We start from the raw sequence: 72,089 nt of genomic DNA on the forward strand, positions 1-72,089 counted from the left end.
TCAAGAGATACAGCTGTCGGGAAAACACTCAACAGATGGCAGTTGTGGCGTGATGCTTCATCTTTTTTTGGTTGCTCTCTGACACCTGAGCTTGGGACTTCAATAAATGCTGGTGTGCAACTGACTTCTCTCAAGCAACACTGTCTGGAATGTTGTGACAAAATTCATTTTCCCCCAGAAACGAAGAGAAAGTGTCCTTATGAAAAGAAATGCGCAATATAACGCTAAAATGTATTGCCCTTGGAAACTTTTTATTATAGGTAAGAAGGACTAACTACACAGAGAGTTTGATACATGGATAGATGGGTCACTTTTTCCTCAGAACGTGAGGCAAGATTCATTGTGGGGAAGCTCTTTAAAGATTAGCTTTGTGTTTTTTGAAAAAAGCTATTTAACCTTAATTTCAGTAATGACATGACTTGTGAATGATGTAATCTATGATGAAATTAGTCTCAATGGCTAAAGAATTAATTAAGTGGTTTTTATACTTCAGGAAGCATTTTAACACAAAACATAAGTTTCTATCTTCATTATTGACACAATACATATCTGTATGACATTATTTTGCGAGTCATAAGATGAGAGGAAGCTGATGGACAAAGATGTGGACTAACACTTTGAACAATGCTTCTGCTGGATGATTCATTATTCAGAATCTGAGTTACAGATTTCTCATGACTGACGTATGCTTCTTCCTCTCACATAAACCCTTTCAGGTTCTAGAGTCTTTGTTCTGCCCAGTGACCATTCTGAGCTCTTTGGACAAATGTATTTTAACACAATGACAAGACAGTATTAAATAATAGGTAATGTCCTGCGTCTGTCTTCTAGACAGTGTCCTGGGCACGCCTGCCTGCCAGCTTAATCCACCTTCCAATGTCGCTAAGTAATATTTGGCTATCTTTAGTTTGACCTGAATATGAGTATAGGCCTATAAAATCTTAAAAGCAGCCAACTTGGGGATTACCATGTCCCAGAGGGTTAAGTTTAATTTTGTCAAAATTGTTGCCTTTCCTTTTTTGTGTTAGCAAAATCATGTCTAGCAGTTCATGAAGATTTATATTTCCTCTAAAACATGACACTCTGACATTTTCTGTTTGTCTATTCATGTCCCAGAAGAGGTAACCACATGCTATATATATTTTCTGTTAATATATTTGCAAGTTGGTCTCACTGGTTGGTCTCTGAAAGATTTCAGGGACTAAAGCACATAGAAGGAGAATCTGTAAAAAGGATTGTTTTTAGTAACGGCAGAACCAAGCAAGGAAGAGGGGTATACAGGCTGTAGAAAACACAATAAACTACACAGTGTAGTTTTGAATCCTATTGTATGTTTTGGAGAACAAAACAACATTTCATCCCACATACTAGTGAAAAAATAGTGGCACAAAGCTGATAAATGATTTACATAAGATCATACAATACAATGATTTCCACATCCTTATCTTATAAGATGTAAATGTTTCTTTCCTAAATGAAAATATGACTGTGCATATAAGACCTTCCATGATATTCCTATAGGATGTAGGTGCTAATTAATAAAGCAATGAAAAGATTGTTTTTTATATTTTTACAGTTTTTAATATAACATAATTCCTGTAAAAAGGATGTTTGATGGTATAAAATATGTAGAATATAGGTATTTTTAAAAGACACGCAAAATTAATATTTTTTCCTCAAAATTTCATTTGTTTTATGATTGCTATAAAAATAATTTCATGATTTCCTTTAATAGAAATGAAAAGACAATTCTTCCTTTCATTTGTTGAGTCTTTAAGTGAAATTACTAAGAAAATTTTAAAGACTGTCTTTCTATTGTCTGTAGAAGGTAATATACTCCCAGCTGAGACAAGTGTGGGAATGACATGACAAGTTACATTTTCAAAATAAGTATACCATAAAAATGATTGGGAGAACATATTTAATGAGGTTAAGCTTTACATTTCCCCCCAAACTTTGAAAATAGTAACTCTCGAAATATATCTCATGTCAAAGAGAGATGACTAATTAGAAACTCAAAAGTAAAATCTAGATTCTCATTTATATTTTTTTTATTCCAGGCCTCTATAATCAGGGGGTTGAAGAGAATGTATAGTTGAGATGGTCTGCAGTGACTTTAGTGTCTTGCCATGATACTGGCATGTAGTGTGATAACTCACACACTTCTGAGGGAGAGACACACCCGCATTGGAGCACAGCCACACAAAAGCTCAGCAGCATGAAAATAATGAAAGGCCATCATCTTTTATGGTAACTGCTTGCAGTTGTGCATATTACTCTGCGTCTCAGCCCTGCAGAGAGTGGGATACTAGAGCTCTAATTGTCACTGGAGATTATTCTGCTCCCAAATTCAAGTAGATCAGATAGGTCTAATTTTTTTCAAAGATTTATTTATTTATGCATACAAGAGCTGGGGTACAGGCCAGAGGTGTGGGGGCGGCAGGGTTGAGAGGATTCAGCAGAAGCAGAGCAGGGAACAGAAAAGGCAAATGGACCAAAGTACACTGCTGAGGGGACCAGCGGGCAAGAAAAGAGAGGTCTGCTGTGCCATGCGGGTAGCTCCCTGGCCGGGGATCGAACTCGTGCTCCAGAGGCTGCAGACAGCCTCACAGGCTGGTCTCAACCCCTTGCGCCACCAGGGAGGCCCAGATAGGTCTAATTTTTTGATAATCCTGACACCTTATCTTATGGTATCCATGATTGTACAATTGTAGTTTTGAGTTCATATGAGTTTTAGCTCTAGTTATGATGCTCGCATCCCCATAAGTAAGAAGAGGATCAATAGTAAAAGGAAACCAGCAAATTGTAGGCTTTGCAATAAATCTAAGGTATTAGGTGGACATAATTTAAACAGTTGTTTTTCTTTTTCTGAAGAACACACACATAATAGGAGGAAAAATGAGGCTCTAAAGGGATTATGCATTCCTAAATATTTTATAGCTCTGTTAAATGCAACGTGTGCTTTAGTTCCATGGCTGAATGTTTGCTGATGATCATTTACTCACAACTGAAAATCTAAAAGATGCTATTTGAGGTTTTTTGTGTGGTTTCAGCCTTGGCCCTTCTGTCAGGGTTTCACTGCATGATTGTAAAGAGCAACTCTTTGCATGTGAGAAGACAGATGCTGGTGATTTAAGCAGGGAACGCACCACAGTGCTTTTACTCAGCTGATATTTAATGATTTACCATTTAATGTAGTTCATCTTTCATAACCCCGAGTTCAAACAGAAGCAGCTGCTATTAGGGATGCAATAATATTGAGCTTCCCACCAACGACCTAGGAGAGCTTCTTGTGTAGTTTTAGCTACTGGACCCATCTGGCCTTTCCCCTAAGCACGACAACTGAAGGAAAGAAACAGTTTACTTCCCGTCAATGGAGTCCTGAACAGAATGTATAATTATGCCAGATAAAGATTTTCAAATCAAAAGTCCTTGTGTCAACATCACTATGCAACATCGAAGGACAAAACAATGCACTTTATCTCATTATCAAAAAAATGCTGAAAAAACTAGGAAAATATATGGAAAATCATACTGAATGGAAATCAATTAAAAGGGTAGAGGTGTGCCTGGTTTCAAACCTAGCAGATATTTACTTATAATTTCTTGCAGCTTTTAATACTGTGGGAATTTTTTGGTAAGGTATTTGAAAAGGCTTCTGTCCTCTGATTTTAGAAGACATCTATATAGATATAGACAGGGAGTTGTACATATTTGGATAGATGGATGGATGGTTATTAAGATTTATAGTTAGACGACAGCTAAAGTACTTGAATTACACAAAGGCTTTCAAAAAACTAAAGCATAAGAGAGAGAAATTTAATGAGATTGAAGTCTATAGAGGGAGGATGATATCCAATATGCTGATGAGAATTACAGTATTAATGTTATCAAGTAGACTACATATGTTTTTCCTACCAAATGCAGCTCTGATCTTAATAATCTGTTTTCACCTTGGCATTATTGGTGAGCAATTGCAAAGTAGATTATAGATTATTGCCTCTTTTCCTCTGGCTTTCTTCCCTCATTTGGGTAATACTAAAACATCTGTACATTAGGATTTAAAAAGAAAGAAGAGGATTAATAACTTTCATTACAATTATGTAACTGTTGCTAGTTACATCTAATTTCTTGATGTTTATGGTTAAAAACAATGTATTTTCCTTTACCAACAATATATTCTGGTAAGACAATGAGGGCAGTTAGACCTTCATTGTAAGATGTCTTCTCTGTAACAAACATACTTAGATTGTATTCCTTCTGACAGGGTTAGAGGAATTAAAACTTCTATATAGGTTCCTTCTACTGCACTGTGGTATTTTCATTCTTAAATCTAGTCAGGCTTTCCTCAAGGGACTTTTCTATTTAATTTTTTTTTAAGCTTTGCCTATGGTTCAGAAGCATTTGTATTTACTTCTATGCATCATTTGAAAATACTGCCCTAGAGATATTTATGCATTTTTCAAAGTTTGGTGATGCTTATTATTTTGGATTTGTCATTCAGTGAGTGAATAGATAATTTGCATAAAATTTACAATTATGCAATTATGACATTTAAAAAGATAAAGACTTTCTGTATGAGGTTGCTGAAAAGGAAACAGTTAAAAGGGTAAACGTGTACTACCTTACACTTTACCATTGTAAAGTTGATAGAAAATTCTTTTGTCCACGTTTATGTGCCTGGTCTGTCACTGGTTCAGTATGTGAGACTTTTGGATTCTTAGTCTCATCATTTGTGGAAAAAAAACAGTTAGTTGTTTATTAGTACCACTGAACAGAATTCCAAGTGGGGAAATTGATACATCAGTGTAGGGAATTGGGCCAAAATTATCATGATTTCATTTAAAAAGGAATGATGAAAATATACATTCTATTTTAACTTGAAATTGTTTAGATTGCTTGCCACAAATTGGAAAGCAGATATAAATGTGTCAACCTCAATTAGTTAGAAAGTTTGATTTGAAATTTCATCCAAATTCATTCTTTCAGTCTGAATAAAGACAGGTATTTTATGAGATTTTTATTTCCCTATTTGCTCAATTCCCAGATTTATAAGAGTTCTAATTTGAACCATGGCAGAAATGCCACCACAGAAACCGTGAGTATATTTCTCCAAAAATTTTATTATAATTGTTTCCAGGCCCAAGGGCATGTTATTACGTGAAAGTATACTTTAAGGCAGGATTTTAAATTTATTTAGCCTTTTTAACTTTTAAAATAAAAATCTATTCCTCTTTTAAATTTGTTTGGAGAAGGGAAGATATCCTGGTTCATTCAATTTTGATTAGCTTTTTCCCATTTGTTGGGTAACTATCACTGGACACTACATTTTCTCAAATAATTAGAATATATTTCAGTTTTATTGAGCTGGGTCATTTAGTTAAATTTGGTCAAAGCACTCAATGAAACTGAACATTTCACAGTTGTCTATTATTATGAGCTGTTTCCAAAGGAGCCTTTTAAAATAAGTTTAAAAAACAGGAAGAAGAAAGTAAAAGTAAATGAGACATTGTCATGCAAAGAAAATGTTAAATGGTGTGAGATTTGACTGAAGGTGACTGTTAATATCAACTGATATATTCTAATGCAGCTTGGAGACTACTGACTTATGTAAAATAAATCAAGACACACAATGACTATTTTCAAATGAGAAAAGATAGAAATATATCAAATCTCCTTAAAGAGATGACCCATCAACCTTGGAAGCAAGAAAACTATGAAGAAAACTATGTCTGAACCCAAATTAGGAAGTAACAAGCACCATTTCTGTAGGAGAATGGTAGACCCTGACACAACAAGCATAGTGGTTACAGATTTTCATTTACCTTGACCTTGAATAGTGTCATGTGCACTTAAGCCATGCCATTAAGTCATGGTATTAAAGGACTTGTATAGGCATATAATCCATTCAAAGATCGAAGTACGGTATTATTGGTATAAAAAGGAAAACAGATCTTACTTCTTTTATATACTCTCTTCCAAAGGAGTAATTCATATCGGTAAAGGAAAAATTTAAGGGAGAATTACAAAAGAAAATATTAAGGAAAAGCACTGAGTGGAAACTTGTGAAAATTATCTTGCAAATTGATAGTCAAAGTTAATGACAAAAAATGTGAATTTTTAGCATAATGAATTAGCAATTTAGAATGGAATGATGGCAATGAAAAGATTTTTGTTATCCTCAAAATGTGACTCACTTTTAATACTCCTTATTTATCTGTACCACTTTAGATTGATAAGAAAAGTCTACAGTATACTTTTGGGTCATAACAGATTTTGTTGTAATTATGAAAATATAATTCAGGAAATTTTAAAGGAAAAATGAGGAAGTAAAAAAATAACGTTTGTTGTTCCTAGAATAAAGGTTGCATGGAAAGAAAAAATCTCTTTAATAAGGTACCATTTCTCAATGCATGGTCTGAGGACCACTAGCCTGGGAATCACCTGGGAAATTTGTTAGAAACTTGTAGAAATAACCCTGATTCCAAGAGAATGGAATTCAGGACCTATTTCACTACATGCATAGTCACAGATGCTTCTTAAGCACGGACAACTTGCAGAATCACTCCTGTAAAAGCAAATCTTTAGCTTGCATGATCATTTGGGATCCCTGACCAAATCAAAGCAAACCAATGGGATTAGGGTATTTCTGAAACATGTAGAAAAAAGAGAAGTTAAAATGTTCTCTGTTGCAACCTTGCATTTGGTAGATTATCTTGCACATGGTCATCATTCAATCAACATATATTTAATGCAAGGATAAGTGGATTTTACACAGATAAAATGTCATATACATGGAAGAACAGAATGTCACGATTAAGAATTTTCAAAGTAGGGCCTCCCCGGTGGCGCAGCGGTTGAGCGCTGGGTTGCGAAGCTGCCCGCAGCCTCTGCAGCGCCAGTTCGATCCCCGGCTGCTCCCCGGCCACCGGAGGAGGGTCCCACATGGCGCGCAGACCTCTCCTGCCGCCCGCTGCTCCCCTCAGCAGTGTACTTCGGTCCTTCTGCCTGCTCTGCTCCCCGCTCTGGCTCTGGTGAATTCTCTCACCCTCCCACGCTTCTGACTGTACCCAGTGCATGTATAAATCAACCAACCAACCAAACAAATAAATAAATAAATAAACATGCCTCTATTAAAAAAAAAAAAAGCCCCTTTAAAAAAAAAAAAGAATTTTCAAAGTAAATTGATTATTTCATCTACTAGACGTATATAATATTTGAAACACAGAAGATAAATAATTTAAGTTATACAGGACAAGGAACTAGCCTAAGTGTTTTCATAAACTCTTCAGCAAGTTCTTGTACATATAAAAGATAGAGGTGTTAAATTTGCTCTAATTTTTACGAAACTTAATATTTTTAAGTAGGAAGGTTGTTTGGGGTAAATACACGTCCTGTATTTAGGAATAAATTTATTACACTTTTGAAAATCAAGAACATACTCTTACATATTTGCTGAATGTAAGATTTCATTTGGCAATGAGAAAAATACTCATTTTTACATGTTTATTTATTAAGCAAATACTCATTGGTTGTGTACTCCGTTCAGAATTAAGTTAGATATGGTCTCTGAACATGAAAAGCTCGTAAGTCAAATTTTTAGAGAAACAGTTAAATTACATTACAAAGGGATAAGGGCAAACATAGGTCTATAAACATGTGTCATATTTTTTTGATGATCCATAGTATAGCTGGGACTATTCTTTCTTTAAGCTCTGCCATGAGTCTGCTTGGTGACCACATAATTTAACGGGTAAATAAGTACTTGAAGGTGAAGGTCAAGGACCCACTGCAGTGGTATTTCAGTGCTAGCCCAGAAGGAAACATTCACCTTTCTTTTACAGATGGTTACCCACTGAAGTTGAATGATCCAATTTGGGTCACACTTTCTGAACAAAAGACATGAGCATTTACATCTAATTCTCTTTGTGGAAGTGAGCTGTCATAGGCTTAATAAATATGTACTCAACTGTTTACAGACCATCATTAAGAGCAGCAATAATATTTCCCCTTCCTCTTATATCTTTGTTGGGGACACCGCCTTCCCTACCATTGTTAAACTGGGTGTGCCTACATCCTGCTTCTTTTGTAATAATCTGTTTAATCTCTCTAATAGTTTTGTCTACTTAATTACTGGACTAGTCCCTAACTACTGAGGCCACTATTGCGTAATTTTAACAAAGAGATTATATAAACACACACACTGGTGTCTTTTAATTAAGAATGTGATGGGTAGATGGAGGTATTTGGCAATAATTGAAATCAGCAAGTCATTAAAAGTTCTTCTGTGATACTACTAATTTGTTTGTAATAGCCTTCTAATTGCAGCATATAAACAATGGCAAATGTGGGTTGGACTATATGTGTAAAGTAACAATCTTGTCTTTTCTGGTTAAAGCAACTCTAATTTCTGCTTCTGGTAGAGTTGAAATAAGGCTAGGAAGCTACATTCCATGCCTTTGGCTGGGAACCTTTCGGAAAAGGTGGTCTTCCTTATAAAGTGTTTGTTGTCAGCTGGTAGCATTGTGTAGTCTAGGAGAAATCATAGAGATGCAGGTGTCTTATGAATAACCAGATGGGAAATGGAAGATGATCAAACTTCCTCATAGACCTTATGAGTCAAATAGGAATGACAAAAGATTTTCCTTTGAAAGGGCAGGAGAGTGAAACTGAATTTTAAAATGTCTTGTATACAAATGACGGTAATGCCTTACATAAGCCTCTTTCTTAAAGACATAAAACCTGTTTTCTAGAGTTTTTCCCATCACCAAAATACAACCAGAGTCTGCGATTAGATTCAGCAGCTGTTTAACAGTGCCAGAAACACTTACGAACTTCCAAACCGTTTCCTTCAAGCAAAATAATATCCTCCAAAGAGCACACTCGGAATTCATTCACCACTGACTCAGAGGGAAGAGTGCCACCTATTGAATCATGACCTCAGAATTCACAGCACCTGACGGTCCTTCCCCTTCCACCCACCCTCCAGCACATCCTGTTTGCCTCAGGCATTGGCTATAATAACGCTCTGAGGTGGTCTCAAGTTCACATGTAAGTGTGCTTATATCGAGCTTTATAATTTGAGGAAAACACATGAATTTTAATCAGTTTTTAAAACAACCAAGCCTCTCTTCTCATTTACTAGAATGGAAAAAATTCACTTTTATTACCTTAAAGATGCCAAATACTGCCATTTTATTACTGTGGGAAGCTGGAAGTCATTTCCGAACTCTTTTGGCAAGGGTGCTATGTAGAGCATCCAATTCAGTTCTTTAAGTGTCTTCTGAGAACTGCCACACAAACTGTGATTTACTGTCTTCAGGAGTTAAAGGGACCCTTTCTACCCTGCAACTGAAGAGAGAAAGGTGAAGTGTGTTTAAGAAGCATCCCATGAACCTTGCAAGAGTGGACAGCACAGAGTTAGCTAAAAAGAATGTTTGGAAAACCCACATACTATTTCCAACATGTATCTTATCTTTTAGTTTAGTTTAAAATGTTATATTGGTAACCTTTAAGAGTTGTGATGACTTTTGAATATTGATCAACCAGTCTTCAGACCACCCCTACAAATTTCTTGTACACAGTGACTGTGGAGCCCCAATAGTTTTCTTCTACCTGACTGCATCGTAAAGTTTTTGATACATTCACAATCAAGTGTCATATTAAAATATACATATCTATGTGTGTATCTTTATGCACATATAAATCTGATACATTTGTGAATATATCTGTGTGGGTATGCATGCATGTATGTATGTATATGTGTGTGTGTATACACAGCCTATGCCCATATGCCCCCTCACTTCATATTATGACAGCACTTAAATTTTATAAACAAATATTTGACCAGGCAAAATTAAATCAAGAATCAGAGATTTTTCATATTGTCTAACTTAGATAATCAGAAGATGGCAGACTCCAATCATCCTTCTTTTTTTAACTTTTTAAAATTTTTACATCATTGTTCATTTTTAAACAATATTTGCTTCCCCCACACCCTCTGGTGTAGTCCCCATAGAGATTCCTTCACCGATGCACCCATGCGCCATCACCTCAGTCCCCTGTGCGCCTCCCTCCCTCCCTTTCTCTGTAGTATGTCTCTGTCCAATCACACTTCTTGCCACTTAGTAACAACCAATAATATATTGAATTTACGTTCAAATTAAAATCTGAACAAATCTCCCATGGTTTAATATAAGCCTGGCTACTACTGTTATTATTAATTAAAATATACTCTCATACTTGCATATTTTGCCCCAATATTATTTTTGTTGGAGTTTTTGACTGGCTAGCTTGTGCAGTCATAAGCGCTTGGTCACAAGAGGCAAAACAGTAAGAGAGAAATAAGTAAAAAATATATTACATTGGCAAACAGCGAGTGCTTTATACATATCTGGTGAAATAATCAACAGATAAATTATACCACTATGGAAAATAATCTATCACATTAAAAATGAGAGACTGCTAGTGTAAAAGGAATTTAGTAAATTCTTTTTCTTAACAAAAATCAGTGAACTAATTGACTTTAAGTAGAAAACTAATGTTTACCTGTCTTTATATTTTAAGCTTTCACTTGTAATTGTCCAACTTTTAAGCTTTCACTTGTAATTGGGCAACTCTCAAAGCAGTGGATAATTTTTCTGTGGCTATAAATAATCCCAAATCTTTCATGGAGAAATCTCTTCTGTAATTGGATTCTTAACAGAGCATTATATTCATGACATATACATAATATATTCATATTCATAAATATAGTATATTGATAAGCAATACCATCAAATTAACAAAGATGGTAACCTACAGTTTCATTTCTTTTAAGGTGGAATTAATGTTTTCTTACAATGCTGTGGCAATTAATGAAGAAAACATTTTTTTTTATCTTGTTCTGAACAGGTAGGTAGACATAATAGACACTTGGAGTAGTGTAATATTAAAATATTAGACATTTTTAAAAAATCTTTTCCTGGTTAGGACCAGGATGATATATCTGTTTTGAAGCAAGTGATTAACATATGGCAGTAGGTTTATGATTTCATGCTGTTTTCATTGCTAAATGTAGTAGGAGTAACAAAGGCCAAATCCTCAAGTAGCACCTGCTAGGCAAATGTGTATGGGCCTCAGTCTGAGAACAAGGGGTTGCAATGCTGCTCTTCCATCCAAAGGCATCTAGGGGACCAAATGTCTGCCTTAACATGAGTTAAATCAAACTCACAAACTTTGACATATAAAAATAAATATACATATATGTGTAGAGATACATGTACATATATGTACATATGTATGTATTATAAAGTAAAAAAGTAGAGAAAATTTCCAAGAGCCAATTTCACCACTAGCTTGCTGAGTCATCATTAATCATGATTAATAGAAATCAGTAGAAGAAAAATGGTATGTAAAGACAAGGTAGGAAGTGATTACATTGACAATGTTTGATTTTTTAAAAATATGTTTAAGAAATTCTGTTTTTTATAAAACTGGCCAATGCATTAGACTAACTCATGTATTTTTATATTTGATGTCACTTATTCTTTTACATATTCACTTACCCATCCACCCATAATCCACCCTTCATCTAATCATGTTTTTCCCATCAAAGTATTGATAAATCATTTTATTCTTTTACCCCTTCACAAACATGTTTTTGGTGCCTGCAGCTTGCCAGATACTGTTACTACTGATATAAAGACATAGAAGATCAGGTTCATTTACCTCAAGATACTTAGAGTCCAGCTGTAAAGAAAGTTAAGTACATCAGTTCTATGTAGTGTGATAGATGCTATGATAGCACTAGCCTGTGAGGATAGAAGAGCTTGTAAGTCAGATGGGTGGATCTGGCAAAGCTAACATTAAAGCTGAATTTTAACATAAGAAAAATTGGGTATGTGGTAAAAAAGATAGGTAATTCTAGAGAGAAAAGATATAGCATATGCAAAATGTGCCCTTAATTGACATCTGTTTATAATCACAACATAATTATTTAACAAAACTCCATGACTTTATACACAAGAAGGTGTAATGATTCAATGAACTATGTCCTGGGGAGGCAAGAGAGCATAATGGCTACATGTACTGGATCTAGAACCAGACTTCTGTGTCTATCCTTTATCCTTGCTCCTTTGTTCTACCTGATAATCCAGGTGAAGTTACTCAACATCTCTCTGACTCATTTTCTCTTTCTATCAGTCCTGAAATAATTGCTCAATATATTGGGCTGTCAAAAAAGTCATGATGTATTTTTTTTTCTGTTTTCTATGCAAAAACACGTCATAACTTTTCCAACAACTCAATATATTCACTAGGATAGTGTTTTGTTTTGTTAAAATTATATTTTCATAAAATGATGATAATAATATTATTTATTATTATCCATGAGGGGATGCCTGAGATCTAAAAAGCTAAGATTTACTACATTCAGTACCCAAAGAGATTTTCCCCTTCTTTTTTTAAAAAAGATTTTATTTTTATTTATATAAGAATTGCGGTACAGGCCAGAGGCAAGGGAGGGTGAGAGAATTCACCAGAGACAGAGCGGGAAGCAGAACAGGCAGACAACTGAAAACACTGCTGAGGGGAGACCTCTCCAACAGGAAAGGTCTGCCGTGCCATGTGGGTATCTCCCTGGTCAGCCAGAAATCGAACCTGCACTGCAGAGGCTGCAGACAGTTTCACAGCTCTGCGCTCAACCCGCTGCACCACCGGAGAGGCCCAATTTTCCCCTTCTTAAAACTGTGTGCAGTAAGGTAGCCAAACCACTCAAATACCCTGAGTTCAAATTCTGTCTCAGCAACCTTTCAACTCTGGGCAAGTTACTTAATGCCTGTGCCTCAGGTTTTTCTGTCACATGAGATTTTCACACCAAAATCTCTCTGAGGGGGTGTCTGGGGGGGTTAAATAGAGTGAGATGTGACTGGCATCACCCGAAGATTTGTCTCATCATCCAAAAAATCCTTTAAAATGCTTAGAAAATACATACTGGCTAATCTAAGGATTGTGAAAAATATATTTCCCAAAATACTTCCTATAGTTTGAGAGATCACATATAAATATTCTCATCTGCATTCGCTAACTCTGGAAAACACTCTTGAATGTTATTGCTGACTTTGATAGGCTGCCTTTGCATCTTTGCCAGAACTTGCTCTGGGTTACAGCTATTCATAGAATGCCCTTGGATAATGTGATAGGTTGAATTTGAATTACTCCTCCACTCATTTTGGAGGCAGTAATAATGGCAACTGAAATGGTCATCTGAAGAAAGAACTAAGCATGGACATTTTCTAATAAAATCTCTTTTTCTTATACTTACAATAACCCAAAAGGAGATAATATAATACTATTTGAGTAAAGAAGTGCTAAACATGGTAATACAAAAATGAATTTCCCGTAGATAAATAATACATGCTTTGAAAGACTATTTGTCTCAGGTGGAGTACAAATACAAAAACTTTTTTTAAAGCTTAGATTATAGGAAAAGATGTTGCTTTAGATCTTTTTTTGGAAATACTTTTAATTGCAAATACTGCTTTATGGCTGGGAACCCAGTATCTCTTCTCTCTCTCTCTTTATATACGTATGTGTATGTGTGTGTGTGTGTGTGTGTGTATTCACACACAGTGTATATACAGACTATATTTAAGAGAATTTATCATGTTTCTAATATTATAATCTTTGGTCTCTCAAACTTCATTCAGCACCTCCCTCCTTCCCCAACATACCAATTACTTAATACTGTTACATCTAAAGCCTGGGCTTCTTAGTCTGCCTGAAGGAGTAGAGAAGTTCCAGGCTGGCATAGCTTCTATTTTATTAATTTTTTTTCTTGCCTGCAACCTGATTTCTTCTGGGTCTGACCTAATTCCTTTGATGCCTGGGGCTTGGAGGCCTCTGTTAATCTGCATCATGGATGTCTGCAGGAAAAGCGAGACAATTGAAAGAAAAGTAAATGAAGGAAAGAAGGGCACCTGGTCTAGAGTGCTCTCTACAACCAAAATACGCATTTTGAAAGCAGGACATTTTTGTTCTACCCCATCCTTTAAAGAGGAACCTAAATTGAATGCATGAATTAAATACTAAATACTCCCCTCTCTCTGATTTTTTTTTTTAGCTCGTTAGTAAAACATTTTATGACTAGGACAAAAAAGGCAATGGCAGAATGCTAATTATTAGCATCATACAATGAATTCCAATGAAAGACAAAAATCTGTTTTTTTTTTTTTTTGAAAAATAAGTCATGTTCTAGAAGTTATAATGAAAGAAAGTGTTTGCCATGACTTTGATGTACAGATCATGCAATAGTATAAGTTTTGTTACTAAGTTTTGGGACGTGCTTATATTCAGAGCTTTTTAGACCTGTCCGCTAACATTGTTCCACTGGGTCTGTTCCCAGTTTCATTTTTTCATTTGGGAAGCAGGTTCTTTTCATGGCTCAACTATGCATTCAACATCTTGTAGTCATTAATATACCAAAGGCAGAGGGTACAGGGGCAGATTTTCAAAGTGTCTCTGCTTACTTGATTTTGGATTACTATGACTCCTGGGGAAGAGGGTAGGTGAAATTTATCCTTCCTCAGTAACAAATCACAGGTTTCTATCTTTGAGATGATAAGAAGTTGTGATATTATATGCATGGATTTACCCAAAAAAAGGAGATGGGGGGGCATGTCCATTTGTGATTTGATCAATGACAATTCACAAGGCTATCAGTACACCTGCTCTTGTCAGAAGAGATGCACTTTATCCAAAGCAAGAAAATGATCAGTAATGGTAATTGTTTTTCAACACAGTAACATGGCATGGTACAGGGATATTTTCACTTCACAGATGTTTAAAGTCACTTGGCTCTCAGCCTTTAAACTTGTTATTCAGTTGGCATCTGAATTCATGTTTCATAGCAATGTGCCTTAAATAGAAATGATCCTCTGAATTTCAGAGCTATACCCTTTGCTACTCTACCTGCTTAACCTACATAGCTTTTGTGATTCAGAATATATTTATAAAATTTATAAAAAAAAAAAAAAAAAAAGAAAAAAAAAAAAAAAAAAGAATATATTTATAGATTCAAATAGTAATTTTGGTCAGTTAAAAATCCTTTATTCAATACAAAACTGCTAATCAACATGTTCATATTATGTGTATGTGTATACAACATATAAAACGTATATACTTTTTGTGTTCCTTTGCTGTGTACTGGAAGTCCTCTTTATATTCTCCTTTTATTTGTACTCATATTTAATAGTGATCTTACCCAGGTGCTGTGGAGGGAAGAATAAAAATAGGAGCTTGGAATCCACACAATTCACCACCTAGAAAACTCACTTAGCATAGTAAAAATTAATAGAATGTTAGAGTATATTAGTTTAAATCATTAGGAATTATCACTTTGTATGTGTTATTTGTGTGAGTTCATTCTAGTCTACATTTTAGCATAAGCTGATGGAATCAATATTTTTCAGACTGATAAAAAAATTTTCAGTTTAACCTGAAAATTGTTTCTAAGAGTACTGAACAGTGTAAATCTCCACATAATTTCCTATTTGTTTCAAAGACATAGAAAGTCAAATAGTGGAACAAGATGTTCCTACTTTATTTCCTTGGCCTCTTCCACATAAACTAATGAACGTCTAGAAGCAGAAAATTCAGCTATAATTTAGGACCTCAAACCATAGATTATAGTTTTCCTTTGGCACAACTATCTAAAACAATCTTATATTTAATAGTTTATATTATTTGATTTTGAAATACACTATAGTTTGTGTATTGGGCAAGTGAGAGATTAATTTGCCCTTGTAAAATTGTACACCTTTGGGGGCAGTTGTATTTTATGGATAGGTGAGCAAGAATTTTTTAGCAGCAGATCTATGTAACTGACATTTTTATGCTTTTTCTCTTTTTTTTAAAGTGCAAGTCAAAGGACATGAACATCACATTCCTTATTTTATTTTTTATTTCATTTATTTATTTGGATTAACATTGATTTACATCATTGTATATAATTCAGAGGAATAGGTTTACACCTCCTCAGAGGTGTATCACATTCCTAATTTTTCCTCATTTTAAACTGTTGTTGAACTCACATTTTTATTCAATGGAATAGTTTATATGGTCATAAACCAAGATTAGATGTGTGTGTGTGTGTGTGTGTGTGTGTCTGCTTTCCTCAGACACAATTATTTCTGTTTTCAGGTAATGATTTATTTCTACTTCAATTAATATATATGACTCATTTCATAAAGGATGCTTGCTATCCATTATACTGAGCTAAGGAAAAAAAACATTAAAAATGAGCATTGCTATCATCTGGGAGAGACTGCATATTTTCACAAAAATGAAAAATTATAACAAATATCAATTAGATTACTTTCTATAAGGTTTACACTGTCAAATTTCCCTTGCATCTTAGTTTATTTTTACAAAATTCTGGCGAATAATGTCTTCGTGTTAAATGGTGGTGTTAAATGTTCAATTCCGCAAGCAAGCTATACCGAATGCATATGATAATCTTCACAACAATTACAAACAGAATAGATGTACATCACCCCAAACAAGATGAGAACTGATAGAAGACTGAGCCTCTTCCTTTTTTCTGTGTGTGTTCTGTGTAAGAGCCCCACTGCATATAACTAATAGACAAACTGCAACGAGGTGATTCTGTAATACAATATATAATGGAACAAAAACCAAATTGCTTGCATTTGTACTATGCTAACTCTTTTCTCAGATGATCTTGGCAGCTTTGCTTTCTCTAATTTCGTTAACCTCTCACAGATATAAAACTGTGCACCCCAACCCTGTGGCTCCTTCACCTCCTTTCTTTACTCCTTCCCGCTGTTTCATTACATTTTCTTACGTGCATACCATAAAGTCCTCTTGGACACATAATAAGATTTGTGCCAGACTATGTTTCTTGGCTTTAATGGTTAGTTAGCTTTCCAGAATACACATGCTGCTTTATACATGCTTTTATTACTGACATCATGAGAATGCATCTCTCCTATGTTTACAATTGGGTGTTCACCCTTAAATAAAAGCAATGAGATCAGGTTGTTTAAGAGTATCTTTGAAAAGCAGAATAAAAACAGCTGTTATCTGCTTGAACCATTTCATTTTCTTTCATGATCTGAATGATAATGATGTGTAGCAGTGGGCAGTCTCCAGCTCTCATTATACGCCATACATCAGAGCCTCTTTCAGGTTGGAATTGGGTCTCTGTCCCAGAGTTCCAACAGGATCGTTTCAACCTCACTTCTAACAGGTGTTGGTGTTTGCGGGAGGGGCTAAGGGGAGGATAAAACACCTTTGCTTGTTCCCCACTGACCTCGGGATTCAGGAGGCTGGTTTTCATTGGCAACGTGGGTTTGAAAGTCAAACCAGGTCCTTGTTGAAATCTCTTACACCAGGAATAGATTACAAATATTTCCACATATCAAACAAATGAACAATAGGGTGGTCCTATTAATCAAAGCTCTCCTAAACCAAGTACAGATGGTAGCAATGAACTTCTCTTCCATGAAGATTTCTTGAAATAGGAGGAAATAGATTGCACAGAAACACACATTTCTTCAAGTGACACCACACAAAGAAAAGGAGCTCAAACTAAATGTAACCCAAACCAAACAATAATAATAAAGTTTTCAAAAATCCCAGTGTTCTCAGTGATCCAAACTGGAAGGTTGATTGAGCTTATTTCCATTCAACACTCCCTCATCACAAGCTGTTTCTGAAGATTCTGCGGTATTTGCCTAGAGACTGACAAGCTGAAATTGGTTTTAACCTCCAGAGTCCCCTTTTCATATTGCAGATGTTGCTGATTGGGGAGCAGAGTTCTGCTTTCCCCAAAGTCAGTGATTTCTAGGCTCCTGTGGCATCTACCATGGAGAGCATAACTCCTCTCAGACAACAATGTCATTTGTTATTTTTAATTAACAGAAAAATATCGATAGGAATGGTTGAAATTGCATAGTATTCAAAACTTGAGAGTGAGGAGAGTCAGAGAAGCTATTCTATTTAAGGAATAGCCTCGAGGCTGGACCCCTGGCAGCTTTGTCTGGCCAGAGCTGTGTGATATCTAAGCCTCTCAGGAGCAAAAAACTGGGCTGGGAATCTCTCGGGAATGATGACTCCCGGGGACGTTCTCTATGACCAGGTGTTACTATTTAGGAAGAGGATATTTCAGATGTTTTAGCAAAATCGGTTCCACTTCTCTCAAGATTGTTGCTATTATGATCCTGTGAAGCCCTTCAAGGTGAGGGATCAAAAGATGCTAAGATGTCACTCAGTTCATGCCTTATCTTAAAACAGTGTTAAACGTAAATTGTATTTGAAAGGTGAAAATTCTATTGTGAAGCCCTTACCAGAGAGGGTCTGTGATTTCCACTGATAAAATTCCATAATGTAAAAACTACCAGAGGCCATTTTTCTCTCTAGCTTAAATCTTCTCTACTGCAGCTAAGAATATACTTCCTCTTGATCTGTTCTCAGTAAGAGAGCAATATTCAAAATTGTTTAATGTATGGGTAAAGATTTTTTAAAGTCTCCTCTTAAACTTTTTGAAGATAATTACAGTAGAGATGGGAAATTTTTCTACTAATAGATTAAATGTGTCTGAAGCCTTAGATTAATTATAATCTTTTTCAAGAGGACTAACATTTTATAAGTTTTCATGAAAAGATAACATTTTATTGGATTTTAAAAGGAAACAAAATAAAAGTATTACATATGAGGGCCTCCCCTGGTGGCGCAGCGGTTGAGCGCTGGGTTGCGAGGCTGCCTGTAGCCTCTGCAGCCCAGGTTGACCCCCAGCCACCAGCGAGGGTCACACAAAAAAAAAAGTATTACATATGATACTTTATATGCTATAATCATATGTTCACAATGACTATATGGGGGAGCAGAGGAGATTGTCCAACTAATTTTTTAATTTCTTGGAAAGTTGCAAAAATCTATGGAAACAGCCTCTATTATTATTCTGAGAGTATAATATAGTTCGCTTAAAGTATGAAATAGTATATTTCAATATCTTAAATAGTTTCCTAACTATGTGGAAGTATATTTGAAGGCAGGTCTTGTCTTATCCAAAATAGATCATCCAAATAAACACAGAATCATTGGAAATCCTAAAAAAAAAAAACAAAAAACAAAAAACAAAAACCTTCAGTCTTCCAATTCTTGTGTGTGTTGTTGAGAAAGTGATAACATCTCAGTGAAATATAATTTTAAGCAAGTTCCAGCTCATAGCCAAGGCCTTCCTCAGAAAGTATTTGCAGTTGTTTTTAGGCTTGCTAATGAACCATTATAAAATTTAGTGCAATTTATATATTCTGTCACAAAAACTAACATAGTGATTTCTATGTTAAAGGGAAGACAATGAATGATCAGTTCAAACATTGAAATCTCAACACTATTAAGCAATATCTAAAAATTATCTTAGAATATAAACATGACTTTAGGAATCTTTACCAAAAGCCATATTTATGTTCAATTCAGATACTGTGCATACAAGTTTAAAAGTATTTTATAGTAATTTTGGTTTATCTTTTTGATATAATATAATTAAATTAAAAATAAGTTGTCACATATTTGTTTATTAGAGGGAATTAATGACTGCATGGGACAGAAGAGAGAAAGACAATTTTGATGAAATACTAAGTGGACAAACAAAGAGGTGATTTAATTCTCCACTTAGAAATCTGTATTAGTCTGGAGAAAGTTGACTACTCATCAGAACATGGACATATAAATAGATGTATGAAACAGTAGTTAACATTTTAAAATGCTCACAACATTCTAGGCATTTTGTACAGTGTTTATGTGTATTCAGAGCCTCTGAGAGAAGTGGCTGACAGTACAAGCTCTAGGTTTAAAAGTGAACCTTGCCTCATACTAGTTGTATAATCTTGGCCAGAACGCATTTAAAATGTGATATATAGTAATAATAGAACTTTCCTTATAGTTTTTTTTTTTATGAGGTTTCATTGAGTAGCTATTGGGAAAGTTCTTGGAATAGTACCTGTGACACACTAAGCACTAAATATAGTTTTATTAAAACATTCTCATAAGAACTGCCAATGATAAAACTATTATTTTTATTTTAAAGGAAAATTAACCAAACTCCCCAAAGTTGAATATTTGCTTAAGATCATACATTTAGTAGGTAGCAGCAAGGGGATGATTATTCTGTATGTTTCACTTCAGGGGCCACAAATTTCCTGTAGAATGAACTAAAAGGGTTTAAGGTCCATCCATAAACTTTTACCACCGAATAAAAATTTAAAGTCCTATTTTCTAATAAAAAACAAGCATACTACTGTGTCTACAATCTCTGTCACTTTAGTTAGGAGTAGTAGGTAAATAACAAAATATGGAAATACATAAATTACAAGCATTCATGTAAGAGTGTGGCTTCATTTTTTTTTTCATTTTTAAATGCATTTATCCTTTCCAAGAGAACCTGCCCATTGAATTTTTTTATGGTAACCCTACTTTTGATATGGAAATATAGAAGTATTATTATTAAAAGTGTCAAGCAAATTCCAACAGATACTTTCTTTTATATTGTTGCTATATTGGAATTAATTGCTCGTTACCAAGGTCATTTTATCAAAGACATCTTCCTATATTCCTCTGAGTATATCAAACATGTTGGTTAGATTTTTCTCTCAACTGAGTGAATCTTTCTAGCTTACGTCTTTCACAATTTTTTATTACACATTAAAAAAAAACTGTGTGCAACATGAGTTTTTTCTCCATTCCACTGAAAGCTCAGTGAATGTAGGAAATATTTGCAGTTTGCTCGTCCTTTTTTCTCTGGCACCCAGCATGGCATCTAGCATAGACTGGAATAACTGCTCAATAAAGGTTTGCCAATTGAATAAATGGAAGTGACTGGCCTCTGACAAGGCTGTTTAGGGGTGGCAGTCATAAGTAGTTCAAATAAAAACTGGTTGCATATTTGTGGCATGATGGAAGCTATGTGAATATAAGAATTCATCGTGGATGATCCCATTTCACTCCTTGTTTCAAGGAGTGAATATGGAAAGATAACACTAGAAAAACTTAAAAAAAGAGAGAAAACAAGTTCTGACTACAATGGAAAAACATGACTCATCATTTTGTTTCAGAGGAGTTTAGGAAGAGTTTTTAAAATGTTTCCACAGTATTTTTTCCCTCTTTTCCATCGAGTCATTTTCTGTAATCTTATTAAAACAAGCTGGCTGTAGAAACTGTAGGTTAGAACAGTGTATACCAGGAGAGTTGATGGCAGCAGTAATATCACCTTTATATGGAGGATTCTCTTGCTATGTATCAAGGAATCGTCACCCAGTGACCCCTGGGTACCGGAAGGCGTATGTGATTAATCAAGGAAGCACCTTCTTTGTTGAACTCTAGAGAAAAGTTTCTGTACCCAGCAGGTGAAATAACATACTAGGGAGCCTGGCAGGCAGAGTGACATATTTCCTCCTGACCTCAATTTCTCAGACACTGTGTTGTCTGTTTGTGGATGACACACTCAACGGGAAAAGCACCAAGCTAAGAAAAACAGCAAGGATCTGATCATAACCCCATGGCACTGAGAGATGGTTATCTTCTCATTTAGTTAAGGAAAGAGTTTAGATTTCACTGGTTCTTGAGAAAGAAGAAAGACAGGCTAATTTGCTTATCTGTTTTGAAAAAATGTACATCATCTACTAAGTCTTTCATTGCGCATTCACATAGATTCAGTTTATTACTCTAGGATTTACAAAAAATTGCTGCTTTTAATTTTTTAGAAAGAAAGTCTGGTTATCACATGTTACTCTCTGTGGTCAAATAAGTGATTATCTTTAAGGGAATGATGTGTCTAGAGATTTTAGTATAATATACATTTGGGTTTATTTAATTTTAAATTTAAATGTTAAAAATGGGACATTTATATGGGTTTTATTCCCCTAAATAGACAATCCACTAATGCACAATAAGTTTGAGCAAGGAGCTGAAAGTGATGCTGTTTAATTACCTTAGGATATTTCTTTAATTTTATTTAAAAATTCTTAGAAATCAAACACTGCCAACTTATAAACACTTAAAATGAGCAGGCAGTGGTGTAACATAATAGGTATTCAATTATTAATTGGTTGATTGATATATACCTATCACATGTGGTATATTCCTTATTCATTCACTCATGCAGCCATTTGATAACTCTCCAATATTAAGCTTTGGCTTCGTGTTCTTGTAAGGATCTTATATGATGGAGGTGGGTAACAGATAGCATCTTCTTACCTAAAACCATCTTACCACATAGACCTTTCATTGGTGTTTCTTCCTCATTGCTAAATTAAAACACACAGACTCTTAAGAAATTAGAAAGAAAGAAGCCACTTGTAGAATCTTTCTTTTTTACCAAAAGTTAAGTCATATAGATTTAATTTAGGGAGCAATAGGAACAGGAACTGGTTAGCTATTAAAGCCTCACCTCTGAAATAATTAGTACTTTATAATTGTTCTCGGATTTCAAGAGAATGCATTTCATAAAATCCTACATGTGAGCAATGATTTTTCATGGTTATGGAGTTTGTGCTTTATCTGAACTTTCTGCATACCCAGGTTATAATCACTGATCTCCTTTCCACCCCAAAGTGAAAAGACAACTGGGAATATTAAAACACTGCTTGCTGAGAATTTCTGATTTGTTAAAAATGTAATTGCTAATAGAATTTTTAGCATATAATTTATCTCCTCTATAATGAGAGACTAGGGAACTAGTTACATTTTTTTTCTTTTCCTTTGTAATGTTAGATCTCCATTGGAGAGAAAAAAACTTACAGCTGGAACTTATAACTGTTTGGAAACATCAACAATGTTGAAATTTACACTCACATATGCACATGTTACCAGACAGTCAAAAAAATGTGTACAAACAATGAAAGAGGAAAACAATTTTATCAAAATGTGATTTGGTTGAACGAGGCACCAAAAGTTACACTCTTCTGTTTTCAGGAAAACACCGAGAATCAACAAGATGAGGTGAATTAAATTCGAGCAAGATTTTGCAAAAGATTTTCTAACTCAGTGATAGGTATAGCTTATACTCGATGATTGACTTTATGAACTATGAATGGTTTTACCTCTACCACATTAAACAAGCAAGAAAGGCTGAACTAATAAAAAGAAACTGCCAGTTGGCACTCTTTCCTGCTGGATTTCAAGATTGTAGTCAAACACATATCTCCCTAATACTATTGGGCATGGTCTTTTAATAATATGCTTCCAGCTGAGAGGTTGGGAAAGTCTTCCACTGCTAATTTAAATCTTGCTTATCTAAGAGAGATTGGTTAATCCAAGTATGGCATTTTGGGATGTGGGATTAGACTAATACTACTCTAATAGAGATAATTTTTTTTTTTTTACTTCTTTGGGGCTTTATCTGTCAAGCTAGCTCTTTGTTAGCATTAACTTTCTCCTCCAGTATAATTGAGTAGAAATTGGTAAAAATAGATGAGCCTTAGTATCTATAAAGACCCTAAGGCAGCAAAGTTATATGGGAAGGTATGTATAAAACTTAAATATCTCAAACATATTCAAATCTTCTTCCTAAAATAAACATTATTTATATTCCATATATCCAGGCAGGAAGTTTCTTCTTAAGTTTAGGAGATGCCTTTTATTTTGTGGGTCGAATCAGGGTGAATGGCAGGATTTATGCATTTGGTGCTTCTACATATGGTTTGGAGATACCAAAGCTATCTTGATTTGAATGAGACCTTTTTTATTTAAAGATTTATTTATTTATGTATCCAAGAGCTGGGGTACAGGCCAGATGCGCAGGAGGTTGAGAGGATTCACCAGAGACAGAGTGGGGAACAGAATAGGCAGACTGACGAAATACACTGCTGAGGGGAGCAGCAGGCAAGACAGGAGAGGTCTGCTGCACCATGTGGGTCACTTCCCTGGCCGGGAATTGAACTCATGCTGCAGTGGCTGCAGATAGCTTAACGCCTTAGTGCTAACTTAACCCCTTAGTACTGTGACTTAACCCCTTGCACCACCAGGGAGGCCCCTGAAAGATAACTTTAATTGGGGAAGTAGTATTGTGTAGTGGTTGAAAGAATGTACAATGGAAGAGGATGACCTAGATGCGGGTCTTGGTTTTGTAATTTGCAGGTTGTATGATTTTGTGAGCTAAATGCTCCCATACTTCTTTATTCTCATCAGTAAATTGGAGATCATGATTGCTCCCCAAATTAAATAAGATGATATATGTGACATGCTTAGTATAGTAACTAAAGCACTTCAAATAGTAGGGGCGTTATATGTATTAGTAGCTATTCTTCTTCTTCTTTTAGAAGCATTCCAAAGCTTCATTGACAACAGTAATGTATTTATTCCTAGATAGTCACTATTTCTCCTTTCCAGAAGGACTCCAGATATGCATCTTCTGATTAGAGAAAAGACACTAAAGCATTCAGTGTGAGATAGGTTTAGATTCCAAGTGAAATATAAGTGACTGAATTGTCAAGTGTTAATTTGAATTTACCATAGTTCTACTTCTGCAGGGAAAAACCTCTACTGCTGCATTCAAAGGGCACATGAAGATAAATAAAGACTAGAGGACATTCTAAAGAGGTAACAATAGAAAAATAAATCCTCCCTTTATTTCAAAAGAAAAAATATGTGAGCCACAGATAGGAAATGATAGTGAAGTACATGAAAACTGAAGGTTGTTTGCCAAATTCTCTGTTTGTGGTATTTTTGTTTGTTTGTTTGTTTTTCTGCAGAAAAATATCCAACAGTTACTGAAAATGCCTGAAGAATGACTGCATACATTGGTACAGAAAGCAGCAGTACTAGTTCATCATTTTCAATGTTTGCATTAAAATAGCAAAATCACAGGGCAGCTCTGCTATGACAGCACTTGCAATATTGTATTGCAATTTATGTTAATATGGTTGTCTCTCCCACAAGTGCTACAAGTACTGGGTCATATCTTATTTGTATATCACCAATCCTGACCACAGAATAAGTGCTCAAAAACAAGTTTGCTACATCAATGAATCAATTTTGGTGAGACCCAGATAAGAGCATTCATTTATCTCATTTGTTAACAAACTTGATTGCCTGTTATACTTTAAAACAGCAAATGCTAAGCTGAAGCTTAAAATGAATTCTCACTCAATAGTTACCAAACGATTTTAGCATGAAGATCTCCTTTAAGTGTCAAAAAATTTTATGAGTATTTGTACTTGAATTATCTCTTGATTGAGAAAATACATGACACAGCAACTGCCAAAGCAGTTCCCACATCTATTCAAAACTGGTAATATAAAGTGTGTTTGTGGCAACATCTTTGTAATAGCAAAACAACTGAAGATCCATTATGAAAACATAATAAATGTCCACCCATAGTGGCTTGGTTAAATAAATTATGCTGCACTTATATAATGAAATATTTCATAACACTAAAAAAAGAAGGATGCTAGATCAATATATACAGATACAGAAAAAAATATCCAAGAGATATTGAGAGAACATAAAATTGCAGCATGGAATGTACAGTATAATTTCCTTTGTGTAGGATAAAACTACACAGGTCTGTTGGGATGCATATGAAAAAATTCTAGAAGAATATACAATAGCTTAAATTGAGTATAATAGCAATAGGGATTTACTTTCAGGTCATAAACTATTATACTGTTTGAATTTTACTCATGAGAATAAATTATTTGTATTTTAAAATCAAAATAGTATATCTACGTGTTATCTCTTTATTATATATGTGTGTGTGCGTGTGTATATATTCACACTTCCATGTAAGAACTATATATTCTGCCAATGACTCATGCTTAGTTCATGCCTCTGTGAAAATTCTTTGCAATAATTCTGCAGCGTCCCCATAGTTTTTTCATTACAAAAAATGAAAACCAGTCTACATCGTTTTGTTACTCTTTTACCTTTTTGAACAAATAAGTAAACCAGTGGTTTTTAAAATGTTTGCTATCTGCACCATCCTTTATTCATGTTTATGAAATATTATTGCAAAGCCCAGTATTAGAATAGATAAAAGTAGAATTTTCTGATTGATTTCAGAATGAAGCTTCAGAACTCTCCTCCTGCTTGTTCTGGGACAGCCTATAGTAGAAGTGAGGGGTATAAATGGGGAAGAGGAATTCATACAACACAGAACACAACATCTTCTAGGAAGCCTAGTGTGATTTTATCTTTTTGCTTCTGTTGGGTCTGATCCTATGACTAGAGTGCAATCTCTATTAGGAATAAAAAGGAGCTTGTCCCTATTATGTACAGGGTCTCTATTTTCAATCATGGCTACATTACTGAATGTTGAGAGTTTCAACAAAGTTTACATTATTTTGAGTAATCTTGCTAAAAACAACAATGAATTCATATTAAAGAGATTTTTTTTCTTCAATGCACCTAAAAGGTGACAAGATACTAAAGTCTACAACATAAAAATTGAAGAAAAAGCAGAGATCTAGAAATGCAAGTGGATCATGGATGACTTAAGCTGACTTTGCTCCAAGGTTATTTTTTCATCCTGTCAAATTAGAACTATGGTTTTGGCAGACTCTTCCAGACTCTCCAAAGAAAAAAGTATAAATGATATCCCACCTATATTGAGCTGGGATACCAGGGCCCCAATTCTCAAAGGACAAAAGAACTAGCAGTAACCATGCCTCTGCCCTTCCATCCTCTGCTCCCAGTAGATCTGAGTGAGTATTGATCTGCCACATCACAGAGCAGGTGACAAAAGGAAAGACAACCTTTCCTGGAGAAGTCATTGCCAGCATTTTCGCAGACTTGAATCCTACACTATGCACTGTTTTGAGGTCTAGGATCTTTAATCTATAAACTTTGATTGAGATGGTTCCAGACAATTGGTGTCCTTAGGTATCTGGCAGAAATCACCATATTTTCTCTCTGTAGCAAAGTACCTTTATGCTAGGCCTGAAGGAATCTCATAACTTAACACACAAGGAAACAAGGCATTGTGAGTGACTACCAAGAGAAGCATCAGTCAGCAGGACAAGGCAACAAACTTCAGATATTGGAATTATCAGTCATGAAGCGGCAACTACTATGGCCACAGTTAAGGAAACAAATGACAAATCTGAAAACAGCTGCAGAGAGCAGGAGCTATAAAAACTGACATACAAGATTTGAAAAAGTATGACCTTAAACATTTTTGAAAAAGAAAACTAATCTAAATTCTGTGAACAGATTGAACAGAGCATAAGACACCAATGAGTAGGTCAGGAAATTTATTCAGAATGAAGTATAGAGAAATAAAAAATTAGAGGAAAAGGGATATAGCAAGAATGGCAGATTCCAGTATAAGTTAGAATCCCAGAAGAATTTAAAAAGAATGAGACAGCGACATTATTTGGAAAGAATAGCTAAATGTTTTTCTCTGTAAAAGAAAGACACTAATTCATAGACTCAAGAGCCACTCCCTGTCTCTGGGTAGAGATATTAGAAAAGATAAACATAGTTCCTTTATCATCTTGAAACTACAGACTATAAGAAACACTGCATGGAATACAGCAGCTGGTTAACAAGTAACTGACTAAATGAATCAAACTAAAGTGAAGGCTACAAGTTTAGACTGTCATGTGTAGTCACATGGTACAAGCCAAGAAACTTCATCTCTCCAAGTATAAGTTCCTCCTCTGTAAAAGATGATAATAACTGTACTAACTTTGATGGATACAGACAGTATTAAATACTTATTTAAAGCATGGCAAAAAGTGTCTTTCATGGAAAATACATAAAAATGCAAACTAACTTTGTTATTATATTACCAAAAAAGTCCATTAGCATAATTTATCATTTATATATGAAAAGCTTTTTCCCCCTTATTTTCTAAGTTTATCTCTACAACAAGTACACTTTGCTGGTATAATCTGCTTCTCTGTGATTTTGAATTATTTTAGAAAATTATTTATGAATAACATATTCTACAAATTTTGACACAGGTTCAAAAAACAATAATGAGGGGCCTCCTGATGGCACAAGGGGTTAAGATGCAACCTATGAAGCTGTCCACAGCCTCTATAGCATGAGTTTGATCCCCAGCCAGGGAGCAACCCACATGGCACAGCAGACCTCTCCTGACTCGCCCGCTGCTCCCCTCAGCAGTGTACTTCGGTCAATCTGCCTGTTCTGTTTCCCCAATCTGTCTCTGGTGTATCCTTTCAACCCCCACGCTTCTAGCCTGTACCCCAGCTCTTGTATGCATAAATAAATAAATCTTAAAAAAGCAATAACAATAACAATTAATATTGATATATTGTTTCACAAGTTCAAAGTGCTTTAACATACAACATTCCATGATGGACTTTGCCAACACTACCATCTTCTGGAGAATGGGTAACTTTGATGGAATTTTAAATCACTAGCAACAGTAGGGGAAGTTAATTCTGAAAATAAGGATCAACATCCACTAAAGTATTATAATCCAGTAAAGAAAAGTCTTGACTACCTAATATGACATATTGCCTAGCTAATTTTCTTTTTTTTTTTAAGATTTATTTACGCATACAAGACCTGGGGGTGCAGGCCAGAGATGCGGGTGTGGGGGGTGAAAGGATTCACCAGAGACAGAGTGGGGAACAGAACAGGCAGACTGACTCAAATACAATGCTGAGGGGGGCAGCGGGCGAGACAGGAGAGGTCTGCTGCACCATGTGGGTTTCTCCCTGGCCGGGGATTGAACTCATGCTGCAGAGGCTGCGGATTGCTTCATAGTACGGTGCTTAACCCTTTGTGTCACCAGGGAGGCCCGCCTAGGTAATTTTCAAGGTAATGAGAAAACACTGGTCTCTGCAATCCTCATACATTACAAATTGAATATTGATAGACAACAGAGTAGAAAAGGACAGTAACAATGAAAGCAGCAATGAAAGAAGATTCAATCAGGTGTGATTTGAAAGTACACTTCTATTAATGATGTTTCTATGTCAGTGGTTGCAATATGTACATTTCAATAATGACCATTGAGTCAATGAACACTTATTTAGCACCAACTGTGTGCACCACAGTGGTCAAATGTCTTTTAAACTTGGCATATACATATCACATCATTAAAAAGATGCTTTAATATATTTTCTGTTGTAAGACACGGGCACTAAAAACATAGGGTATAAAGCCAATGCATTATTCTAGGTTGTAACTGCACATGCCTCTTGGTTTAGGTTGACAATCTGTTACCAAGTTATTACCAAATAGGAGAGGAGAAAGAAATATCCTGAGTATGTTTAGGTGCATGATTCCAAGCCAAACCTAACCAAACACTGTGAAAGACGGTATTATGGAGGTTAGCAAATAAAACCTGTTCAATAACCACCTTACCCCACACCAAGGACTTCTAGTCACCTTTGAAACCAAGGCCAAATCAATTAAGCTAAATGAAATGATTTCCTGCTTACTAGGTTTATTCTATTAGGTCCCTTAAAAAAGAGTCTGTGTCTGTTTTATTTCATTTAGGTAGAAGGATAGTCAGACATGTGATTAGATTACCTTTGAATTTGACCTTGTCCTTGTCATTTTTTATGGTAAAGAATAGGATTTTTTTTTCAGGGAAAAGAAAGAAAATGCTTTCAAGTTAGAGACATTGAAACCTAATAGATTGTGCTATTTAAACAGAAAACAAATTAAGATTGCTCTCGAGCCTTTTTTTTTTTTTTTTAATTAGCCACAAGTTCCTAAAGGACATTAGACAATTATAGAAACATACTATGTGGTCTCAGACTTCAAGTTAACACTTATTTTCCTGGTTTCTGAAGAATGTTCATTTTTTTTTTTTTTGCAATTACTTCCAGGACCATTTTCTTTTGCTTCTGAGAAAATATATATATTTACTGAGCATCATCTCTAGATGAGGAATCTAGAATCATCTTCTTAATCTTCTTTAAGGGAATTATCTTGATATAAATTTTGCAGATTCTCTTATTTTTATTTTAGTTATTAATTAAATAGAACACATATTTCATTATCTACACACTGTTAACTCATTTTCTAATCCTCCTACATGTTATAACTTTCTCTAATTGTAGGGAAAACATTCCAGGTTCATTGAATAATATCTAAGTATTTTTTCCTTTGTCATTCTCTCCAAAACAATGCTTAATAGCTTGACAAATCAGAAAATATTGCTGTTTGTTTTATCTAAATCACTCCTGTGTACATTTTTTCTCATTCTTTCTCAAACACACAAGAGATGACCCTTCATTTGCCTTTCCCCTGTTTCCAATTACTTGACATCAACTAGTTACTGTGAATAGATCAAATTTTCACATTTCATATATGTAGTAAATGTAAGATTATTCCAGTTCTCATTTCAGGTGGGCTTTGGAATATATTTCAACTAGAAAAAATAATGTGAATTTAAAAACTTTATTTTCAGGCTTGGTTTACATTCACAAGGCTTTATGATTTTCCAGTATTTGCCCAAACCCCTAAAGCTACATGTCACTAAAGAAAAATAGTAGGTTTTAAATAAATTTACAGGACCATCACTTTTATATGGCCATACAGTAAAAGAATATATGGAAATTGTATTGATAAAATTTAAGTATTCTCTTCAGGTGTAGCAGAAGAACAAAGGAATGGAATATTGTGCCCCTTTTTACATATTTATCAAAGATTACCTGACTACAGGCAACAAATGTAGAACTGACCACAATTTGATATCTTATTGGACAACTGTGGGTTATGGTAGCAATTAGGGTATGTTATTTAAAGTAAACAGGGCAAGAGGGGGAAATAAAGTCATTTGTTAACATCAATGATTAGTAAAGAAGAAAACATGCATTTGAAAATTACTTATAAATATTTTACACTGGGCCTCCCCAGTGGCGCTGCAATTAAGCGCCACGCTGCGATGTTGTCCGCAGCCTCCATAGCGCCACCTCCATTCCCCGCCAGCCAGGGAGAACCCCATATGGCACAGCAGACCTCTCCTGCCTCGCCCGCTGCTCCCCTCAGCAGTGTCTTCGGTCTGTCTGCCTGTTCTGTTCCCCGCTCAGGCTCTGGTGAATTCTCTTACCCTCCTGTGATTCTGACCTGTATCCCAGTTCTTGTATAAAATAAATAAATCTTTTAAAAAATATTTTACACTTAAAATAAGTAAGTGAAATCGGTAAATTGGCTGTTTCTTTCACCTTAATCTATTACCAGGTATATAATGCAATAGTCTTTCCAAGCCACATTTTCTTGCATGCCAATTATCATTGGTACATTGTCACTTATGGTGTTTTAAATCTTTTAGAAGGTGTATGAACTGAATTAGGCATACCTTCCCTAATTCATATGTTAAAGTCTTAAACTTCAATGTATCAGTACTGTCATAGTGGAGACAGGCCCTTTAAGGAGGTAATTAAGCCTTAATGGTAAGTGTGGGGCCTTATTCTAATAAATTGGTGTTTCTATAAAAAAGAGAAGGGAATGATCGCTCTCTTCCTGCCACAAACAGGAAAGGACATATGAAGACAGTGAGAATGCAGATCTCTGCAAGACAGGAAGTGAAATTGACCATGCTATTGCCTATATCTGGGACTTCCTGTTTCCAGAACTGGGAGAAAATAAATGTCTGTTGTTTAAGCTGCCCAGACTATAGTATTTTGTTAGGGTAGCCCAAGAAAGTTCACATGGAATTTATTGAAATATTTTGGAGCATGTTTTAGGAAAACTTAAAAACACACAAGGTATGGAATTATAGTGACAGTGGCTAAAACAGGACATTCTGATTTCACATCTGGTATACTTGTTTAGTTTCATACAACTCAAAATGAGAAATGAATGATTCATTATTTATATATTAATTTAAAATGTTAAAAAATTAGAAGAAAGAGGCATGAAGTAAAAAATACAATTCTCTTTCCTCGCCCCATAAAACTTGCCCACCCTTCCTAGCCAGGTAAACCATTTTAAGAGTTCCTTAAATATCTTTATGGTAATTTTCTAATTATACACACATACACACACATCACACCTTTTTCTATGAAAGCGAAATTTTACTATACTATTGTCAACTATTTTTAATCATCTAAAAACATATTTCCCAACATAGCATACATATCGACTTTTTTCATTTTTAAAGACTCGGTTACATGCCATGATATACATAAGCCATAATTTATCAATCTGGTTTCCATCTTACATGCATTTAGAGAGTTAGTTTCTAATTGTTTTCTATGATAAACCAATCCACAATGTACATTGCTGTATATATCTTTACATTTTCATGAATTGTCATAGAAAAGAACCCTAAAAATAAAAAAAAAAGAGTGAAAGCATTTTGCATTCTTCTTTTGGACAGATATTACTAAATTTCCCTCCAGAAATGTTATAACAAGTTGCTTTTCCATAGCAGAATCCACAAAGAATCTGTTTTCCTAAGTATTAGTTCACACTGGTTGATATAGAAGTCTTTAGATTTTTCTAAGATGTATCTTATAGTTGTTTTAATTTACATAGCTTTAAGTGTCAGAGAAGTTGAGCATCTTGGACAAAATCTTCTCTGAAGGACTTCTTGTTGTTAAATAAGGTAAATAATTTAAGGCCCCGAGTGCATGGTGCTCACACACACACACACACACACACACACACACAGTTAGAACATTCACATTCTTTAAAGCCTTTCTTTAGCTGTTGAATCTTTAAGTTAGATGTTACAATGGTATAGGATATCAGGTCAATCCCTTTGATATACAAGTAAAATCAACTTCAAATAAATATTAAAGGTTAATCAATTTCAAAGAAATTTTTCAACTTAAAATAACTGCAGAGGAATACATTCTTTCTATATGTCTAAGCCCTCCTTCAATATAGGTCAGTCTAGAGACAGTTGCAATAATGGATGGAAAGAGTAGATGATGTGTGAATGAGAAAAATTTGCTCAAAGTCTAGGACAGTGTTAAACTTGTATGTGATTAAGACAGATCATGAACTGAATGAATACACAGACAATTACAGATACTAAACATGTTAGTAAAATCATTACACATTTATCTTGGAGGAAGGATACTGAAAATTTTCTTTGCTAAATGGAAACATCTCAAAATATATGCTGGTATCCCTATGGAAACATTCACATTTTATAATTACTAGGCTAGCAGAATGGATTCTCCTAACACACAATGAAAGTCTTCCTTATTTCCCATTACCCTCAGTTTTCTGGTATATTAAGATAAGAACAATGGTATTAAGCCTATTTTTTCCTTGATTTTTTTCCTGTTTATTTTTGGCAGATTTTTAGTTTGGAAAACAGAACCAGCATTCTTGAAATTCAATTTTTGTCTTTGATCAAGTTTATTTCCTAGTTTATGTCTTTTGGTTGTCTGTTGTTTTTTCCCAGTGCTTCACAATTTTTCTCAACATGAAAATAAATGTTACAGTTAATATTTTAAAAAAGCAAATAATTTAGCAGTCAAATGAAATGGTTCATTTTTATCTCAAGCATGTGTGGATCTCCGGGCCCACAATACGCCTAACAAGCGGTGGCTCATAATAGCTACCCCTATCGTTTCTTAGTTGTTACTTAATGGACATTCAGATTGTTATTTTAAACTCAAATAACAGTAGTAGTCCCAGTAATAATGGGATATTGAAAACTCCCATATGTTTTATCTGGGTGATTTTACATTTTAATCAAGTGGAAGAGAACAAAACCTGCTTTATAGCTATGAATGTTGATGTGATTTGGTGTGAGAGCTGAGGTTTGCTAACTGTTGGTGTAAAGAATAATGCCTTTGGGAAAATACTATATAATGATGTTTATGTAATGTACTCCATGCTATGCTGAGACTTATTTAGAACCTTAAAACAGAAAAAGTCTCAGTTAGGTCAATATTTGGGAAGAATATCTGTTAGATTCTTTATTGTCAATAGTTAGTGAAAGAGGAACAAATATTAAAGGAGAGAAACTAAACCACTGTTAAACAAAGGAGTCATCACCATGAAGGGCATAACCTTCCTTAGTACAAATCAGGCCAGACAAGCTTATGTGTGTTTGCGTGTGTGTATGTGTGTGTGTGTGTGTTGGGATTACCAAATCGGTGCATAAAGGAAGACAAGAGAGGTTATAAGAGCAGGACTTTAGGGAAATGTTTGACACAACAATTATTATTTGTTTAAATTCTTAGGCTATAAGTACATCATTGGAGCGTTGTGAAAAATAATTTACCACAACCACATGAGGTTTAGTCTCAGGAGAGGAAGCATGATTCAGTATTATAAAATCTATTCATGGAGAATAGCAGATCGATATATTAAAAGGAAATGATATGTTTATGTCAAAAGGTGTTGAAAAGGAGACTGAAAATATCTACAGACATTCTCCATGCAAATGCTAAAGGAAATAGCAGATTATTTCTTGGACATGATAGAGAAACTATTTTTAACCAGCAGACAGTTTTCATTTAATGACAAAACCTAGGAATAAAATAAGTATTCCCCTTATAATTATTAATTTGCATTATTATTTGGGGATTTCTGATTAACCAATGTAGGATGAAATCAAATATGGGGTATAAATTTTTGGCAGTTATAATCTCCAAAGAGTCATATGAAATAAAATAAAGTTGCATATAATGAAAGGTTAGATTCATAATTAAAAGACGAAATCCCATTCAAAACAACAAAAGATATCAGCAACCTAGAAATAATCTTAAAAAGATCTTTTGAAACCATATATAAAGAAAATTACAATTTTAACTGAATTCTATATAAGTAAAACATGTAAGGAAAACTGAAAATTTTATTGATATTAAATTGCTAAAAATTAATTTTGGAAGAGATGACTGAACCTCATTGGTACTTGCATGTTAGATGATTCCCACATTTATTTACATATTTTGCATAATTAAAAAATAGAAGCTTCTGGGAAACTGAAAACATTTTTCCCAACATAAAATTCTGTTAGAAAGAATGAACAGGCAAGCCTATCAAAGTAAATTTGATACCACCACCATAACCACTGAAATACATTGTAAACTCATAACTAAATCTATGGTTTTGATATAAAAATAGACAGCTGAATGGAAAAGAATAAATAGCTCAGAAATAATTGTTATTATCTGTAAAAATGTCTTCTATAATAAAGTTATTATAAATCAATAAAATGGAAGGAGAAGGCTTAGTCAAAAGTGGTCTAGGATAATTGCAATTTGGAAAAGAACTATGTACTCCTTCACCTCACCTATTATTCCAATTAACTTCTAAACGAATTAAAATGCTAACAAAAAAATCAAACCACTGTTAAGGTAGAAAATATGGAAGTAAATATTTAGATTTCTGTACAGAAGATGCCTATGAATTTGCAATTTATAAAAAAAGTACTCAAAAGAAAAAAAATCAATAAATTTAGATTTTTAAATATAAAAACTCCCTATTTCATAAAAGCATCTCCACTCTGCATCTGATAAAGGGTTAATAACTTTGTGAATTTGCCCATACACATTCATAAGTACAGGGCATATGACACGAACAATTTGCCAAAGAGGAAATACAAGTAAACAAACATATGGGAAAATGTTCACCTCATTAGTAGGAAAAGGAATGTAAATTATACTTAGATTGGGAAAAAAGATACCATTTGTTTTTGTAGCTTAGGCTTCTGAGAAAAAAGGAGGAGAGTAGAGACAGTTTGAGCCTTGGGACTTCTGTGTGTTAGGGAAAGTGTGAGCTGTGAACTAACAGGAAGAAGACCATGTCATAGTACCGATCTATCCCACCACATTCACCCTGGAGCTGCCCCCAGCAGAAGTGGCTGAGTGGTATGAGAGGGAGTAGAGGAGGAAAGCTTGGATGTTGAAGAACTCTGACAAGCCTGCTGTTATTTTCTTTAGTTAAATTGAAGTAAGATTTTTAATAAACAGCTAAGAGTGGCATTAAAAATATAAACTCTGACATCATCTTTCAATAATCACATCAGTAAAAAATATTCCTGATAGGAAGGGTAGTGTGAACCTGGAATATTGCTACCTATAACCTCATTTATCATGTTACATTACTGGACATTAATAACCAGTTAGAGATGGATGAAAGTTTAGGTACTACTTTCAACTGCTAAAATGCACAAAATTTATTGAGTATTATGTTTTGGGTATTGCAAGTAACCTTGACTTGGAATCTCTCATTTAGTTCTCACAGTGGGATGTATGTTATTGCTGTTGTTATTATTACCTCATTTTTACGTGAAGAGAAATTGAGTCTCAGGAAGGTTAAGAGACTTCAAAGATTAAATAGCCAATAGACAAACAGACCTACAATTTGAACCTGGATATTCTGATAATGAAATCTGTTCTTAATCACAACAATATAGTATAATAAGAAACACCATGGTATGATGATGTCCTATGCACATTATAATTATGACTCTAAATAGGGCATAAAAATTCAAAATGAAATAGATCAAAGTGGTGAGAGGTGCTGAAGTGCTGGGATAGACAATTCATTTTTTGAAGTTAATGAAAAATTAGGGCATAGCACTTAAAGTCAGATATTTTTAAAATGAAGAACTGTCAGGCAAAAAATATATACACACACAGGTTGTCCCATCACCAGTCTGACTCTCCAGCTGGACGTAAGCCAATGATGAATGTGACAAAGTCACCTTAGACACATCTGAGGGTTTCCAACCTAAATCTGCTTCTTGGTTAATACCTTTTCCTGCCTATATACTTGAGTATATACAAAATGATACTCAGAACATACCTGAATATAAATTTATAAAAATGGGTCCTAATTTAAGATTTTGCTAATTTGAGATTCCAATAACTAAAAGATGAAGGTGATGGTAATGATAGTAAAACTTACTGAGCTTTTTTGAAATGCCATACACTATACTGAATATTTCTCTGCCATTTTTGTGCATTTAGTTCTTAGAGCAACCTCACAACATAATTTTATATGTTTGCTAATGATTATTTTTCAAAATACACTTTTTATCTCTTTGCTTCAGTTTGTTTGTCTCTGATGAAGACAAAGAATCATGCACTTATCTTCCTTACCAACTATTGTGCTACTAGTGTGGACAACTCCTGCTGAACACTGTAGACCTCCAACAGTCACAGCGATATTCAGTCTGCTTGGGTCTCAGCGAAGAGGCCAGTCCAATTCTTGGGGTACTCAAGCTCCAGGATGGGAATAAAGTGGACTTTATATCAAATCATCACAGGTTGAGGGCTGAATAATTAATAGGAAATATAGAAGGGAGAAAATGAGGGAAGAAAGAAAAGATAAATGTATGGAAGGGGAGGAAATTAGAAAGAAGTATGGGAGGAAAGGAAGGAAGGTAATGAAGGAGGGAGGGAGAAAGGAAAGGAAAGGAAGTAGTGAAATTCATATTGACAAGGCTGTAATACACAATTGTGTGAAATTACCATAAGTTTAGTCAGCCCAATCAGGCATTTTGGGAACACTATGGTGTTTGCACTGCCTCCACAAATCGGGCTGGAAACATTCCCAGAATACCAGGCCACTAGGCAGTGTTTTCTTGGTTGGCAGTGTTCTCTTGTTGCCTTCTCAGTGATAGAATAAGTGTGAAAAGTAAAAGTTACCCACAGGCAGCTGGGTAAATGCCTAAGGGTTCTCTGGAATAGGTTAGCAATAAACTAGTTATGTCCAGCTTTGGACTTTATGGCTTTGAGCTGAACAAAATGGATTTTGAAAAGAGTTTGTTAATTGTCTTATGAAGAAAGAGAGGGCATAGCTACAATATATTATTCATTCTATTAGAAGGAATAGAGAACAGGGTCAATGCCAGGAGTGTCAGAGGCCAATCTACCTAAGAGTACAAGCTGGTATTTATTGCTACCTTGATAATGATGTTGTAGTATTAGAAAAATGAATCCATTTATTTTATTGAACATGGTAAGCATCAGGCCCAATATGGGTGTCTTTGTCCTAATTAACAGAATGTCAAAGGATGTATTCTTGTTTCTAAAAATAGCATCAAGTATAGCATTTTGAAAAAAAAAAATCATTAAGTCCAAGTGATGAAGCAGAGCTGAATTTATCCCTGAGGCCACCACTACATTATAGTATAAATCTAGTGCAAGGCTCCACAGAAGGGGGTCCAGAATTCCATTTACTAAGGGACTACTTTTAAACATAATCAAGGAATCATCCAAGATAGTACACTAAGTAAATAATGTGAAATCATTTCAAGTACTAATATCCTTTCAACATTCCAGACTTGATCACATAATTTCCTAATCCTAGAACTAGCAGTAGAATGTTTGAAGCAACTAAAGATGGTTCTCTTTCCAAAGTATTTGCAAATAGTAACATACTCTTTCCATTTGTATAAATGTTTCTGAAAACACAAATACTCAATGGTTACTTAATACTACAGCTGGTTCATTCACAGCTTCTTAACTGAAAAATTTCCTCTTCTTGTTTATACACATATATTATTATAGATGATCAATTCTGGCTGCTATTTCCTACCTTAAATACTTCTGAGTAAAATCCAAGGCCCTTTATAATCTGATTCTGCTTGACTACATAATTTCATTTTCTGATTTTGCAATGGAAAAAAACTTGGTTATTCTAGCAAACACCTATTCATCCATTAATTTTGAACTTTAATGATACTTTGTATGCAATGACTTCCTGAGTTAGACTTAAATGATCAGGGTTGCTACCATTGCACTTTTTACACACATGGTAAGACAGATATCAAACTCAATTTGTTCACTGATATATCTGACATGACTACAACTTTACTGAGGACAGGAATAGCTTATCTTTGTGGGCTGAGAGGCTACTATGGTGTCTGGAACAAAACTCTGAAAACTGGCATCCATGGAAATCCTCAAGCAAACAGAACATGATTAGTGCTGGGCATGATCTTTCACCCACACCTGCTCTAAAATGAGGACCGATTGGGAAAAGGAGGACCACTCTTGATTCAGGAAGTGAGGAGGCAAAGAATGGATTTCCTTGTCTTCAATGCTCTCTCTCCTCATCTTCCTGCATGGGGACCAATTAACAGGATGCCAATTAATCAGGAAATGCATGAAATAGCTCTCATGGTGCTGGGATGATCAGTTAATCCTAGTATCCTAAATGGATATGCAAGCCATGATCGACAACAGAGTGGGTGTGTAAGTGAGAATGAGCATCAGATAGTCTGAAACTGTGACCTACATGTGTTTGGTTGCCAAGACCCCCAGAACTGTCATTGCATTCACTGGGATGGTTTGTTCTAGTCACTTCATTAATTTCCTACCAAGGGAACATATATTTTATGTTAAACATGTTTGCTCCATTCACTCATGTTAGGACTTATATATATTTTAATATTTTAAAAATCAATACCTGATAAAAGGGTGTTATAAAATTTGATTAATGTGAGTATTTTAAAGAATGGAACTATTATCCTATTCATTCTGATACATTTATCTGCACCGTGTGCCTCTATCATGTATATATATGAATATATATATTCATATTTATTATTGATATACAGTCACATATATTTGTATATATATTTATAATTAAATATATTTAAAGGTGATCACAAAGTATTGTTGACCCCTATCAAACCTATTATCACCCTTTCTCATGCATGATATTAAATCTGAGGTTTATATGCTTAATCTTTGGAACCACTACATTTTCAATTCATCAAATTTAATAAATGTAATATTTGCTTTGCTTTATTGCTTCAGATTGTCTGGAAACTGTCAGATTCAAATTCAATCTTCTGAATCACTTGCTAATTCCCCAGTTTTGATTGATCTGAAATTTTGGTGTCCCACCCTCCATGACATCATCCAAACCGGATGAGAAGCAGAACTTGGAGTTAAATGAGAAGCCACAACTGTGACTTCTCAGTCTAAGATCACTATGTCCATTTAGGTCTTAATATTTTTATATTTTTAAACACCTAAACTTTCATTCATGTTGTGCTTAAGAAGAAAGAACATTTTGTGGTCCCATTTACTTTGTGCCTGCTCTATTTTCCTGCTGCTCTTGAAAGCAATATTGCCAAAAATGATGTCAGTCAGTCTTTGTGCTTGATGAACCCACAGGTTTCCCTTGAATACTGCTGCTCTTTCCACATTTTCACAACCCATTCCTTCAGTAGTGTGTTTTGGTTCTTCCCGAGGCTTTATGTGGAAATCACATGTCTCTCAATGAGGAACTGAAGATCAAAATGCTGTTTGATATTTCCAGTAATAGTTTCCACTTATCACTCTGGTGTTGCCTCCAAGCTCATCCTACTTAGTATTCTTTAAAGGACAACAATTTGAGAAATGGGATCAGGAGCTATTTATTCTTCCCTCATTGGAGTACTAAACCAGATATAATTATTCATTAATTCATTTAATGTTTTCACTATTTATTGGGCACTTTCTAGAAGTTTATATACAGAGGAAAGACTTGTTTACTATTATTTAGCTATTTACCAGGCATTGGACAAGACACTGGTTCTCAAGGTATGATCCCAAATTAGCAGCTTCAGTATTACCATGGAAATTGTTAGAAACATATATTTGGGGACTACCTCCCATACATACTGAATCAGAAATTCTTGCAGCATGTTTTAACAGGTCCTATCCCTTGTATCATTATGATGGTGCACATTAAAGTTTAAGAACAACTGAAATAAGATAGATATGTGTTACAGTTGTCAGTAAACTTCTAGAGAACAGAGGATGATAATTCAAAATAATACAGGAATGTGTCACTAACTTGTGTGACTTACTCATACACATATAGGTGGACATATATATGGTTTTGTTTCAAGGGTTCCCTTATGGAAAGAAAATGTCTCTCCACCTGCCTATTGATATAAATTATTTTAACAAATGGCAAATTTTATTATTAACTATCAGAGAATTTGTTACATCAAAACATTTTTGGAATGAGATGGTGTCACAAGATCAAACTCATCCTCTATTCTTTAATCAAAGAGTCATAACATGGGAAGCCAAAATATGATGAGGTAAAGAACTAAAATGAACTAAATTAAAACCAGTTCATCCAGCCACAGATGAGCTTGTACAAGTGCTAGCAAATGGAGGCAAGTTGGATACAAATGAGAAAAGTAAATGTCACTGCCCCCTCTTGTATATACCCTATTTGACCTTCTTACAGAAGGTGAGAATCTTTGGCATTGCCTGGCACCATGATATCTGAAAAAGAACATGCTTCCTGAGCACTCTGATGCACTAACATTCTTTGAATTATTTATAAAGACTTTCATTCACTTTTTTTCCTAAACACAATTTAACTTTATTCATCTTTATGCTCAGATGAATCATTAATTCAAGTACTGCTGTAATAGTATTCCAGTATTTTTAAAAATTGGTTTCATGTAGTTCTAAAGGTCTTAGTGACATTGCAGATTTAAATAAATGTATCTCCAAATGAAGATAAGCTGGATGCACAGGTTTGTGGTATCTATGATCTTTATGCTCCAGCTTACTACTGACTGAAGACATTTGTTTTTGGTCTCTTAGGGTGACCCTTCTCACATGAGGATCATTCAGAAGTACCTGGAATAGACCTCCATATCAGCATTAATTATTTTATTCTTTGTTTTTATTTATATATCTGTCACCTTTGTTGAAATTTGAGGATATTGGGTTTTTCAGTCCATTTCTTTATGCCTAGCAATCATTACAGTGCTTCAGAAATTATTTATTTCATAAGTATTTACTACATAAATGAATGAACAGGTGGATGAGGAAGTACATGATTTTTTTTTTTGTTAACCAAAATCATAGCGTGCTTTCCCCAAAATGGCTTTTATAGTTCCTACTAAGCAATTACAATGGAAAATAACACTGAGATTTAAGGCCTTAACTTACATATTTCAGGTTACTTTTTGCCTATGATAGAATGTTTCATCTATAAAGAAAAATGATTATGAAATACATATTCTATGATGTGCTAAATGCTTTACTATTTTCATCTCAGTTTACAATGAAAACAAACAGGTGTTTATAGTGAGACTATTAATAGATATATTTAATGCTTTGAATGGAAAACATTTGCTTTGGACATCTAAACATCATTTAACCAATTCGTTCTTTTGCTTTATAATTTTCCTCCCTCAGTGCTTCACTCTCTGTCTTTTGTCTTTTTCTGGACCCACTATATCAATCTTCCCTATATTATTTCAACCTAACTTGTACAGAAATGTAGAATTAGAGGAAATACCCAATTTGTGCAGACCACTAAGGCTTTATTCCTATGGCTATGGCCCAAACAGGCCTAAAAAGGGAGAAGTGTTGTTTCTGTTGCCTTGATCCATTTAGTGGGTCTGAGGGTGGTGGAAATCTAAAGATGCTGCCTTTCCACTCAAGACCAATATTAATGATCTACAGAAAATGAGAACTTATACCACTTTTCAGTAACATTTGCCTCACTCGGGTACACATGGACCGAATAGATAGATTTTTTAAAAGCATTTTATTAGCATACTGAAAATTCCCATTAAACGCTAGACTAGAGAACTCACTAAGTCACACACTATATTGAAAACTGTCCTTCATGAGACTTCAAAGGATAGGCCTAATAGGTTTTTCTCATATCTAATATCAATGATTCTATTATACTTAGTGTAACTTAATTCTTTTTGTATCTCCAAATGAAAATTTATTACATAGAGAAATTTTTTAAAAGCATAAAGGGTAAAATCATATTTAATGAGGGATGAGATGATTTTAAATGCTACAGTGTGTTCCTCAAAGAATTGGAATCATTCAAATTTTCTCAAGTCCTCTGCTCTGAGCATTCTGATGGTAAGATACATTTTAGTTGTTTTCAGGACTCAATACCTAAATAATTTAGGGCCTCCCTGGTCACACAAGTGGTTAAGACACAACCTATGAAGCTATCTGCAGCCATTGCACCATGAGTTCGATCCCTGGCCAGGGAGCTACCCACATGGTGCAGCAGACCTCTCCTGACTTGCCCACTGCTCCCATCAGCAGTATATTTCACTCAATCTGCTTGTTCTGTTCCCCACTCTGTCTCTGGTGAATTCTCTCACCCTGCACATCTCTGGCCTGTACCCCAGCTGTTGTATGCATAAATAAATTTTAAAAATACCTAAAAAACTTATTGGTGAGTTTTATTTTCTGAAAATGGAACACACAAATATCTTTACAATATCTATATTTAGTTTTATAAATATTTTTCATATGGAAACAACAGCAATTAGTTCAGTTTCTTTGGTACACAATATGGTTTTAATGAATCACCTTGTTTAGGATTTTGTCTTACTACTACAGAAAAATAATTACCTCATATAAAATTAGGAATATTTTCTGTTAATAACAACAAGCATTGTGTTATTTTCTGAAGTGCAAAAGAAAATATCTCTTCAGCAATGATATAATAGTTTGGGTTTTGATATATATATATTTTTTATCTTTCCTTTAAGATTCTGGATAAATGCCAAAGTTCCATTTCTACTATACCAGTTGTATTCTGTAAAAATAGGTTAAAATCAATTAAAGTCATATATTCTAGAAGAGCATCGAAATATATGGAAATGTTATTAAGTTAAAGTCTTTTTTTTTTTTTTCTGGCAGTTCTCCTCCAAATTATGTCCAAACCACTTTGTTTCGCCGTAGAATAAAGGAAGTTGTGTGTTTTCATTTCTTGGCAGGTGAAGGTAGAACTAATACAGAGAGGAACTTCTTTGGTAGTGTATGGGGCTCCACAGAAACTGACTAACTGATGACATCACCCTGTAAGGAAGAAACTCTCAATGCTCTTCCAATAGCTTTAGAAATCAGTACAAGCTGCTGTTTGGTCTGTAATACCTCCCAACCAAAAAGCTTAGTGATAATGAAAAATAAATAAAAGAAAATTCCTAATCCCAAAACCATTGGTAGTCTAGCACTTTCTGTAAGCTTACAAGTGCTTCATGCAAATTAATGCTCAAGTTCAATGATGCCTTGTTTTTCTGCCATGATTTTTCTGAGCCAAAGAGTTTTTTCATGTTCATAGGAAATATAAATCGATTTAGTCTAGCTTTCCTTTGCTCAAGGAAAAAAGTATGCATGGCCTTTCAAATGAGCCAATCACTTCAGAATAAGGTCATCCATTCAGCTGAACCAAGATTGCTTTTTAAAGCAGAACAATAGCCCTGTATAAGGAAGCATGCATTTTGCCAGAAGTAGACTATATCTGAATTCTTTGTGCAAAATCCTTTAAATCTAACCTAAATAGAAAACAACCCTGGAAATGTTGCATTGTGCCAATTGGCGACTAGCCTCAGACATGTGTGTGTGTATGCATGTGCACACATATACACATATATGTATACATAGGTATATGTAAATATATATCCGTACATGTATGTTTGGATAAACACAGACATCCTTTTAATCTTTCTGATGTAACTAGCTAGATGGAAGAATAAACATATTTCTCACCATATACTAGTTGTCCTTGTCAAAAATACATGCAGTTAAACATATTGTAGTATTTGCTTGAAGGGAAAACACATTAAAATATTTACCAAGTAAGCAAAACCTAAATTATAACTATACTACCACCAGTGCATGCATTAAAAACTTTATACTTTTACTGAATTTAAATATTTAGGGGTTTTCCTTTGGTGACTTTTAGAGAGTAATGTTTTGAAGGGAAACTGTAGCCAAGTTGCAAACATTTTAATGAAAATTTTAATTTCTTGATGTCAAGTATTATACTTATTGGAACCTTGAATATATCCTGTGCATTCTCTCCATCTTTCTCTTCCCATTTATCTTGTTCTCCCTGTGTTACTATCTCTGTTTCTTTTTACCTGTCAATCACACACATACACACAAACTCACTTATACAAACATTTCTTCCTTTTCTCCTTTCCAGTTTATTCAGAGCAAGGTCCAACATTTGTCATTTTGGCTCTTGCAACAAATATATACATTTGATATAATAATAGAAATATATAGAAGATTAAGATTTTCTGGAGGGGAGGAAAAAAATACCTTGCAAGATATCTGTGGTGACAGAGAAAATTTTGTAGCAGATTTATGTCTGAAAAAGGGTAGAACAGTAAAGATGAGTTCCCCAAATGGATGGACATGTACAGATGTTTGTGAGCACATTTCATGTATCAGCAACATACATTAAATGAGATGGAGGGAAACAAAACAATGCTGTGGTAGGAAAGTTAGGGCATATGGGAGAAGGACAGATTGCTAGCAGTTCAGTACTGAAGGAATGTAAAGTGTGAAAAAAGACATTAAAGACAGATGTTGAAATCACTGAGGATCCAATGGTAAGGGTCTTTGTATGCCACTGACGAGTTTAACTTTTTTATATGTGGTATAGAGTCATTAAAAGATTTTAAACAATGGATTGACTTGTCCAGATGTACATTCAGATCATCCACTTAAGCAGATATGTGGTATGGGAGGAAAAACATGTAAGTCTTAATGAAGGAAGTGGTCAATGGATGTACAGATGGCTAACCTTCTGCAGAGATAGTATGGAGAAAAAAATGATAGTACTTGGCAAATTATTAGAAAAAGGGAAAGGAAAAACCAATTAAGAATTTTATCCTGGGTGTAGGGTCATTCAAGTATACGGAAAGTGGTGACATTTGTCAAGATAAGAAATATGTGACAAAATTGGGTCGGCAAGAAAGTTTTCAGGCATTTAAATTTGTGATAATAATAACATCAATTAGCAATATGAGTCTAGAACTCAGGAGGAAGGTGATGGAGAACTTATATATCAAAAGCATTCACAGGATAATCTCAGCAAAATATATAGCATAAATAAAGAATAAAATCTATTATTAAAACCTTGGGGCACAACAAAATTTAAGCATGGATAGGTGAAGAGGAGAAGTAGAATAAGAAATGATGAGTCTTACATCATAGAAGCCAATAATTGGAACACTTTCAAGAATCATATATTTGAAAATTTAATTCATTAGTCTAAAAAGATACATAAGGCTAAGTTTTATATATTGAGACCTTTCATATTATGTTATTTCAAAAGTCTAGTTGACTCCACAGTCCAAGTATGAAATTCATGCTATTTCTGTATTAAATTGGACCAGAGAATTTAGGATATTGACAGAGAAATATGTTTTTGACATATATTAAAGAGCGTGAGGGCCTCCCCGGTGGCCCAGTGGTTGAGCGCTGGGTTGCAAAGCTGCCCGCAGCCTCTGCAACGCCGGTTCGATCCCTGGCTGCTCCCCGGCCACCGGAGGAGGGTCCCACATGGCGCGCAGACCTTTCCTGCTGCCTGCTGCTCCCCTCAGCAGTGTACTTTGGTCCTTCTGCCTGCTCTGCTCCCTGCCCTGGCTCTGGTGAATTCTCTCATCCTCCCGCGCTTCTAACTGTACCCAGTGCTTGTATAAACAAACAAACAAACAAACAAACAAACAAACAAATAAATGTATATTTTTAAAAGAATCCAAGTGGTAGAATAACATTTAAAAAAAAATAAAGAGTGTGTGCTCCTGGGCCAGTCAAAAGAATAAAAATGAAACAGTAAGGCAAGAAAACTGGATAGAAAATTTAGAATCTGCACAAAATTTAATTTTGCATTTAATTTTACAATCCTTTGTTTTACTACTCTCTGCTGACAGCAATTTTGTAGTGTTTCTGGCATGTTCTTATAAATATTTGTGCACCGAATCTACTTCTTTGAGTAAATGTGATTTTAAAAAGGACATATTTTGCCAAATTGGATTTACTATTTCTTTTTCTGGAGCCATATATATTATATGAATTCTCTATAAAGAGCTCATGAAGATGTTGGGGATGCAGGAGATTCCTTCTACATACTTAAGTTTAAATATTATCAAGGTAACCATTTTGCTTGTCATTTAAAGTAAGGGAAACAGAAAATTTATGATGAGGAAAACCCACCTTTGAAGATTTCATAGATATTTTGAAGAGGAAGTATGAGAATACCTGTTGAAAATCAACATACAATCCGTATGTATTCTATTCAGAGTAGGAAAGTCACTAGAGTAGCAGAGAATAAAAAGAAATTACTATTGTTAAAGTACTTATGGGCAACCATGCCCTCTGCTAACAGTGTCTATACATATTAATAGGTGCATTTAGCCCTTAAAACAATTCTTTGAAATATGTTACCCCATTTGCTAATGAAGAATCCATACTCTGGGGAAATTAGGTAATATGTTGAAAATTAGATAGCTAGACAGTGGTAGAGTTGTCATGCAAAGTGAAATCAACTAATGTCAGTATTTACAGTTCAACAGATATCAACTAAGGTTAAATAAATGCAAAGTAATACAAGTGGGCAATAAGCACCGTAAAATGAGGGAGGGTGGCATCTATAACTGTTTATATCCCATTTGAAGAGCAATCTAAGATCTGTATTATATATAGACAGAAGTGCAAATGAATCATGCCCACAAATTCCCATCACTGTTTTCTCTATACTTTGACAACTATTCACCTCCTCTGCTTTCTAGGTCACCAGTCTTCACCTTAGTTCCCATTTTGATTCAGTATGACTTATTGTCTAAACTGCCATTATATATTTTAATTCATGGTTTATTGCCTCTCTTTGGACTTGACACTGTTTGGCCTCATACAAGTTAGGTTTTTGTTAAAACAGCACATACTCTGATCTGATAAGTTGAATACATAAAATAGCAAACAACTGGAAATCTAGTTAGCCTAGGTCCAGAATATCTTTATCTAAGCTCCAGTCATAGGTAGATCTGTTGTCAAATAGGATGAGAAGCAAATAAAGGAAACAGATGCAAGCAACAATTGGTCCTAGTCTCTGATGAATCACAGATTTAAAATATTAATTAACAACATCCTGCTGTTTGTGACACCAGATATTACTGGTTGTGAAGAATTCTAATGATTAATTAGGGTACTACTTAGAATTTCACATTAATTGTTTTACTCCTCTTTTTTCATTATAACAGAAGATACGGTTTTAAACTTTCGGGTATTCAAAAAAAATTTTTAAAAGATTTATTTATTTATTTATACAAGCACTGGGTACAGTCAGAAGCGCGGGGGGTGAGAGAATTCACCAGAGCCAGAGCAGGGAACAGAACAGGCAGACTGATGAAACACACTGCTGAGGGGAGCAGTGGGCGCTGCAGGAGAAGTCTGTCGCACCATGTGGGACCCTCGCTGGCGCTAAGCATTGAACCAGCGCTGCAGAGGCTGCGGGCAACTTTGCAACCCAGTGCTCAACTGCTGCACCATCAAGGGAAGCCCGGGTATTCAAATTTTTTTAATGACCTTTCATGTTAGGAATGGTTGGATCTGGACAGCAGAGTTAGACATTCATATCTACTGAAATAATTGTCCTACATTTGGGTATATCACATTAAAAATGATCAATTGTCTATTTCTTTTATGTAGATATTCTTGCTTTACTCATGAAATGAAAAATAGGTTAAACTTTTGATTGCAGAATATATTCATGCAGAAATGTGCTTTGAGCATACAGATAGGCTAAAATATATGTGATGGGCTTCCTCTCTAATTTAAATAAAGGAAAGCATGGCATTAGCAGTTGGCAAAATCATTAAAAAAATAGAACATTCCTGGGCTTATCCTAAAAAATCCACATCCTTCATGTTATCCTTCAATCTGAAGCAGTAGGAGGAAAGGGACAGAGTAAGAGGAAATAAGATGATTTACAGTAAAACACGCTAATGTGAGCACCGAGGAGTGAGTTAACTCCCCTACAGATACAAAATATAAAAATGGTTCATCCTCATAAAGAAACATCTCTTTCAACAATACTTAATGATCTTAGAAAGATCATTTGCAATTTTCATTTTATATTAGAAATAGGTATGTAGTAATAGAGCAGGTGTTTACAGAGGGACCTGAGAATAACATCACAGTGTAAGTACCTATAGGCTTCTATTACTAGGCTACTGTTTCCTCAGTTTGTACAGTATATGTAGGCCTTAATAAACCTCTCAATGTGGGGGGTCTCCCTAGTGGCGCAAAGGGTTAAGACACAACCTTAAAAATTGTTAATTTTAGCATATACCTTGAGGGAATATTCTTGATCATTTGAGAAGATATTTAATAGCATTGAAACTATCCACAGCCACTGCAGCATGAGTGCGATCCCCGGCCAGGGAGGTGATCCACCTGACACAGCAGACCTCTCCTGACTTGCCTGCTGCTGCCCTTAGCAGTGCATTTCAGTGGCTCTGCCTGTTCTGTTCTCCACTGTCTCTGGTGAATCCTCTCACCCTTCACACCTATGGCCTGTATCCCAGTTCTTATATGCGTAAATAAATAAATCTTTAAAGAAAAATATACCTCCCAATGTGGCCAGTAAGTTACATCTCTGAAATGGGAAAATAAAAATAAAATACAACTCTTTTACAATGCTGTTGCTACATTAAATAACATTAAAATGAGTTGATTGGCTAGCAGTATCCAGGATGGCTTTTTGTTTTTCATTTGATTAAATGAGGCAGTTGTTTAGGTGTAGGGTTAATACAGATTTGAGCTCTCTAGTGACTACTCTTAAGCAAGACTGCTACCTAGCTGATAGACCTACAGTTCCTCAGAGGGAGGGAAATTCTGTACAAGGACACCTTTTTTTTTTTTTTAAATTGTCAAACTTTATGGAAAATGTGTTATGTATAGACATCTCTAGAGAAAAAATTATTCAGTTGGATTACCATAGGATTGACTCATTAATATCCTGATTTGAATAATGACTAAGTTACCCTTTAGCATGCGTTAGCAAGGGGATTATTGAAATATCACAGAAAGACTCTTTTTCTCCAAGATTAAATCAAAGTTTCCTGCTCTAGTCTTTATGGCTGTCAGGAATACTACATGTTACTAAATTTCATCATCTTATTGTAAAGCATTTTTATATCAATAATTATATCTAAATACATAAATGACTAAACGTATTCATTTTGCTTAACAAATCTCTAACAATATACAAGTACATGTAACACTATATAAATGCTAGTAATGAAAGAAGAATCCATTAATGAATGCAATACTATGATATATAGGTATTCTGGAACAAACTAACAGAAAAAGTGTTAGACATTCTGATAGGTTGATATTCCCAAACATAACAGAATTAAAATGATTAAATAGCAGAAAACAGTCTGCATGTTAGAATAGGTTAAGTAATTTTAGCATATACTTCGAAGGAATATTATATGATCATTTGAAAAGATATTTAATAGCATTGGAAAGGTTTTATATATAAGCAAAATATAAGGAAATTAAACAAAATATTAGCAAATATGATCATTTGAGTGATAAAAGAGATAGATTCTTCTCCCCACTTAATTTAGTTAAAAATAATATGGACAAATACAAAGAATTGCATTTTTCCACGAGGATGTACATTTTGATCTGTACTCATCACTGCTCTATTGCCCACAAAAAAAGTGGAAAATAAACCTAATATTTATGGAAATTGGTTTCTATTTTTAAGGAATTTCATATAAATTTGGAGAACTCTATTTTCTCATGGAGAAGTTAGCATAATATAGGAGCACAATGTAATCCCATGTAATGACTAAAATTCAGTTGTATTTCTAATTCTAAGCTTTCCAGTAGTCAAAAAAAATAAAATAAAAAAGACAGCTGTAAAAGTTATAAGATTAACCTTGAATATAATGAAAAGAATTCCTTGGGAGAAGCAAGGATTTACTCAGCTCTTAGTTTTAAAAAAATCTTCTCATGTGACACTTCATAGAGAGGGATGACACAAAGTAATATAATGAAAAAATCATGCTCAAAAATAGTCCCTGTATTAAATGTCAAGGTGAGATTCCTATGGCGTTTACTATAGGAATGTTTAATGAAAGCCTAGGATACTATACCAAAGTATCTTGGAGAAAGAAATCAGAGGCCAAAAGAGTATCGTTTAAAATTTAGCTTCTTGGGATACCTGTATTCAGATATAGTATCTATTAAAGCTTAAAGAAAGAATAGAATCCATATCCTTAATTAAACATAATCCTGGAAGGTCAAGAACTTTCCAGAAATGGAGAGCAGCACTAACAGGGAATGTGTTTTTGAAAAAAAAAAAAAATACTGCACACTCTAGTAGAACAAGGAACAGTTGTAGAAGAGGCAAAAAAAATATTTTAAAGATAGGTAAGGGCTCTTCACAGAGTTGTCTCTAAACAACTTTTCTTTGAGGCAGAATATGCTTTAATTTTCTGTGTTCACTATAGTGCCTTGGATGTATTAGGTGATTAATAAATGTTTCTTTAGTAAAATATGAGAGGAAAAAGTATTTATTCCTTTTGAACTTGTAAAAGAATTTTTTATGTCACTCTAGAGTACCTGAAGAGGAAAATCATGTTGACAGAGCAGATTGTTCATTTTGCCCTCAGAAAGTAGAAGTTAATATGGAATCATTTCTTCACTCACTTATTCACTCAACAAACATTTATCAAGGCTCTTGTGATACAATGATTTATAATACAGAGCCCTTGTCCTTAGGGAGCACTTATCAAAGACTTTCTTCAAAGCTTTGGGCTACCCTGCGTAGAATAGGTGAAGTCCTGGGCAAGAACTCTGATGAGATTTGTCCAATTTAAAGTGCTTAAAATAAACCATAAGAGTTAGGAGAGCTATCTTTTCTCAGCAAGAACGTAGTCCAAACCCCAATCAGGGCCAGTTTGAGAATTACTGAGAGACTACTTTTCTAAAAAGCACATTAGAGTATCCCAAATGGCATTATAATATTTGCACTCAGCAGTCTCCAAAATGGCAGCTTAGAGAATTTGAAATCAATGGAGCTCCACTCAGAGAGAATTACACACACTCTGAGAATGTAGCCCCATGTATCATCTAATGAATGATACCCAATAGAATAAACATGCATTTGAGTTGTCATTGTGGTTTGCTGTCTTTCTTCCTTTCTTCCTTCCATTTTTTCCCAAAATTAAACTAAAGGGAAAACAAGAAAATACAACTAGCACTGCTCTGCATTGCAAAAGGAGGTCTTTTTTTTCTTTTTCTTTTGTCATTTGCATTCCTGATTTATCCATATATTTTCTACTCAGTTTTTCCACATAGGTATTAGGTAAGTAGATTTTCTCCCCAGGGTACATTAAAATGCTTTGGGAAAAGTATGTTTTTCCTTACATTATATCTAGACTGGAGAGTGGCTATGAAAGCATGCTAACTTGCTTTTATTAGACAAACAATTAGACTTTTTTACCCTTTTATTTGTTTGCCTTACCTCCCTCTCTTCCTTCCTGTTTTCCTGTTTCCTTCCTTCCTTTTTTGAAATAAATATCTATGGATCATTTTTCTGTGTACTGGAAATATAGACATGAAAAATATAAATATTATTCCTTTTCTCAAGCACTTTATATTTTTACTTGAAATAGACAGAAAGTAAGCATATTTACAGAAAGATAATAAGAAGGATGCAGAAAACAAAGCTAAATAAAACTAAAGGTTTGGATGAATGAGATATATTTGTGGTTGAAAATGTCTCTGATGAAATAACATTAGCACTGTGAAATGAATAACATAAGGAGAAAACAGTCAAAGATCTGGGGGCAGAGAGTTCTGAGTAAAGAAAACAGCAAGTGCAAAGGTCCTGTTTGCTTTGTTCAAGAAATAGTCAAATGGGCAGCATGAATGAAACTTGGAGCACAAAAGAAAGCAGGATATGCATGAAATGAAGAGAAAGAACTAGGCAAAGAATAGATGATATCGAGTCTTGGATGGCTTGTTGAACATCCAACTTTTATTCAATGACAAGTAATTAGAGTTTTAATTTAGGGAGTGACACACTTTGATCATTATTAACAAAATGATCATCCTGCTGCTGTGTGGAGAAAGTGTTATTATCTACTATAGTGTTGAGGGATTATTATAAAGATAGACTGGATAAATTATGGATGTAGAACTTAAAGGATGGATTAATCAACTGTGGGAAAAGTGAGGAAAGAGGGAAGTCAAGGATGACTCATAATTTTTTGACTGTGAATTGTGATTGTCCTCACCGAATATGGAAGTTTAGGAGAGAAATAGGGTAAGAGTAAGAGGGTTTATGTAGGTAAATAAAAAATTCTGCTTAAGACCATCTTAAACTTGAGATGTTTATTAAATATTTAGGTAGAGACCACAAGTATGCAGTCAGATATTTAATACTGGAGCTCATGAACAAGATCAAGACTAAAAATAAAAACTTACTCATAAGCTCACAAGGCTAGATCTGGCCCCTTCACCCATATAGTACTTGGGACAATCTCTATTATGATTAGTGGCAGAAAATTAGAGAAAACTTTAGGGATACAGTCCACAACTTCATATCCAAACAAAGTAATCAGTACTTACCAATGACCATGAGTTAATGAGTGTCATATTGGAAATGAATTAATTTAGATATTCACGCAAAAGAAATCACTTGTGAGTTCCCTGAGGCACTCCTTTCACCCCTACTGGGAACTTATATCCAGATCTTTGTAATAATTGGAATCTAGGGGAAAAGCAATGAGTAGAACTACCATGAATCTCTATAACATGCATAAAGAAGATCCAGGAACAAATTTCATCTAAAGGATCTAGTCTCCTAACTCTTCCAGAATGCTACATGCTGACTTTTAAACTTATACTTCAGTTAACTAGGAAATTTGTTTATGAATTGGTCCATACATTAGAATCATCTATATACAGATGTGGCTCATAAAAATTCTTTTAAGAAATCTAGCAGAAAATATATTTTACCCTCTCATTTGAAAAATATATACAAATATCTAATCATTTCATTGTACAATTAAAATGAATATATTACATGTACATTGTAGCTCAATAATAATACTTCATCTCTCATGGCATATTATCAAGTCATTGATCAAATCACTATTATACAAGTTTGTTCACTTATTTATTTAGCCACTTACTTAGTTATTTACATAAATTTCAAAGAGCCACCAATTTTCCCAGAGTGGAGGACACAAGATGGATGAAGGTATGAATTAAACGTAACATCTGCATGATTACTCTTGACATTTAGGATTTAACCCAAAACTTGAAGTTCCTTTATCCTTTGGAGGACCTAAGTAAGCAAATTTGGATTGGACTATATTCTGTTAGCACCTGGATGGACAAATGCCTTTCCTATCTTACTCCTGTTTCTCTCTTTTGTCAACCTTGTAGCATAATGCTGAGTAATACCAGATGCTCAGTAAAATATAATGAGAAGGAAGAAATCATATATAATTAGTTAGCAAATACAGTCATTTTTAAGTCATCATATTTGTTGTTCATAGTCAAGTTAGTGTCTATATCTCATCATGATTTGGGCTCCATTGGTGTATGTCATGTCCCCATATATCCTCTTCCCTACTATACCAATTTGTTTTCATCTTTTGGGGAGAACCGAAGATCTTTCTACGTCAGGGCTTTTTAAAGTGCTCTTTTCCTTTCCCTGAATTCTTTTATTTCTTCCTGCTTCTCTATCCTTTTGCTCGAATTAACACCTGCCCACTTTTCAGATTTAGCTCAAGCATCACTTCATTGAAAGACTCTCCTGATCCCCCTGAGCAGACCTCTCTCCAACCAACTAATAATTCTTCTATATAGCACTTATTAAAAATTCTAATTATATATTTGAGTCATTGATTAATAGCCTGCTTCCTCATTATGATTTAAACATACCTGTTTCACTCACAATTGCATATAGATAAGGACAACAGCAGTTGCTTAATATAAATCAAATATCTTCATGATTTCTAAAGTTACAAGAATTATGACATCTATAAAATGCCAGAAAAAAGCAGAGTTTTATTCAGGCTGATTTTTAGTTATACCAAAGGAATTTAGTAAAACTAGCAATGAAATTTTCACGAGAAGAATTCATATATACTATATCTTTAAAGAAATTAAAGAACACAAAAGCAGAACTTCCATTGCACATATATCTGTTTTTCAATTGAGACTATACAGTGATTCAGACTGAATTTAATACAACAAAAATCTAGGACACCATCAGCTCCTGGAAAATCTAGATTCAATGCTTGTACTTTACCCTGAGCACACAGGGCATGCAATGGTATCTTCAACTTAGTCATCAAGGCACATTCATTTCAAGAGAGGCGAGGTCACTGCTTTCTCTAGCTGCACCTTATTCACACGATGTGGGAAAAATATTCTCAGACCTGCTTATGAAAAATCTGTCTTTTCCCACATTGCCTTGGAAAGTCACCCTTTGTGACACAGTTTTAAAAGTGCAAAATTTACCCTGTTTCCATAAATTAGCGCTGGGGATGAAATAAATGTTCACAAAGCAACAGAGGTCTAATTTTCACACTTAGAGGCTTGATTCTTTTAAGTAAAAAAGGCTAATATTAATAAATGCTTTTTTGTTTAATATGTAAAATAATTTATAGAACATGATTGTGTCTGCTATTTTATATTGCCCTATATAACATTTTAATGTTTGTCAGTCTCATTTATTTTCTTTTCATAAGCACACTCTGATCTTCACTGAGATGAATTTTTCATTTGGTAAATGAATGAATGAAGGCTTAAGGAATTTGAATAAATTCAGAGTCACAATAGTGATAAGAACATGCATATTAAAGAAGATAGAACCAATTTTGTATATTTTCTCAGCTACTTGCTGTAGAACCTTACACATCTACTTACACATCTACTTCCTTATCTCCATCTCTACCCATGCCCCACCCCTGTAAGCTTCATTTTTTCATCTGTAAAATGTTGGTGTTATTAACATCATATTATTGTTGTAAAGATTAAATAGCAAGATATATGTGAATTAAAAAAATATATAAAATGGTAGTAAGTTTTTTACCAAAGACCAATTTTTTTTTCATAATGTAAGGCTACACAATGATAAATAAAGGGATAAAAAAAAATGAGTTAGACTCCAAAAATATACTGGAAACTTTGAAAGAAAAAGATAATAAAAGTAAAGATCTATGACTTTCATAGACCAAGGGCTTAGCAAAGCAATCAATTGAATGTAAAGGAGCCTAGAATTAAAACTTACAAGTTGGGCTGTATTTTAGATGTAGGTTTACCAGCTAGAAGCTGGAGAGAGGGCTCTGGGAGACTGACGATCTTTGTAGTCTATGAATATAAATCATGAGACGAAGGAAAATGTAACATATGGATAAAGTCCAAAGACTCAGTGCTCTTCCTTCAGTTTGTTCCTTTAGGATGAAGAGGAGGGTCAAGAGGGGGTGGAAAGTCTTGCTATGTTTACGCTCTTTCTCATAAGTCTTTGGATGTGAGTAGCCATTATCTAGCCATCTCTTGGATAGATGAGCTTTAAGTACCCTAGAGCTTAGATGAAAGGAAATCTGTGACTCTTAATGGGCTTCAAAAAGAAAACTTCTTAATGCTCCCCTGAAGACAGACTGAAGCATCCCACTGAGAAGAAGGTTTAGAAGGTTTGTTAGAAGGAACTCCAGTCCACAACATTCAATAACCTTGAGAAAATAACCAGGGATTCCCTCACAAAGAATTGAATGTGATCCTCTCATTTCTTTCTCCTTATTTTTTTCTTGCTTTCCAATTTTTGAATGTCCCCACCACTTCAAAAAGTACATAGTTTAGAACTTAGTCTTGTGCCCAAGGTCATCCAGTAAGCAGAGGACACAGAAGCTGAATCCTTGCTTAGCAAAAATCCTATATTGTTCTCATTGATCCACATCTTTTTGTTGATGTGATTTGAGAATCTTTATTTTCTCATGAAAGGAGCTAGCATTTTGCAAGGTATAACCTAAGCCTCCGTGAAATTTTAGGTTGAATTTAGTATGCTTAATTTTTTTTACCATTACTATTAGACATGACACCATTTCCCTTAGTTCATTTTAAATCTAATTGAAGAATGCAATTGTATAAATATTAGGGGTGGGAGCTAGGGAAGCATTAGAGAATTGTCCTGGAGTGCTATCTTAGGTCTTTTTTATTTCTACCCACTGGCAAATCATTACCCAACAGAATAATTTCACGTCAATTGGTAAGCATTTGGTTAGGGTTTCTAAAGCAAACAATGTTCATATCCTAAGCAAGATAAAAAGAATAATGCCAGGAGGGAAAAATATGTAGTGGCATCAATAAAAAACATTTTCTTAATTTTACACAAGATGCGGGTCTTGGGCAGTTGTCTATGTTATCTGTATAAATGCAGAGCAATGGTCTAATCCAAGGGTTGCAGAGACAGAGGCAAGGTCAGTGGAGAGGGAGCACATCACCATTCACTGGGTAAAGGGCAGATTTAAAAAAGGTCCTTATTGCCCACAAAACAGCAGTGAGAATTCAGAAGCTGTTTTGTGTGTAGAGCAGGCAAAGCTGCCCGCCCAGTGTGAAACTGCTTCTAATTACCTCTCATCTTCTTTGAAGGGTTCTACATGCTGTCTGCAGTACACTTCCTGGGACTGCAATGCTTACTTTCCCAAATGCCAGCAGAAGTTATGTTCCCTTTATGGATGCCTGTACCCTTTACTTCTTCCATCTTAATCTAACTAGGCAACGGAAGTAATTTACGAGACATTCAAGCAAATGTATAGATTAACAGAAATATATGTATGTCTGTGTGTGTGTGTATATATATACACACATTTGAAATATATATATGAAACTCTGAAAACTCAGAAAATCATATGCCATGTTTCACTGAATATAACTTGAAATGCATAAGACATAAAAGCTATGACAATTGGGATTTATTTAAGCATAGAAAAAGGCTGCCTGCTGTAATGGTAAGTAGCAAAGCATATTACAGAGAGTAACTGTGGATGTCTGGCAAGTAATTTTTTCCTATGCAGTTGCTTTTCCTAAAATCTATATTTTACATCCTTTAGAATCTTTCTGAAAAATGTAAAGGGAGAACTGTATTTGTGATACAGCCATAAGTTAAATGCCATTTAGTATTCTGATTTTAACCAGTTGAGTCAATCAGCGAACAATTACTAAGACCTGCATAGTAAAAGGCAGGGAGCTAGTTGCTGCGACGAAGACACAAGCACACAGATGTCCTTGCAAAGCTGGCAGTCAGCCTGTGAAGCAGAGTACAAGAATCCAAAAAGGGAATTGATTATACAAGGTAGAAAAAAATTCTAGGAATGTGGCACAGACAAATATTGCAAGAGTACTGGAGAGGAAGCCTGTTTTTGGATGGGGCTAACAAGGAAGGCTTTATGATGTAAACATGACACTAGTGAATCGTTTGGTTTCCAATAAGGTTAGTGAGAAGTCATTCTGGGAGGGAATGAGATGAGAAGAAAGGCAAGTTAATACTTTAACTCTTGTTCTTTCTTTCATTTAATCAATGCTTATTGAGAACTTACTGTTTCCAGTAGTGGCTAGGTACAAGGAAATGCAGTGTTCAATAAGATACATATGCCCATGCATTTGAAGTATGAATTTACAGAGGTAGTTCAGCATATATTTAGGAGTTCAGACTCTGGGGATAGAAGTGGAATCTTAGTTTTATCATTAACTAAGTAAGTGACGTTGAGCAAGTTATTCCTAATAACTAAGGTTCATTTCTCCTACCAGTGAAAAGAAACTGATAATTATAGTTTCTTTGTAGGATTATTTAGTGGGATTAAATGAAAAAGTGTATGCGAAGTACTCATATAGAACTTGACTTACAGTAATTGCCCTGTAAATTCAAATCCAAGTCTGCTGGACTCCAAAGTCCACCTCTTTACCACTTCATTATCTTACACCCACATTCTCATACCACTGATCCTCAGTGTTATTGAACCCTACAACTTTTGCAACATTCCTTCTGTGATTTCTTATTTGATACCCATTAAATGCCACAGTTCCCAGAGGTTCTTGCTCCATCATCTTCGCTTATTCTATATGTTTTATTCCAGGAAACCTTCTCTCTTAAACGTGGCATCAACAATCATCAGTCCACTGGTGATTACCAACTTTTAATATGAAACTACCCAACACTTCTCTTGGGAGCCCCAGAACCACAGCATCCTGGGTATGTCCACACGACCATTTCAAAGCCACTTAAAATGTGCCATATTCATCCTCTTCTCCCTTTTGTGTTTTCTCATTTTTTTTTTGTGGGACCCTCACCGGTGGCCAGGGATTGAACTGGCACTGCAGAGGCTGTGGGCAGCCTCCCAACCCAGCGCTCAACTGCTGCGCCACCAGGGGAGGTCCTGTGTTTTCTCATTTTTAAAAGACATTGCTATCCAATGCACCTCTATGCACCAACCTTGCAGTAAACCTAGACTTTTTTTTTCTTTTTTTTAAGATTTATTTTTTTATTTATTTATACAAGCACTAGGTACAGTCAGAAGCATGGGAGGGTGAGAGAATTCACCAGAGCCAGAGCGGGGAACAGAACAGGCAGACTGAAGCACACTGCTGAGGGGAGCAGCAGGCGGCAGGAGAGGTCTGCGCACCATGTGGGACCCTCCTCCGGTGGCGGGGGAGCAGCCGGGGAGCAGCCGGGGAGCAGCCGGGGAGCAGCCGGGGAGCAGCCGGGGAGCAGCCGGGGATCGAATCGGTGCTGCAGAGGCTGTGGGCCGCTTTGCAACCCAGCGCTCAACCGCTGTGCCACCGGGGAGGCCCAAACCTAGACTTTTTTTCCCTCTTCCTTATCTTTCTACTTCAAATCAATGAAGATAACCTATAAAATCTTCTTTACATATTTTTCTTCAAATTCATTCCACTATCACTATGTTTTTACCCTTTCATTCATTAATTTCATCCATTTCCCCAGAAATTCTTATATCTAGGTGGGGAGTCCAGGCCTCTAGGTGGGGAGTCCAGGAGTGTTCAGAGGCTTAGTCATCAGAACCTCTATCCTAGACTGTGCTTCCTTTCCTTCCAGGCTTGGCCCTTGTCATTCTGTCCTTGACTCAAATGACAAGCAAATCTGAATTATGACATTCAGCTGTGCAGAAATCTATAAATTATCCATATATCTAATAACTATAGAATTAAACAACTCAGTTTTAATTGTCCATAATTCTAACCAAGGCATTTGTTGTTTTTATCCTTCCCTGATATTCCATCTCATCTATTTCTGCTGTCAGAGGGGGTGATGCCTAAGCATGGGGGCATAGAGTATTGCCTGTTTGTAAATCCTAGCCAGAAAATTGAGCTTAATAATAACCCAGTGATCAGACTTTTGTGATGATTACTAATGTAGTTGAAAATGCAGAATTTTGACCATTATGTTGTAAGTATTCATTACAAATTAGTTATCATTACTCCCAATCCTCTTAATAGCCCCCAAATTCAATTAATGTTTCATCATTATCATCTCCTTGAATATTTGTTTTATCTTTCTTTTCCACTCACTAACCCTCTCCCCCCTCTCTTCCTTCCTTTTCTTTTGATGTCGACACTGTATTCATTTTAGGGTGTATAGATTCAAACTTGTGCAATTATATGTTCTCACATCATGCCCACCACCAAAACACCAATAACACTCCATCATATCCCCTCCCTCCTATTTCTTAAACAGCAATTTTAATGTCACCTTACTTATGAAGCCTTTCTTGACTCAACCAGTGAGATTTCAGTACTTGTTTCCCATGACTTCCATTGCTACTGCTTTAATTGTATGGAATTGTTCAAATGTATTTTTTGTTTCTGTACTGAAAAATGCCTAGGTGACTAAAAGGAATGGCTATGAAACTAGAGAGGTACATAAAATTAATCAAAAGCACTTTATAGAATATCACATTCCTTCTCACATGGCATATTTCAAGTTGGGAGGAAGGCCGTATAATATGAACTAACATACAATATTATTTAACCACTACTGGCTTAAAAAATTAAAGTAGAACTTTGAGGTACAAGAGAATTTTCCAAGTTTTCCAAGACTGTCTTGATACTCAATTTGCACTGGGGGTTCTAGCAGTCTCTAGAACCCGAGAATTAGCATACTGCCCCAACTTATCACTTTCAGACTATTCAAACTCAGACTTTTATAACAAATACTTAAGCCTGTGCAGAGTTACATATCAACTATATTGAGTGAGAGGAGAAATGTACTTGTATATATTTTGCTAGATTTTGTGTCATCCTAGCTGATACATAAACGGCAAGAAGATTTCAGAAAATAAAACTCAGGTGTGATTCATCAGAATTTCAACTGGCATATGGAGACTTTGTACACCAGCTATTTGGGATGATGTAAATTCTGTTCAATCACTAGCAACTTCACACTGGCATCTGGGCTCAAGACTTCAATTAAGGAATGGCAATCAGCGCTGGTGAATCAAGGGGATCCAGACACATGTGTCTACCCAGTACTGATCTTTGCTGTGACACCTTTGTCTATGCAACCTATTGAGGCTGTGCCTTTGAGTCAGAAGCAGCACAAGCCCTTGGAAAGCATGTGTGTAGGCCTGTATGACATCTCTGCTGCCTTTCTCTGGCTTTTGTGTTTTGGCTACCTGCCACTGAAATGAATGGCTTTCAAATTGCTTGAAAAGTGAAATGGCACTTTTGTATAATTTTAGAACAAGGGAGCCACTCTTAATCTTTTTAAACTGACTTAGACACTTGTCAGTTATTTGAAGGGGTTTATAACTTTGTCACCTGTGTAGTCATTCAGATACTTAAAAAGCGAGTACAGTTGATAATAGGAATACTTTTTTGGCAGAAAATGTAAGCATTAAAAACATTTTTTAACTTGAACTTGCTTCTGAGCATTCAGTACCAGCAAGGATTCAAGCCTCTTTCCACCTACTTGAAGATTTTACACACTGGATAAAGGACAGAAAGGACTTTTGTTCATTTGTCAATTGCCTTGCCCATTCAAAAAAATCTTTGTTTGTTTTTGTATCTTCAGATTACTATTTTGCATTGGTATTTAAAATTCATATTTACTTGTCATCTTTGCAATATTATATATAAATATTCTGGTGGAATTATTTTCATCATGGGAATAAGAACAACTCTACATGTTATATTTTTAAATAAAAATATAGTTCTGGTGCAGAAAAATAAAAAATGACATTTTTAGTTTTTGTGGACTTTGGAAGTTAACAGCAGCTTTAGAAACACATTTAGTGAAAAGGAAAAAGAAAAGAAAGGGCAAAAAATTTCACACAAATAAATAAAAAACATCTGTTCTGACAACTTGTATAAGTTCCAGACTCCTGCAACTTTAAACTGCCAAAAGTAAAATCTCTGAAAGTCAAGATTTATAATGGAAATGCTAAGTGACCCTTACAAGGCTTAAAAGACACTGTCAAATAGTTTAGGGTTAATTTTGACCAAGTTTTAAATTGTCATAATCTGGTGAGAATTATGTTCCAAATTTTAAATATTTTTATTTTTGTAACTTTGCATTTATCCTTGAAAATAATGAAAACGTAATGTACATAGCCTATTTAGGATTGTTCCTTTGAGTTGTAAGTCAGTAAGTGTGAGCAAAATTTTTCTTTTCACTATCAGATATGCTGATAGAAAATTCATGTTACAAAATCAACATGTAAATCCTCCTGTGTAATGCTTCATCACAGCCAAGTTGCCCACATGCATGTGTAAACTAAAAGCCTACGTATAAAAAACTAAAATTTTTAAATTGTAGAAGGATAAAAATTGTCAAATACCATAAGCCTGCTTTATTGCCATTACATTTTGCCATCTTACTTTGGAAGACTACACTTTTGTGCTTTCTTTAGACTTCCATGTAAAGTAAAACCCAAATTCTGTTATCAGTGTCCAAACTATTGTATACGTTTAATAGAACTTCTATATTCAAATATTTTCATCTGGTTTCTTTTCAATATTTGATGCTATTATATTGCTTTCTCCACCAATTATTCTTTTAATTTGAATCTTGGCAATACCTTCCAAATTGCCTCAAAATAATTTTGGGTGTTTTTAAGTGAAATCCTTGAATAAACTAGTTTAATCTTGGTTTATGGGGAAAAATGTTTTATAAATATTCACTTGAATCAATACCAAACCTCTGCATATACCATTTTATGTGCATGTATTATTGTCAGAACATTTCCAGGAAGCTGAATCTCTGCATCATTTTTTTTTTTTTAAAGATTTATTTATTTTTATACAAGAGCTGGGATGCAGGCCAGAGGTGCGGGAGGGTGAGTGGATTCACCAGAGACAGAGTGGGGAACAGAACAGGCAGAATGACCAAAATACACTGCTGAGGGGAGCAGCAGGTGCTACAGGGAGGTCTGCCGCTCCATGTGGGATCTCCCTGGCCGTCTGGGAATCGAACCTGTGCTGCAGAGGCTGCAGACAGCTTCATAGCACTGTGCTCAACCTGCTGTGCCATCAGGGAGACCCCTCTCTGCATCATTTAAATACAATACATTCAATGAGAAAGTGGTATGTGGCTTAGTTATAGTCATACACTAAGGAACTCAAAGAGATTTATAAGCTAGGTTTTTTGTTGTTGTTTTGTTTCTCACCACCCTTAAAAATTCTTTCCAAAAACACAGTGAATTTTTCAACAGAGGCAAATCTCAAAAAAAAAAAAAAAAAAGAAATAAAAGAAAGGTGCATAATACATTGTAAGGTTGCCAAAATGTTTCACAGAATATTCAAATGGCATTCCTAGTGATATTTTAAGTTTAATACAGGATAGGGAGGGGCAGGGGATAAAAAGATAAAAAGAGAAGATTGTAGAGTGCTATCCTGACTAGGGAATGAGTTTGTAAAGCTTGTTAGAAAAAAGTATTTTTTCTTTTGTTTGATTTCACACAGCCCCGCACCCCCAACTTCTTATGAAGCCTCAGAAACTGGCCAGTCCCAGAGGCAAGGTACAGAAACATATAAATGTGTGGTCTGATTTGGTGTGGCAAATTGCCTGCTTCTATATTTTTTTTATATTTATTTCTGATTTTTGCTTCCAGTCAAGCATGGGCATGTTGATGAGAGAAAGTTAGGATTTACTGAATGAATGCTGATTTCTTTGGATTTTTGGAGAGATTAGTAGATTGGTGCAAGGTGTGTGTGTGTGTGTATGTGTGTGTGTGTGTGTGTGTGTGTGTGTGAGAGAGAGAGAGAGAGAGAGAGAGAGAGAGAGAGAGAGAGAGAGAGAGAGAAAGAGAGAGGCTTTTTAAAGAGTTCAAAATTCCAAGCCTTAATACCATTCTTACATTTCTGCCAGCCTTATCATCACTTAGTCTTAAATTCCTGTTCTGCCTTCTCAGGTTAGCTTGTGTGCTTAAGTTCTCTGGCTCCCAGGTTAAAAAGAAATGAAAACAAACAAGGAAGTTTACACCACAAGACATGAATAGAAAGATCAGCTTGTGACTGAACACTATATAAACAAAGACTGATAAGAATGACCACCAGTCACTTAGCATTTGTCCACTGGCACCAGGTTACAAGCAGACACCTCTTTAGTGGCTGTGGAATGAGGCCTGTGGAGGGGCCTGGAGCCAAGATCCCCACCGTGGTTAATGGCTTTACTTGCATTGATTTAAGTCTAACCCTTACCTCCCTGGCTCTTGGGAGGCAATTTTGCTAGGGTGTCATGATTCTTTCCCAAACAATCAATAGTTATGAATACACAATCATAAACTTTTTCAATGAAGAAAAAATATATATGGTTAAAGTGTAATCAAAAATTGGTGTGACTGAATCTCTCGCAGTATTACTGCAGATTATTTCCACTGGTGCAGTGAGAGGTCACACAGTTATATATCGTCTCTTAAAATCAGTGAATGCATAATAGTTTTTGTTACTCAGAACAAGAATCATTAAACAAATTCATAAATCAATGAAGCATACAGATGCATTACTTTAATTATCATTTCTGTTCAGATGGTTGGTTTATATAATGTAATTGTTTACTGTTTCTCAGTATTACACTAGAAAGGCTTGATTGGGCCATCTCATATTTCATACTATTCTAACGTTGAAACTTTTTTTGCTTCTTAATGACAGCAAGAAAGAATTGTCTTTGAAAGCTTCACTGTGAATCTTTGTTGTTTATTCTTGGTTTTAATTTTTTTGATGTTTCTAAAATCTGCCTCTCAAACTCATGAATTTCCATCTCAATTCATGTTTCTATTAGCCAGGTTCAGGGAAATCATCCTGTTTTTCATAAAGTTGTCTTTGCTCCATCCTAACCCCCGCCCCCAACAGAGAACAAAAATACTAATTTGAACCTTTTATGGCTAGAGAAGTGGAAGAGATGTAAAAGAGAAGGGAGACTTGAGAAGTTAGACTCTGCATAACGCTAACGAACACTGCAATCCCAGAGGATGTTTTTCGTCATGATCATCTTTTATAATAGCAGGAGCAGCTGAATTAAATCAGTGGCTGAGGAGGTGGATGTTTGGTGGCAAAGGCACAGGGTGTGTTTTGGAATCTTAGCTGCGGGAGAAGCTAAGCTCCATGAGATTTGGAAGCTATAATTCTCTTTGGTTCTATGCTATATCTAGGCCCACTGGGATGGCCATGTGACCTCCCTGGGTCTGCAGGGCAGCTGTACCCTTACAGTCTGTGGTGGGAGTGGTAGTCTGGGTGATTTCTGATGCTTCTGGGTCATTTTTACTTTTTATTGAAAAATAGCACGTATTTGCAGCCAAATAGCTCTAAAATCTTGTCCTATAGAATCCAAGAAACTCAACAAACTTCCTTTATTCCTTCCTGCTTTCTTTGTCCCTTTTATTTCAAACTGGCAGTACCTCTGCTGTTGTAATCTCTCTATTCTTGGCTTCTGCTGAGATGGCTGATTAAATGCATGAGCTGCACCCATGATCTCTTATCAAACACTTCTACAGTCACACACTTAGGGTTCTCTTCAATAGCACGTGAGAAAATGAGAACAAATGAGAAAAACGGAGAATAAGCTTTCTTATTTTTTGCAGTAAGACTAAACTGAGAAATTTTCAAGTTCTAGTTCCTTTTGCCTAACAATTTATTTTTCAGTTCACCATTTTCTCTTTCATTTTACTGTATGGTTACAGTAAGGAGGACCCAGGCTGCATACTTTGTTTAGAAATCTCCTCTACTAAATATCCAATTTCATCCCTCTCAAGTTTTACCTTCCACAAAACACTAAAAGGCAATTCAGTGAAACTCTTTGCCAATTTATAACAAGGACGGTCTTTCCAATAACCATAATCCAGTTTCAAATAATCTGCTCCTCATTTTCATCTGAAACCACACCAGAATGACCTTTCAAGTCCATATTTCTCACAAAATTCTGTCCAAGATTATGTATATATTCTCTAGGAAGGTGGAAGTTTTCTCTCCAACTCGTTTCCATCTGAATTCTTTTTCCTTTCCAACTCTACGGCTCCTGAGCCCTCATCAGACTTACTGTTAATATCCACATTTCTACCAATGATCCTTTCACCAAAATCTTCTCTTTTCCTGTCATGTACCTCAAAACTGCTCCAACCTCTACCCACCTCCCTGTTCTAAAACTACTTCTACACTTTTAGGTCTATGTTACAACAACACCCCACCTCTCCATATGAATATTTATTTTTATCGGCTCAGGTTTCCATAACAAAATACCACAGACTGGGTGGCTAAACAACAGATATTTATTTCTCACCGTTTTAGAGACTGGAAAGTCTGAGGTCAAGATTTTAGCCAATTAGATCTGGTGAGACCACTTTTACGGTTTATAGACGGCTGTGTGCTCACATTGTGAGCAATAAGAGAAAAAGAGAGGGAGGCAAAAAGAGACACATCCCTAGAGAAAGATATCGCTTCCTTTCATTATCAACCACAGTCCCATTGGATTAAAGTGAATGACGATCTCATTCAACCACATACCTCCCTATCTCTAGGTATAGTTAGTTACACTGGGAATCAGGAGTTCAACCCCAAATTTGTGGAGGGGGACAAAATTTAGTCCATAGCTGCCTCTGATGCTGCTGTCATCCAACCTGGAATGTGGAGTATGAAGACTTTGAAAAAAATCATATCCTTGAGGTAAAAATCGTTTACCAAATTGTTCCTTCTGATTATGAGATCATAATGCCACAGACATGGAGTGGGTCTACAGTAGTCAAAAGGATTATAGCAATAGCACAAATGTGACTGTGACCTATTTTTATGTAAGTATGATGGATAACTTTCATTTTGCAAATATTTTGCCAGCCAGCGTAAGAAGCATTGTATTCCCAGATGACTATCCCCCACCGTATCCCTTTTTACCTTTCCCCACCCCCAAATACCTGTCATATTTCTCAGTATGCAATTTAGCTTTGGGGTAACAGACAATAATTTTATAAACTTACTGCAGAAACTGTTATGGAAAAGCAAAGTATTTCTGTTGCTGTATTATATCTTGTCACAGAAAATCAAATGTGAAACAATAGAGGCTAGAAATATAAAAAAATTATTTATTCATAAAATTCAGAATCCAAGAGCAGATTCAACAAAAGCTCAAATCCTTTGAAATGGTAGTTAGGTAAGTGAATAGAATATATAATGAATATTTCAAACTTAACAATCTCAATTGAATGTCTAGATCTTTACTAACAAAATTTAGAATATGATTAAAAAATTCCCTAAGTATTACATTTTACATTATTTTACATCATTATATATTTCCTGTCTTCCTTCCTGCACCTCTCTCTCCCTCCCTCATTCTGTCTTTCTCTCTCTCTTTCAATAATTCTAAATCTAGGACAGTTATGGCTCGTAGACCAAAAGTAGTTCACCTGAATTTTCCAGGTGCTGTACAGATTCTGTGGCATTAATATTTATAAAGCAGAAATTATTCTATACATTTATTTTTATTGGAATTAACAGATAATTTACTTATTATTCTGTTTCTGATATTTTAACAAAAACACTATTAGAAGTAATCTCCTGATTACTTCTAGGAAGGCATTTCGTGAGCATAGAAATAGAGGGGATGATATGGCAGGATGCATGACTTTCAAAACTTAATTCCCCAATGTAGTTCTTTCAAAAATATATTATATTGATGGACTACTGCTAACTGTCCTTGACATGAAATGTATAACCTTGGATGAGAGGAGGGAGGGAGGAAAGAAGACGGTGGAAAGGGGACAGAGAGATTTCACTCTCCTATGGACGTGGCCAGGGCTTACTGACTTAATCTATTGACGTCATTGTAACAAAAATGCCATGAAATGGTGACTGATAAACAACAGAAATCTATTATAGTTCCAGAGACTGAAAATTCCAAATCAAGGCACTGGCAGGTTTGGTGTCTGGTAAGACAGAGTTTCCTGATTCATAAATGGTGATCTTCTCACTGTAACTTGATGTGGCAAAGGGACACAGAATCACTTTTAATATGTTCCACCCTCTTAATGGCCTAAGAACTTCCAAAGGCCTCACCTCCTAATACCTCCACACTGTGGGCATGAAGGGGCCTTCAATATATATCTGAGTAAGCACATATAATCCACCTATCATAGTTACTTATATCTAACTAACTACAACACTAGATTTAGATGTGTTTCAAAAAAAGAAAAGAAGATGCTATGAAGACACTATGAGAGTTCTAAGGCTAGTTCATGAAATGGGTATAATTTCCTATCTGGCCCTTCCTCTCTTGGTTTGCTCACTCTGGAGAAAGCCAGATGCCATGTTGAACAGCTCTGAGGAGAAACCTGCATGGGGAGGAACTGACCCTCTTGTCAAGAACCACCACCAACTTCTCAGTCATGTCAGTGAGCCACAATGGAGGTCCAATCAGTTCAATGGTACTGTCAGTGTTGTTCTAGTCTCCAAAAAAAGCGTGTGTGCATTTTTGTATGTACACATACACACACACATATGCTCAATATAAAGATTTCATAACAAAATTTCTCAGTAATATATATTTTTATTATACATTCCACATACCTATACTTCAGTGCGACCTCCAATTTCTAGCAAAGTCCACAATCAGTTTTGTAATTTATTGCCAACAACAGTGTCATAAAATCAGATTTTGAATAAATGCTTGAATACTAGTCAATTCTACAAAGAAGTCACTTAGGTCACTGATAAATGGTTGTAGTTTTATGATGAATCTGGTTGATAATTTTGTTTACATTAAAGAATAAAGTAGATACATATGTTGGGCCTTGACTTTTTCATCAAGAGTATCAATGACTTCTCTGCTGAATGGAAAATAATTTTCAAGTACTGTGAAACTATTTCTTCAGGTTTTTCATGCTGTTGACAACATAAAAGCTACAGTGCAACACACTTTTGAATATACTCTGGATTATCAACATTTTCTGCATTATTTTCTTAAGTCTCAGCAATAAACAAAACATTAAATCAAACCCCAATTCATAGAATTTGTCCATTTATGTTGCACAAAAACTCAAAGCATGGCCAATTTCAACCTAGCAATTTATGTCACAGAACGTATAGTTGGGAAGAGATGCACAGTATCTTACAGTTCTCTAGTCTTTCTACTACACAGATACAAAAGCATCAATTGCAAAAAAATAAAAAATGATTAGAATATGGATTAGAAAATGATTAGTTTTGAGTATTTACTGCCTTTGGTTTTAATGCAATTTATATAAAAGTGTAAAATCTGCCAACATAATTTTTATGCAATTAAATTTTGAATAATGGTTATATTTAACAACTAGTATCATTCGCAATCATTTAAGACTCCTTTGTTATAAGCCAGGTGAGCCAGCTCCAGCATATAAACCACTAGTGGCCCAAGGACAGTCAAGCCTGCCTGGTTCTATGCTATCGTGATGGCAAACCCATACTTTTGATCCATAAACACCGTGAAATAAAAATGGTTTTTGTTTTGTATCACTATGTGTTGAGTCACTTTGTTATACAGTGACAGGTAATCCACAAACTTTATATTAGTCCCAAACTCTCAGTAAAACAGAAAAAAAAAATGATATAATTTCTTTTTTAAGAATAAAACAAAAAATCTTATAAGGTAAAATGCAAAAATAAAAAGTAATTAATTTTACCTTTTTGGGAAAATTTTTATACATAAAGAAAAATGACATTTGATGAGAAAATGATTATAAACATCATTCAACTGTTTGATATGAGTACATCATTTTAAGGGGGGAATTACTACATAAATCTGCATGGTGAAATGAAATGCTTCAAAAATAATTATCTCATGTAGAACAACTGCTTTAATATTTTGAGAAATTAAAGGCTAAGTTTGGTGATTTTTATTTTGAGCAATTTTGCTTATTTTATTCAGACATGACTCTCTTTAAAGTGTTCTCTCAACCATAGGCTAAACAGGATAAAAATTCATAATCCAAAATACCGAAGTTTTTAGGCAAAGTATGTAACATCATCCAGATACTAAAGTGAAATCTTGTTAGTAAAGACTGCCTAAATTTAAATATGAGACTGAAAATTATGCTTTTGTAAATCAGATGACTTTTCATTTGAATATCTGGATTTCTCAATGGCAAACAGGCTGATTCCCTTTCTTTCCTGCCTTCCTTTCAACTGCCCTCTCCTCAGTCACAAAAATTAAATCTATTATAAATCATACAAATTGCAAGTCTTGGTTCACCCTCATCATTGATTCCTGTATGATTCTCACAAAAATGTTTAAGTCATTCTTTGTGATTAAACAACTCCTTGTCAATCTACCACCAAACCCCAAAGCTAGGTTATCAAGTATTTACACTTTCTTATATTTTACTCATTTCAAACGAGTTATTTCCCATCTGATATGTTAAGTACTAAATGTTTGCAAATGCTTGTATCGCCTCAAAATTCCTAGGTTGAAGACCTAACCCCCAGTGTGAAGGCATTATGAGGTGCCATTTTGGAGTGGTAATTTGGGTTATACGAGATCATGAGGGTGGAGACCCCATGATGGGATTGGATCACTTTCAAAAATGAGCAAGAGATTCTAGCACTCCTACTCTCCCCCACATGAGGATACAGCTAGAAGGTGACCATCTGTGAGCCACGAAGAGGGCCCTTACCAAGAATCAAGACTGGTAATACCTTCATGCTGAATTTCCTAGGCTTCAGAACTGTCAAAAGTAAATGTCTGTTGGTTAAGCTATCCTGTCTATGCCACAAAAGTTGATTGCAATGTGAGTTGACTAAGACATAAGTAAACTACAGTATTTTGTGTGAAACTTTGACTTGCCTTTAAAAAGTATTTTATCATAGGGCCTCCCCTGGTGGCGCAGCAGTTGAGCACTGGGCTGCGAGGCTGCCCGCAGCCTCTGCAGCACCTGTCTTTCCGCTGCCGGTGAGGGTCCCACACACACACACACACAAAAGTATCATATATGATAAATATAAGAAATAGAAGATAAATTGCTTTGTTAACACTGTGAATAATTAGTCTTTCTATGCAACTTGTTTTTCCAGAAATATTTTCAAAATATGTAAACTTCTTGAAGTTTTGGATTGAAAATTATTAACTGAAATTATAATTCAAAAAGTTAATTTTGCTCTGTCCATATAGATGTTGCTCACAAGAAGGAAAAGTATTTATGAAGAGGATTTTCCTAATTAAGCATCTTAGACATGTGCTTAACTTCAATAGTGCATGTCCTTTCTACTTTTTGAAAATATGTTTTTACACATGCCTAGAATAGTTCTGGCACATAGACAGAGGTTGTTTATATACACCTGTAACTGGCAATATAAATTATGAGTTGTTAGGAACTCACCCAATGATTGGTGATAAATGCTAATATATATAAAATTTCAAGGAAAGATCTTTTATTCAAAGTATACACTAAAAAATAAATACAACAAATAATCTGTTGTTAAAAGAAGATTATTATATAGCTGTAATTATATAAGTGCGTGCATTATTTTTATGTACAGAAAAAAATTATCTTTAAAGAAAAGATGTCATTGGTGTTATTTTACATATTTATAGAAAATCTATTACTATATCTAGAAGAATAGAATACATGTTGGAAAACACTGATGTTATGATAAAAAGTCAGATTTTGCAAACAGAAAGAGCCAGACTTTGCAAACAGAATGATCTCAAATCTAAATTCAGTAACTTTGTTGTTTTTCAGAAGAAAAGCTGTGTAGCATTTGAAGACCTTGATTTAATTTTTTGTCTATAAGTTAAGGAACAATAATATTAAACTTCATTAGACTATTATAAAGACAAAATAATACATTAATGGAAAAATACCTAATGCATGTATTAAGAACTCAATTAAAAAATAAAGCTATTAATGGAATATCAAAATTTTTATATTATTTTGATTTTCATTATTT

The sequence above is a fragment of the Talpa europaea genome (genome assembly GCF_964194135.1).
Source record: "Talpa europaea genome assembly, chromosome: 9".
Lineage (NCBI taxonomy): Eukaryota > Metazoa > Chordata > Mammalia > Eulipotyphla > Talpidae > Talpa > Talpa europaea.